Raw genomic sequence first — 72089 nt, forward strand, 5'->3', positions numbered from 1 at the left:
TCTCTCTCCTGCCTTTTCCTACCTGCCTGGTGCTCCCTTTGGTATTTCTTGTTGAGCAGGTATCCTTCTCACAAACTATTTCAGTTTCTGTTTGTCTGAAAATATATTAAACTCTCCCTCATTTTTAAAGGAAAGTTTTGCTGGATATAGAATTCTTGGTTGGCAGGTTTTCTCTTTCCATATCTTAAATATATCATACAACTGCCTTCTCACCTCCATGGTTTCTACTGAGAAATTCATACATAGTCTTATCAAGTTTCCCTTGTTTGTGATGGATTGCTTTTTTCTTGCTGCTTTCAGAATTCTTTCTTTGTCTTTGAGATTTGATAATCATCTTGGAGTAGATCTATTTCGATCTATTCTGTTTGTGGTACACTGTGCTTCTTGGATCTGAAATTTAATATCTTTCATAAGAGATGGGAAATTTTCAGTGATTCTTTCCTCCATTATTTTTTCTGCCCCTTTTCCCTCCTCTTTTCCTTCTGGGATGCCCATGACATGTATATTCATGCACTTCATGTTGTCATTCCTTTCCCTGAGATACTGCTCATATTTTTCCATTCTTTCCCTATCTGTTCTTTTGTGTGTAGGATTTCAGATATCCTGTTCTCCAGTTCATGAATCTTTTCTTCTCCCTCTTCAAATCTGCTGTTGTATGTCTCCATTGAGTTTTTAATCTCTTCTACTTGCCTTTCATTCCCATAAGTTCTAATGTTTGTTTTTTCAAGTTCAGGAATTCTTCTTTATGGTCACCCAATATCTTCTTTATATCCTTCATCTCCTTTCCCACATTTCCCTTCAGCTCATTGATTTGATTTAGAAGATTTGTTTGAACATTTTTAATTAGTTGTTTCAACTCCTGTATCTCATTTGAAGTGTAAGTTTGTTCCTTTGACTGAGCCATATCTTCATTTTTCCTAGTATGACTTATAATTTTTTGTTGTCTAGATATCTGACTTTCTTGATTACCCCAATCAGATTTTCCCAGACAAAATGGGCTTGGGTCTCAGTAGGAGGGTACAATCAGTATCAGTTTCTCTGAGGATGAGATCCTGAAGTTTGTTAGGCTTTCTTGTGAGGCCTCTAGGCTCTGGGCATTTTCTGTCTCATCCAGCAGGTGGCAGTTGTCAACCCACAGCTCCTACTGGTGTAAAAAGGAGCAATTCCATACATTTTCAGTTGACCCTGTCCCAGCCAGGGCAGAGGGTGTCAGTATCCAAGCTTAAGTTGCTTCTGGTTTGTTTTTTTTTTCCCCTTCAGACCCTAGGGTCTGAATTTTCCAAAGGATGGCAGCCAGTTGAGCTGGGGCCCTCCTTTTCTTAGGGAAGATATGCCCTTTAGGGAATTATTTCTGACACTTGATTCTTCCTTTGTCTCTTTGACTCTCTTAACTCCACTCATGCCTGGGTCAGTGCTGACAATTGAAAATGTCTCAGGCTTTCTCTAATGAGCTACTTAGAGTGAGAGAAAAAAAAAAAAAAAAAAAGAAAGAAAGAAATCCCCTTTTCAGAGCCAGTCCCCTGCCCCTATTTCTCCAGCTGACCGGAGTTGGTACCTGGTTCTCTGTGTCCTTTTTCTTGGGACACAGCCATTTTCCAGTATTCTGAGTTCAGCTGTCTCCAAAAGCCTTTGTTTTTATTTTTATTTTTTCCATCAGTCCGACCTTCTCTTTGTGCGGAGAGACCTCAGGGTTCCTTTCCTGCTTGCTCCAGGTATATCTGTGCTTGTAGCTTGTATTCAGTCATCCAACTTTGCTAATTAAAATTGCAGTTGGAGCTTGGCTACTTTTCCCTTGCTCTTTGTACACTGCTTCTTTTTCCCACAGTGAAGTTTTTCAGTGCAGACTTCTGTGCCGGTGAGGTAGGGTTGCCTGCTCCACAATTTGGGGAGCTTTACTTACAGTTCTATGCTGTGATCTCAGCCATTCCACCCATTCCAGACTGGTGTACAATGTGTGTTTGGTCACAGATGTCCCCCAACAGTTGTTCCAGACAATTTACTAGTTACTGACTATTTACTAGTTGCTCTACATAACTAAATTCCCCACCTACCTATGCTGCCATCTTGCCCTGCCTCTCCAATAAATCCTTTTTAGTCTTGATTTTAATTTATCCCTTTAGTGTAATTGGCAACAATCACTCTCTCCTTTGTTAAACTTTCTTCTCTTGACTTTGTGAGAGCACATTTATCTGAATTTCCTCCTGCCTAAATGGAAATTCCTTGGACTTACTTAATAGCTCTTCTCCCTTTCTTTGACTTTAATATATTGGAATGCTGGAAGGATTTTTCTCTCTCCTTACTATGCATGTTCTTTCTTGGGCTGATCTCATCTCATTTAGCCCTTCGTTTTACATACCAAACTTGAACCTGAATTTTTCTCCAACTTTTCCTAATATATTAATAAGTCCCAAAATTCTCCTCTGAAAATATATATTTAATTTCTCTACTTCTTTTTACATCCACTACCACTTACCTGGTCTAACTATAATTGTTTTTCACCTTAGCACATACAAAGGCCTCTTAAGTGATTCTTTTATTTTCACTCTCACCCCATCCATTCTCCAGATCAAAACAAAAATGTTCTGTTTAAAAACAAATCTGATCACATCATTCCTCTGCACAAAACACTTTAGCTACTTATACAAAATTTAAACTTCATATCACAGCCTACACAAAGCTCACTGTACCTCCTTCACCTCATTTTCTATGTTCCTCCTTTCTTTGAATCATTGAGCTATACTTCGTTCCTCTTCTGTGACAAGTCAAATTAATTCTTCTTCAAGTCTTTCCCTTATGTTTTTCTGGGTAGACTGCTCTTCCACAGACTTTTTACATAAGTGCCCATTCTCATGATCCAATCCTCAGGTGCGTAGATAGGCTTTCCCCGATTACACTGTCTAAAATGTCCACCATACTTCTGCTCCACTCACTTTATGTTGCTCATGGGATTATTTCTTGCATGAAGTATTTCAGAATCTAAAATCTTCTTATGTATTTATTTGCATACAATTTATGAATAATCCTTCTGCCCCCCAAGTAGAGTGAGTGCCGAATGAACATGCTTCCAGCCTGTCTCATCTGTGGTTGTATTTCCAGTGCTGAGTTTGTTAACTGTTTTTCAGTTGTCTGTCATTATTTGTTGAATAAATGAATGGATGCATTTGTGAATAAAAGCCAAGGAGAACAGTAGCAATGCTTTATTAGTTAAGACCATTTATAGCTTGCTGTTTGTTTTTTTTTCCAGTATGCATGAGTAAATAAAGGCAGTATTACCACATATGTGATATATTTAGACACATTCAAGGTAAGGTGTCCATATTTTCCAATGGTCATTATACGAGGTCCAATAATATGTAACAAGGGAGTGTGTTTGTTCCATGAAAGCACTAAAGCAAAAATTAAGGGACCATATTCTCTGATATTTATTTAATTATGATGTAAAACTTATATGGGATGTTACCAAGCCTGTATTCATTTATGCCCTAAGACTGAAAGAGGTCCAGGAATTCATTGTCAGTAGAAACAAGCAAGTATTTGAATAAATACTAATAGTGAAGTAATTATGCTGTAAAAATATAAACTGTCCCTATAATTTATACTATCTAGATTAGCAATCACTAAAAATTTCAAATAGTTGGTAAATCATTAGAATAAATATTTCTGATCTCTTTCATATTGCTCAGGCACATCCTTAGTCTAGCAGAAGATCAGGAAATAATTTAAATCTAATGCTACAGTGTCACATAATTTAGGTTTTGTGTGCTTTTTTTTTTTTTTTGACAAGAGTTAAATTGAGCAAATAATGAGATGACACTAGGGTCAGCCATTAACCATCTTTTCAAATAAGACCAAAATTCTTTACAAATACAGAAAATAAGCAAGCTGTCATTCCACAGACCAATTGGGTTTACTCTAAGGATGTTAGGGTCATTATATGGGTGTTATGTTCTAAATGCCAGTCATAGACAAGTAATTGTCAGTGATTAAATATAAGAAGTTACATTATCAAGAGTTCTTCATCCTATCTTCCCTAGCATTTTCCATCTGCCTTTTTACTGCAGGCTGTGTAATTCTACTTATGCTAACCTGATTGTGCAATAGCTAGATATGGATGTAATGGGTCCACTGAACTGTAATTTAATAGCAAAGTAGACCTATATCATGTCTTTGTGTAATTGGAAATCATTTTTCTTTAAGAAAAAAAAATGTAGGCTTAGTAAAAAAAACTTCAGAGGGGGACTTAGTTTAAAGAAGTCCTTTCTTTAAAAATTTGTTTGTTTAATGGGGAACTATTCAAGGTTTTATGTTTTATATAACAAATTCTTATTACATACTGATGAAACTACTTGAACCAAACAAAGAAGAGGAGTAATCTGTATCAAAATGTAAGGCTCTAATTAAAGTGCTTACACATACACTTATTATTAGTATTAGTTTTCTATTGTGGTTTTTACAAATTATCACAAATTTAGTGACTTAAAACAACAACACAAATTTATTATTTTACAGCACTAGAATGGGTCTCACTGGACTAAAATCAAGAGGTCAGCGGGGTTAGGTTCCTTCTGGACTCTCTGTGAAAGAATTTGTTTCCTCACTTTTGCTAGTTATTTAAGGCCTAATGCATTCCTAGTGGTCCCATGTTTCCATCTTCAAAGTCAGCATGGGCTGGACAAGTATTTCCCAATGCTGCACACTGTGGCTCCTTCTCTGATTGTTTTAACAACCTTGTAATTATGTTGGGCCTACCTGAATAATTCAGGATCATCTTATAAACTCAAGGTTCTTAAACAAATCTGTAAGGTCCCTTTGGTCATGTCAGGTAATATTCCCAGGTTCCAGAGATGAAGACATAGATGTTTTGGGAAGTCATTATTTTGCCCATCACAAATAGCATTCAAGCATGTTAGTTTCTTATATTTATTGGAATCAGTAGAAGGAAATATAGGTGTTTAGGTAAGGAACAAATAAAACTAATTTTATATTTTACAAGGAGCATTTTGGTTGCAATGTTGGAGAATAAAATGAAGAGTAGGCAATAGTCAGGAATTCATCACAGTCATAGAGGTAAAAAATGAGTGTGGCTTGGACTAGAGTGATGACATTGCAGGTGGATTAAAGGAGAGAAGTTAAAGATTTAAGGAGATATTTGGGAATTAAAAGGTCAGGAAGTTTTTTTTGTAGGATTGGATGAGGGCATGAATAAGGTGGAAATGCCTGGGATGAAGCCAAAGTTTCCAGTTTTAGCAAGCAAATAGATGGTGATATAATTCATCAGGACAGGACCATGAGAGCTTGAAGATCCGAATTGAGATTTGTTATAAGGACACAAATTTGGAAGTCTTCAACAACATGCTTAAGGATGAAAATTGCTATGCAAGAGAAAATGTACTAAGAAGATATGAAGGCCTCTGACTAAACCTTTAGGAAATTGATCATTAAAAAATTGGGTAACAAGAGATCAGAGCAACAAAGAAGTCTGGGTATGAGAGTTCAGACTGGTACAAAGAAACCTAGAAATACATTGTTATGAAAACAAGAAAAGAGGCTGCTAAAGGGGGGGAAGTCAACAATCTTGAAAATTGCTGAAAAACTAGATAAGATGATTGAAAAATGCTCATTGTATCTTGAACTATCGAGATTGTTAGTAACTCTCAAAAGAACTACTTTCATGGAATCAAAGGATCTGAAGTCACCAGATTTGGTTAAGGGGTGGCAATGTTTAAGGAAATTAAAAAGTGTCAGCAACTATTTTTTGAGAAGTTTAGGATTTAGGAAGTGATAAAATGTATGGTGACTTCTTGAAGAGTAATGTTGAAGACTTTTTTTTTTTTTCCTAAATATTGGATGTATTTGAGTACATTTAAATGTGAACAGGATGAACGTGACCTGTGTAGAGTTACATGAGCTTCCATGTTCTGAAGTGTCTGGCCTTGGTTTAATGTTCAATCACCACCTTGAAATTACTAATAATTTTATCACTGAACTTGTGATTTGTAGGTCAAGTCTGGTGGAACAATGGAGCCTGTGCCAAAGACTTAGAGTCTGATCATACATGCGTCTGCCTCCTGCTGCTTCCTTGCCACCTTGGAATGGTTTGGACACAAATTCCCCCACCCTGTGGCATTCCTCCCCTCCCTGCTCCTGCCCAGTGATTGCTGCTGCCCTCCACATGGGCGGGTGACCAGGTGATGTTTGGCAGGAAAGGAAAACCACATTCTACTGTCAACCTCCAATTCAGGTGGGGTCCTGGGTGTAAGCACAAAGAGTGTGCTTTCAGGGTTGTGGGGGATGGCAGTGGTGGCATAATTGGCAAGTGGCTGGCCACAGACCAGTCTTGGACGGGAAAATCCTTTTGCCCACTCCCGAACCAGGTAACTAGTGTACATGTGTACAAGTTTGTGCAAACATTAAAAGATATATTATAGGAATTAACTCACATGACCCTGAGAATTTTGACAAGTCTGAATTCTGCAAGGCAGGCCTCAAGTTGGAAACTGGATGAAGGTGACATTTAATTCTCCATGAGAAACTGACTAGCTGAATTAGAGTTAGAAATTCTTCTTTCGGATGGCTAAAATCCTTGGTTCTCCTTTTAAGTCCTCCAACTGACTGGAAAAGGAGATGCCCCTATGTGTTTGTTGATTGTAGATGTAGTCAGCCATAGAAGTCATCTATGAAATATCCTCACAGTAACAGTCGGACCAGTGCTTGCTTGACTTGACCAAAAAAGTAGATACCATGACTGAACCAAGCTGACACACAAAATCAACCATCACAGATGCCATATGAACAGATAAGGGGAATTTAGCCATTACGGATTGAATTGTGTCCCCCCAAGTCCTAACTCCAGGTCTCATAAATGTGATCCTATTTGGAAATAGGAACATTGAAGATGTTTTTAGTGACAATGAGGTCAAGTTGTATAAGAGTGGATCCTAATCCAATATGATGGGTATCTTTATAAAGAGGGGAAATTTGGGTACAGTCAGAGGGAAAAGACGGCCATGTGAGAGAGGCAGAGATTGAGTTACACCACAAGCCAAACAATACCATGTAGTTCTGGCAAGCTACTGCCAGAACCATAACCCTGCCAACATCCTGATTTAGACTTCTAGTCTCCAGAACCATGAGAAATAAATTCCTGTGTTTTTTTTTGTTTTTTTTTTTTTGTTTGTTTTTTTAAGCCAACTAGTTTGTGATATTTTGTTATTGTGGCCTAACAAATGAAGACATCAGTTAATGTTTTTAAAGAACTGTTGGAGACAAACTGTGAGTAGTGAGAGAATACAGAACCCATGAGAACTGAATCCTTAAGGGAAATTCCCGGCAATTTTCAGGCTATTACCGAGGGAACTGTCCAGAACACAGAGCGAGGCCTGAGAGAACTGAGAAAGTTCCTCTAATGTTGTTCAGGTGTCAGTAAGTGAACAACAGCCATGTGAGAAAGAAAGACACCATGCCTAGATCCTTCTCTACTAAAAGTCTTAAAACTGATTGGAAAATATCAGTAAAACCAGACAAAATTAGGGCACAGCTTAAGACATATTGAATCTTGAAGAAAGGGAAAGAGAGAGAAATGCTCTGGCCCAGACTATTAGAGTATTCATATTTTGGGGTGAGGGACAGGATAAAGGAGAATCTCCACCTGCTAGACACAGTGACAGAGTATAGGCCTAATGCAGATGACAGACCAGAACAACAGAGTAAGCCCCTTTCTCCTCTCACATTCTACCATCACCATCAAGCCAGCAACTGTTCATTAACAAGTAGCAGAATCTACTATTGAAATGGGGTGGGAGCATGGAGGGAGAAGCTCGCTGAGGAGCAGGCACAGAGGGAATACCTTCAATTGAGGGTAAAACAGACATTGTAAAAAACACTGGCAAACCAGACCTCACCATAAGCACAAGTTGGTCCTACAGAATAAACATAGAAACCGTGGAAACAACAAATCTGAGCAACAAATCTGAAACTCAGTGCAACCTGGCTAGATTAACTCAGCCATAACACTAAGGGCCATAATAATACCTCATTACTATTTATCTCAGTCTCTACTGCTCTACATAAGATATCTATCTTTTACCAAGACACATTAGGAGAGGCAAAAATAAGCAAGAACACTCAACACACTCTTAAAAGGACAAAGCAATCAATGGCATCATTCTCAGATATGACCCAGAAGTTGAAACTATCAGACAGGGAATTTAAAATAGCTGTGAGTAATATGTTAAAAATGCTAGCAGGAAAGGTGGGCAATGTGCATGGGGAATTTCAGCAGATATGGAAACTCTAACAAAGAATCAAATGGAAATGATAGAAATAAAAATGCTAACAAAGAAGGAAAGGCCTTCACTAGTCTCATTGGCATACTTGGATATGGTAACCAAAGCATGATTCATAAAAGAAACAAAACAATGATAAATTTGACTTCATCAAATCTGAAATCTTGCAAAGTCTTGCAAAGACATTTTTAAGGGAATTAAAAGACAAACCACAGACTGAAAGAAAATACTCCTACACAATCTATCAGGTAAAAGACTTGTTTCTAGAATATATAAAGAGCTATCAAAACTCAATAATAAGAAGCAAACAACCCAATTAAAAATGGGTAAAGGACTTGAAAAGATACTTCATGAAAGAAGATAAAAATATGTCACATGAAAAGATGTTCAAGATCATTAGTTATTAAATAAATGCAAGTTAAAACATGACATAACATTAAACACTTATTAGAATGGCTAAAAAATCAAAATAACCAAATGCTGACAAGTATGCAGAGCAATTAGAACTCTCATATATTGATGGGAATCAAAATGGTACATTAACACTGCACAATATGGAGGTTTCTTGCACTTACCAAATAACCCAGCATTCTCACTCACAGGGGATTGCCCAATTCAAATGAAAACTTATGTTCACCCCAAAACCAGTATGTGAGTGGATATAACAGCTTTATTCATGATCAGTCAAATAAGAAATATCCCAAATAGCCCACATCCAGGGAATGGAAAAACGAACTATGATACATCCATACAATGGAATACTACTCAAAAATCATAAAAATACAATGAATTATTTATACACTTAATAACATAGATGAATTTCAAATGCATGCTGCTAGTGAAATAAGGCAGACTCAAAATGCTACACATTGTTTGATTCTAGTTAGCATTCTGCTTTGCTTCCTCTTTTCATTCAGGTCTTTGCTAAAATGTCACTTCATCTGTGAGACTTTACCTTATCAACCTGTCTAAAAGAGCTCCTCCCCACAATCCCATCACTCTCTACTGCTTATCGTACTTTACTTTCTACAAGTATTTACTTGCTTACTGTATATATCTTCTGCTAGAATGTAAGTTCCCTGAGGGCAGAGACATTTTTATCCCCATTGCCCAGAACATAGCAGGTGCTCCATAAATATTACTGAATGAATGAAGCTGTGGTTGATCCTAAAACAGCAGTGGGTGATCGAGTGATCGAGAAGTAGTTATATCAGTAGAAACTTCTATCGGTAAGAGAATTGGAGTGTACATATTATTCTTAGTCTAATTTCTGTTTTATCAATTAGGAAACTAAGAGTCATCTTACAAGTTAAGTGAGATGACCATATTTACAATCAGCAAGTCAGAAAAGTGAGGCAAGTATCTTCATCTTCTGACTTCTAGTGTTTCAGAAAGAATACCATACCATAAACCTGAGATATCCATTTGAAATAGAGTGAAAGAAATGGTAGCATGGAATAGGATGTGATACCAAGTATGTTTTCTCCTTCATAATGTCACCATTCTGCAATGTCTGCTTATTCCTCTCTGAAATACGGAATTAAAAATAATTTAATATAGGGTTGTGTCTTATGATGACTATGATGATAATAAAGCCAAACTTATGTTCAGTGGTCACTATATGGCTTAAAAATGCATCTTCATCAAACATTATGGAACCTTTCTCCATCTCTCTCTCTCCTTTCTTTGTTTCTCTGTCAGTAGGGCTCCTTTAGTATCTGAAGTAAGGCAGGTCTTTTATAAGCAAAATCTCTCAACATTTGTCTTTCTGTGAAAATTTTAAGCTCTCCCTCAAATTTGAAGGAGAGCTTAGCTGGATAAAGAATTCTTGATTGACAATTTTTCTCTCTCAGAATTTTAAATATGTCATGCCACTGCCTTCTCACCTCTATGGTGGCTGCTGAGTAGTCACTACTTAGTCTTATGTTTTTTCCTTTATATGTGGTGAATTGATTTTCTATTGCTGCTTTCAGAACTTGCTCCTTCTCTTCAGTATTTGACAGTCTGATCAGAATATGTCTCAGAGTGGGTTTATTTGGATTTATTCTATTTGAAGTTCACTGGGCATTTATGCTTTGTGTATTTATGTTGTGTAGAAGGTTTTGGATATTTTCCCCAAAATTTTCTTTGAAAACTCTTTCTAGACCTTTACCCTTCTCTTTCTCTTCTGGGGCACCAATGAGTCTCAAATTCAGATGTTTTATTTTATCTATCATATCCCTGAGATCCATTTCGATTTTTTTGATTTTTCCCCCAATCTTTCTTTTGTTCTTTCATTTTCCATTTTGTCATACTCCAGGTTGCTGATTTGTTGTTCAGCTTCCTGTAGTCTTGTACTATGAGTATCCAGAATCTTTTTAATTTGGTTGGCAGTTTCTTTTATTTCCATAAGATCATCTATTTTTTTACTTACTCTTACAATTTCTTCTTTATGCCCTTCTAGGCTCTTCTTCATGTCTTTTATATCCGGTGCCATGCTCTTCTTCATGTCCTTTATATCCTGTGCCATGGTCTCATTGTTTATCTTTAGTTCTTTGATTAATTACTTCAAGTACTGCGTCTCTTCTGATCTTTTGATTTGGGTGTTTGAGTCTGGGTTCTCCATATCATCTGTTTTTTTCATATGCTTTAAAATTTTATGTTGTTTTTGGCCTCTTGGCATTTTCTTAACCTGATAGGATTCTGTTAGGATATGTATGCTAATTCAGAGACTTCTCTCTAATTTGTCAGATCTATAGCTTTGTGGCATACACTTTCTCTGACTAACCAGCAGGTGGCATCTGCAAGCCACCTATTCCCCTCAAGCCAGTTCTCCCCAACTTTGTCTTTGTGTGGCGGTCTGATTCTTGTGGGGTCCAATTGGTGCACCAGTTTTGCGTGTGTAGTTGGTGCTGTCTGCCCTGAATGTGGGGTGTGTGTCTGAGCAGTTAGGGAATGAGGGCAGCTTTAACAATCAAACCTCCCAAGTGTTCCTAGAGATTTAAGGCTGTTCAAAGAGTCTAAACCTTCAGTTTGGTCTCACCACAGATTGTCTCTGCCGCTGACCCACAAGTCCTTGGTATTGGCGTATGGTCCCTGGGATTTCAGAGTGGGTCCTTCTTCCTAGCCGTGCCCTTCTAGGGCCTCTGCTGAGAGAAGGCTGTGCTACATCACTGCTCCAACCCCCCAGCTCCAGGACAACCAAATGCAGGTGCGTGAAAGGCCACTGTCCATGCCAGACACTGTAGCATGTGTGTGCATTGCTGGAAACACTTCCCATCACACTGGGTTTCCTGGTGTAGCTCTGGGCTGTGGTGTCAGCACCGACAGGAGCGTTCCTAGCCCGCTGGGAAGATGGCTGCAAGGGGTGTGGTTTCTCTCCCCTTTGGCTAACCCCTGCCTGCTTCTCTCTGAGACAATTAGCAGCTGGTGCGTTAAAGGTTATCTTCCACACCAGACATTGAGGCATACCCACAGGTTGTAGAGACACTGTTCCTGCCACACTTCCCTGTGCAGTCCCCACCACTGTATCCGCAGCCACTTTTGGGCTTTTAAAAAGAACTAGTCCAACTCCAAACACCAACCCATGGCTTCCCCGCACTGAAGCATGTCTGCTGAACATTCAGCAGACCACTTACTCACCCTGGAACACAGACTCCTGGCCTCACCAAGTGCACAGGCCCTGTGGATCCAGCAGACGCTGTCCAGCTGGTGCATCACAGGAACTGGTATTCTGGGTGACCCTCTGGCCTTTATCTAGTATTTTTCACAGGGGTGTTTTTTTCCCTGTCTCTCCTAACTGCCATCTTGCAGAGGTCTGGATCCACAGTTTTTACTTGCAGATTTTATGCTGAGATCTCAGGCATTCCTCCTAATTCAGGTTGGTGTATTATGAGTAGACAGACACGTTTGTCCGCCTGCAGTTATTCCAGCTTATTTACTTGTTGTTTCTGGTTTTTATTCTTGCTCCAGGGGGACTACTTGGCTTCCACTCCTCTCTATGCCATCATCTTAGAACTCTCCTATTTCTTAGACTTTTATACTTTCTGAATGACTTCCATGAAAACTATCTAAATCTTGTTCTTAGCTCTGCTCTTCAGAGGCAGAGCATAAAGGGCATATGTGAAACCTCCTTTGTATGGATGCTTTACCTTCCCTGCCTACTTTCCACATTTTTCAGGAAGGAGTCTTACATAGCCAGTTAATGTTTTGCACTCCTTTCTCTTCAACCTCTTATTCACTATTTGATTCTTCCCATGTAGGGCCTAGTTCAAAATGAAAATGTGGAATTTCTTGTTCAAAAAGATGGAAATAAAATCTATGATTCAAGTACTAAAAATGTAAAGCTTTTTCTTTTCTTCTGCAGTCTCTTTAGACTTTTCATATGTTATTTGCTGTTTAACGTTGTCCCAGTTTGAATGTATTATGTTCCCCCAAAACACCAGTCCCTTTGATGCAATCTTGTGTGGGTAGAGATATCAGTGCTGATTAGATTTAATTCTTTGATTGAGTGTTTCCATGGACATGTGACCCACCCAACTGTAGGTGATAACTTTGATTGGATAATTTCCATGGAGGTGTGGCCCTGCTCATTCAGCATGGGCCTTGATTAGTTTACTAGGGCACTATATAAGCTCAGACAGAAGGAGTGCGCTTGCTACAGCCAAGAGGGACACTTTGAAGAATGCACAGGAGCTGAAAGAGGAGCTGCAACTTAGAGACATTTTGGAGATGGTGTTTGAAAGCAGACTTTTGCTCCAGAGAAGCTAAGAGAGGACAAATGCCCCAAGAGCAACTGAGAGTGACATTTTGAAAAGAAGCTGCAGCCTAGAAAGGAATGTCCTGGGAGAAAGCCATTTTGAACCCAGAACTTTGGAGCAGATGCCAACCACGTGCCTTCCCAGTTAACAGAGGTTTTTCAGAGACCATTGGCCATCCTCCAGTGAAGGTACCTGATTGTTGATGCATTACCTTGGACACTTTATGGACTTAAGACTACAACTGTGTAACAAAATAAACCCCCTTTTACAAAAGCCAATCCATTTCTGGTATTTTATGTAACGGCAGCATTAGTAAACTGAAACAGGCATTGTTTTAAGCAAAGAGAAATGGAAATTTAAAATCATTAGCATGAATTTTTCCATTCTTCTTTATATGCAATGCTAGCTTTAAATGCAAATAAAAGAGCACTTAAGTCTAGGAGGAATCACCCAAATTATAAAACTGCATATTTTATACCTTGTCTTCTGAGAATGCTATGGCAGGCCAGAGCTAACAAATATAAATTGGACTCAGGAAGATTGGAAGGAGGAAAAGAATCCCCCAGGCATGAAGCCTGTCCAAGGCTTATTCTCTCCAGCATGATTATATTCATGGGGCGAGGGCAGACGGTCACAGGCATGCAAGCCTCACCCCCCGACTTGGGACTCACACTGGGTCAGTTGGAAGAGATGCCAGTTTTCCCCTTCCCGCCAGCCTCTGAACCCTGGTGCTTCAGAGCCAGGCTTCTCCCATTCCTACTGCTGGAGAAGGTAGATGTGTGAGCAACTCCAAAAGTCTTGGAACCTCCACACCTAGATGCATTAGATTCCTGGGTCGGGAGTGGGCAAGAGGATTTTCCCCCCGAAGACTGGCCTCTGGCTAGCCACTTGCCAGTACGTGTGTATGTGTGTGTGTGTGGGGGTGTGTGTGTGTGTGTGTGTCCTGTCATTTCTGTTTCTCTGGAGAACTCTAATAGACTGCCTGCTATCTACTCTCAATAATCAAATATTTGTCTCCCATCTCTCCTTGGCATCCCCTCTTCTTGTTTTGGGTTGCCCTACCCTGCAACAATAGCTCTTTTATAGATTTAATAAATTCTGTAATTTTATGGACTACCTGGATTTTGTTATTGTAAGGGTAAAAATAATGCACATTGCAGTTTTCTACATAGGTATTAATTTCCTAGGACTGCTGCAACAAGTCATCACAAACTTGGTGGCTTAGAACAACAGAAATGTGAGTTCTACAGGCAAAAGTCCAAAAGCAAGGTGTCAGCTGCACTCCCTCTAATGGCTCCAAGGGAGAAAGCTTACTTGTCTCTTCCAGTTTCTGGTGGCTCTTGTTCCTTGGCTTGTGGCAGCAAGACTCCAGTGACTGTCTCCCTTCTATCAACAAGAATTTCCCCTATGTCTCTCCATGACCTCTTCTCTTTAAGGTCATTGGATTAAGGGCCCATCCTAACTTCAGGATGATCTCATCATGAGATCCTTAATTTAATACAGCAGCAAAGACAGTATTCCATAAAGCCACATCCTAGGTTCTAGGGGGACAAGAAATTTGGGGAGGATGCACTATCAAACCCACTGCAACTGTGTAAGCAGAACCTTGACCCAGGTTTTGAATATTAATAAACTAATATAACCTTTTCATGAGAAGAGAATTTCTGTGTTTAAGATTAATTAGTCCCATGATATACTTCTTTATGCCAGAAATATTTGTGCTCCCTAAAGATTATTTTATTTATTTAACAAATATATATTGTTAACAAATATAGTGTACTATATGGCAGACACTACTTTGGATGTTATGGATACAGCAGTAAACATACCAAATCCCTGTTCTCACAGAGCTTGCTTTTGTTCCTTTTTAAAAATTAATCTATTTTAAGTATCTCTTATTAAATTACATTTTTTTTTGCTGTAACTTTTTGAAAAATATAGATGATTCAATGATAATTCCTATCCAAGGAAAAAATTATCTTTTTACACTAACCATAGAAAGCATTTGTCTTTCCAAGTTTTATTAATCTGATTGCAGAGATGGATAAAGATACTGACTTCAATTACTTAATAGGGTAATGGAATACATCCTAAATTAAATGACCTCAAAAAGACAACTGCCTGTTATTATAATAAGTAATGTGTTTCCTTAAAAACATAGCATTTTAATTATCTTCACATTGAATTGGTTCCCGATTAGTTGAGGTTTTTTGTTTTTTTTTAATCTTTTTATTGGCATGAAATATCTTCACGAAGGCACTGCATTATGCTGAAACCATTAAAAAGAAAAAATTGTTTTCAACCTATGGCGGTAAATATGAAAATAGAGGTAAAAGGTAACTGTTTGACACAGAATATTAATGAAATATTGATCTTGGCTTTTTGACTGTGAGTAAATGCATTAAGTAAACTGAATGTGCAACATATAAAGCTAGTATACAAAAATATTCAATTCCATTTGTGGAAGTTAGTGAGGTTTATAAAAACTCAATCTATTTATATTTTCTTAGTATAAATCCATAAAGAAATAATATATTAAATGTTTTAGAAGTAAGCCCATGTGTCAAAGTGAGGTATGAATTAGATGACTGACCAGTAAGAGAACTTTCATTTCTAATTTATGATTTTAGATTTTAAAATACCTTATTCTATGTGAGAGCCAACATGTTCTTTCGTTTCTACTTTTTGCGACTTCCTTGCTTAAAATCAACATTTAAAGCAGAAAATAACTTGCTACATTATTTGAGGGACTATCTTCCCCTCCCTTAGAATGGTTTAAGAATTCCATAAATAACTCACACTATATGACACCAGATTTTTCTCTTGTATCCTTAGAGATAGTGATCTAAGCCTTCTTAATGCTGCCAATGCTAGTTAATCATAAATGTGGAAACATACTATTCAAAGGACAAAGGACAACAGTGTTTCTCTTTTCTAATCCTAAAGATACCATCCATTGTATTTCATTAAGTTTAAATTGTCTAGCACAGATTTGATAGCATGAGCCAGGAAATGCGAAGATCTAGTCTTTGATGCTTTTTATTTCACTCTCATGTTATCTATCACAATACTACTAAAGCTTTCTTAAAGCTGGCTATTAAAGAGTAATTCTGTCACATAGCAGGTCAATTCTCAGATGCTTGGCAAAATAATTTTGCCATATAAAAGGCCATAGTGTCTTTTATGCCTTAAATGTTAGCCTTAAAGATACCTGGTTTTATATCAGAATGTGGATCCAAAATCCTGACTAAACCAAATAATTTGTTTTTACTAAAAAACTATAAACCAATCTCTTTACTAGTACTTCAGATGGCTAAAATCCCTTTGAAACTTTTCTGAATTTTCTATTTTTCAGGTAGTCATTGTCTAGTATATTAACATTTAAAACTTTGTCAAAGTTTCTACAAAAACTTGTTCTCAAGAAAAGATAGAGAGGGATAAATGCATCTCCATGAAAAATTTATATGGGAATTTGTAGGCGTTATTTGATTAAATAAAATGACTGTTCAAGCTCATCTATTATCAGATAACTAAAATACTAATTATCAGATTTCTAAAAATAATTCAATAAATCTCTAAATGAGTGATGATCATCAGTCAGTTTTTGCTCATCTTCACTTAGATGTAGATAGCCCAGATGGCAGTGAATCAAGAGAACATTGACCTTACCGATTATCAACACACTGAAAATAAGAGGGTAAGAAAGATAAAAATCAATCTCTAATACCTTGGTCAGTTCTACAGGCCCAATGACTAGATTGCATCCACTTGACTAATGAAAGCAAATTATCCAAATTTAATGAAATAAACTTGAGTAGTAAGCTAGTTCAAATAGATACTGAGATTGGACTGTGAAGGTAAATAACAGAGTGAAAAGTAAAATGTCATTTTATCCCTAATCCCCCAGTTTTCCGGTTCCCTTCACCATTCTTGCCCTTAAGGCAACCATTATTTCACACACGTAAGCACCAATATTTACATATTAATATGCCATTTTAACTGAAAATAATGGAATATTAAATATTCAATTATAAAATTATTTTTCTTAATGTAATGTGAAGATTATATTTCAAAGACTGTTTTTAATAGCTGCATGATACCATAAGTTTATGAATTTCATTAGCTCAATCCACTATTAATTGATACCCAGGAAGCTGGTAGGAATTTGCTGCTGCATCCAGTGATGAAATTCATTTTCAGGTTTAAATTTTAGCACTTTTCTATGAGTAAATCATTAAGACACAATTTTATAAGAGAAAATACTGGGTCAAAATGAGCATTTTGAAATTTCATAGATATTGCTAAATTTCTTATAAAGATAATATACAATTTATAGTCTTAAAATATTATAACAGTGCATGTCTATAATTTTTATCCAGCCTAGTATTTTATCAACATTCTTATTTTCTATTTTTTTTTTATTTACAAGTGAAATGGACATCTTTTAGTATTTAAAAGCCATTTATAAGTATTTTAACTTCTGGCTCTGGAAGACTAACTTATATGAAACTAATGTTAGAAAAACTAGACAAAATATTAAAAATATGTGAGTTTGAAGACATCAGAGATCTACGAAGACAGTGAGGACAGGAAGAGCAAAGAGAATGGAAAGAAGGGTCATTGAGAGATGTGAGCCCAACTTTTTTCCACATGAGGCATGTGCCAAAGCAGAGAGGAGTCTAAAAAGGTAAGCAGAACTTTCACCACTCTCAAGAGCCAGGGAGGAAAAAATAATTTCAGGGTCTGCCCATGGGAGGAGATGTGGCAAATGCTCCACTTGCAGATGTGACCAATTACACATGGGGAATAATGGTGCATTGAAATAGACAAGCCCTCACAAGAACTGAAAGAAAGCTCTGTATAAGCTCAATTCCTGATTGAAATAAACTATACTCTTCTCTGAAGAAGGAAATTATTATTCAGAGCCACAAATTATTTCTACATTATTTATACAAAGACTGGCATTAAATAAAAAGCTAACAGTCATACCAGGATACAAGTTTAAATTACTATAACAAAATTAAAAAAAAAAAAAGATATACTAGAAAGAGTCCTACAAGAGTAGACTGCATTTATTAGACAATAAACATTTGAAACAATTGTTAATGTGTTCAAGAAAACAGATAAGATGGAGACTTTCATTAGAGGAAATGCAATCTAAAACAAACTAAAACCGTAACAGAAATTTCAGAAATTCCTATGTAACCATTAAAAAGAAAGTGATGGATCCAAGCATACTATTTGGAAAGTTCTCATACACATTTCTGAGTAATAAAAGCAAATTGAACTACATTTATTTACAATAAAAAAACCAACACAATAGTACTATATTTTCTTCTAGTATATACATTGTACATGTAAATGCATAGAAATAGGTCTGTAATGCACACCACAAACCATAACAATGGAAAATAAAGGGGGGAGCTTTCAACTGGGATTGGTTGCTTTATCTGTGTGACTGATTAAAAGGTGAATCTATTCATTTATAACTCATTCAATTAAAAAGTAATTGTTATAATAAAGAAATACATAAATACATGTTCCCTGTACTCCAATTCAATTCCTGCTTTTCCTTAATTATGGTAAAGATAATTAACTCTAAGTGATGCCAAGTGTTGTCCATGTTCTCAACACTTACATCCACAAAGAAAAAGCCATGCTTAAGAAATATTTATTTTTGCCTCTATGGTTCTATGTTAAGTCCTTTCTCTAAGATGACTTGCTATATTAAATGTAATTAGACTATACATATTTGCAGAAAATGGTAGCTATAAAAGGCATAGAAAAAGAGTGGGTACATTTCAAATTTTCAGTTTTTGTCTGGAATAGGGATCTTTGAAATTTGAATAACAGGTTTCCTTATAATCATATTTTAATCTTCAAAAAGAACCTCGATGTAGATTTCACTGATACAGAAACTGGGACATTATGAGTTCAAGTAACTTCTCCCAGATCACACAAGTGGTAAAGAGTCACACAACTAGTAATTAGCAGAACTTTTCTCATAGATTTCCGATGAGGATTAAATAACACAGTGCAAGGTATATAGTAACTGTTCAATAAAATTAATTTAGCATTGCATATTATTATTATATGATGATAATTCCAAGAGGTATTGAGTAAATTGCTAGTGGTGCATCATAGTAAATTGCTAGTGGTGCATCATGGGAACATAGACTCAGGCACAAAAATACTTTTAGCAAATAACTGCTGTATTATTTAGCACAAAGGATTCAAAAAAAAGTAGGGGAAGAAATCCCATTGTGGCCACTTACCCCAGGAGGCCAGCTGCTCCAGTTAGGGTCATGGGATGGTAGCTCTCAGCATGCATCACTTTTCACTGGAGGTGAGAGACAAATCTGTGCTGCCAAACACGGAGGGGACCCTGCCAGTGAGTGTTTCTGACCTGATAAACATCTGGGGCTGCTTGTTCTCGGTTTCCAGGTTTCCAGGCTTAAGGTCTGGGTGGTTCTTTTCATTAGACCAAATATCAGACCGGGCTGCAGAACAGATATGGACTGAAACATCTGCATACAATAGAAAAGGAAAGAGGGTTGGGAGATGGCTGCTGAGACTGTGTCTGCGACTTCTCCAGCAGGTGTATTAATACAGATAAACTGATTGAGAGATAGAGTGAAGGTAATAAAGATGAAAGGATTTTTGCTGTTCATATCTGTGAAGGGGGTTCTCTATTTCCAGAAGGTGGAGAATTTAGTGATATCCAGTATTCTAAATAGTTATTCATGATAATAAATGACATCAGTATATTCTGATGTTAAAAGTATGGTCTCTTTGCCTTTACTGGCTCTGGGTAAATATTCTGAACTACATGAGACTCATTATTTTTTTTATTTGCAAAATGGTGATAACAATAGCACCCAAATGCATTAGCTTGTCAAGAAAATTAAATGAGAAAGCATCTGCAAAGCACTTAGCACAGCTCCAAGCCAGTGTCAGTACTCACTAAATGGCTAGTTGTGATGACAAATATTATTTCCAGAAAAATAATAATTGTAAATATATTCCACCCATCTCTAAATTATATGTTTCAAATATTCTTTTTAGTTTTAGAGAATTATTCTCACAAAGCAAGTATCTTCCTTTATGTAGAACAAAACAAAGATTTTGCTTGTGCTCTCTAAGGTAAAGCTGAAATGTCTCTAAGTAATTCTACAGGGTTAATATTGGTCAAGTGTCTCTTATGCATCAAATTTCTTGAGTTCCTGATGCAAATGCATAGAATTTGCATAAAATGAAGGAAATTTGACACTTTTAATTTCTAAAGTAATCAAAATATTCAGCATCACTATTATTCTCCGATATAAAAGACTAATTCTATGTATGGAATATATGGCTGCTAGGAGGCTTGAAAATCATCAGTAGTGAAATAATGAGAAATTTATAAATTGGTTTATGAACTTTATTTTCAATGTAATACTGAACATATTACATGTATCATATATAATAAAAATGTAGAAACAATTTAAATAACTAAAGAGAAGATAGTTATATGTTAGAAAGTATAGAACAAATTCTAGATAGCCATAAAATCAATGTTAATTGATAATGTAACAGCTTTTTGAAACAATCAATAGTGAAATTTATGTGGATGATAAAGGATAGGGAGTTACCATGGATAATTTCTCTTTAAGTGACTTACAAATTGAATGGTTTAGGGATTGAAAATCAAGAGTTTACTTTGGAAATATAAGCATAGAGGAATAAATTACTTAGGAACCAAAGAACAGGTTCAGGCTGGAGAGAAAATTCATAAGCATGGAAGAAAAAATCTAGAAGCCTAGGTTTCAGGTCAGTATGAGAAGAGGTCCTGGAAGGCTTGAAAAACCCCAGTGTTGAGCAGAAAACTTGAGTGGGAAAATAAGTTTATTTTCATTAACTTGGAATGTTGTCACTCACGAAATAAGGTGTAAAATATTGTACTGGCTATTTATCTACAATTATTGGAAGTCCCTTCCCCTTCCTGGCATGAGTTTAATAGTTTGCCTCCAATGGGATTGATAAGTGATTGATATATATTGATAAATGTTTGATAACTTCTTCCCCACCTGTTCTAGTTTGCTAATGCTGCCAGAATGCAAAACACCAGAGATGGATTGGCTTTTATAAAAGGGGGTTTATTTGGTTACACAGTTACAGTCTTAAGGTGATAAAGTGTCCAAGGTAACACATCAGCAATTGGGTACCTTCACTAGAGGATGGCCAATGGTGTCTGGAAAACCTGTGTTAGCTGGGAAGGCATGTGGCTGGCATCTGCTCCAAAGTTCTGGTTTCAAAATGGCTTTCTCCCAGGACATTCCTCTCTAGGCTGCAGTTCCTCGAAAATGTCCCTCTTAGTTGCTCTTGAGGCCTTTTCCTCTCTTAGATTCTCTGGAGCAAGAGTCTACTTTCAACGGCCATCTTCAAACTGTCTTTCATCTGCAGCTCCTGTGCTTTCTTCAAAGTGTCCCTCTTGGCTGTAGCTCCTCTTCAAAAGTTCACTCTCAGATGCACTGAGTTCCCTCTGCCCATCAGTTCATTTATATGGCTCCACTGATCAAGGCCCACCCTGAATGGGTGGGGCCACACCTCCATGGAAATATCTCATCACAGTTATCATCTATAGTTGGGTGGGGCACATTTCCATGCAAACAACCTAATTCAAACATTCCAACTTAACCCCAACTAATATGTCTGCCCCACAAGATTGCATCAAAGAATATGGCTTTTTCTGGGGGACATAATATATTCAAACCAGCACACCACCCATGGCAATATTCTAGGCAGTACATAAAAGAGATAAATGAATACATGCCATTTCCGTGCTCTGCAATTCTTTCTGCACCTTATACTATCTGAAATTTCAGGCCCAGGATCTTTGCTTAAGTTTCCAATCTTTGTTTTATTCTTGGAATGTTGGTCTTTTCTGAGCCTATGGATTAAAACTTCATTCAAATTTTCTGCCTGATTTTTTTTTTTCCTCCTCTCTTTCTCTCTCTCATCCCAGAGACACTTTTTTTTTTCTTCTTTTCATTTATCTCTAGCTTTTTACAAGCAATGCACAGGTCATCCCCACCAAACTGACTCAGACCCTAAGGACTTCAGCCCTGATCTAATTAGGCCCATTGTTTTATTGTTTGCTCTTCCACCAATTTAGAGTCTATAGATCACTGCCTTACTAATTCTCTGCTACTTCGTTTTATTTTTTTCTTTAGGATTGAAGGTGAGTTTCCCAAAGCAAAGCGGATAGCATTAAAATCATTCAATATCCAGAAACACTCATGATACAATGGTGCCTAATTGCAGATAAATAATGTTCCTTATGGAATCGATACCCTATCTCAAATGACCAACAGTGAGAAATGTTAAGATCGGTTATGAACACAAAAACTAAGAAATTCAGTCTCTCATTTCCCAAATAAAATATCTCACATCTCCAAAGTGAGCATCTATTATCAAAAATTTCACTTTGAATCTTCTTTTTAAACTTTCTGAAACTTTTTTTAAAGCAAAGTTTCACAGAATATCCTGGGATTTTAAAAACAAGATTAAAGGCACAGAAGAGAAGCAAGAGGGGGAGAGTCCTCTGTTAATACAGGCTGCCCTCAATTCATTTCAAACTCATTCTCCCCCTCACTCAAGAGGGAATCATGGTTTCTCCTGTGAGACCCAATTAAACTATTTGCTCTCTCTGGATACTGCCTCCCACTTTCCCACCATGCAGCATTTCTCTGAGGAACACAGAGGAACTTACACAGCTTCTTCTCACCACTTTCTTTCCAATCCATTCTCCAAGAATCACATTCTTGATGATGTCCAAGGGTCTTTTGTACCGTTACTTTCAAGAGAAAAGAAATGGTAAAAAAGAAACATACATTGGCAATGTTACCTTAAAAAAACTTAAATCATAACTGAGATTTTTATCAGTCTGCTTTGTTTCCTTCATCATTTTTTCTTCTTCAGTAATCAGTCTGTTATTATTTTGTAAAGGAGAAGTATCCATTCACTGCATCCCAATTACTCACTGGGCTGGTGACCTTTGTTTTTTCTGTTCAATGAATTCTAAGCTCCTCCTCATGTCTCTTGAACTTCTAGACCCCTTAAAGGGGGAAGAGACATTAATAGCTACATTTTTGAGTGCTTACTATGTGCTATACCAGTAAGAACTATATATATATGTATCTCAACTAATTTAATGCTCATAGCAAACACATTTTGCCAAAGAGGAAATTTAAACCCAAAATAAATTTCCCCATTCAAGAGCTAGTGGTGACAGAATCCAGGATTTAACCTCTAAAGATAACTATTTAGTAAGAGCTCCTGCACCTACTTTGAAAATCCCTAATGTGTTGTTTCTATCTCTCTCTCTCTCCAGCACAAGAAAGCAGTACTCCTTCCCACTCCAATATCTTTTTAAGTGATTTTCTCACATCAAGAAGTTTGGTCTAAGATTTGAGACTTTGTTAGCTTGAATAAAAATAGATACATCTATTATTAATGCTTCCTAACTTATCTCTGATACCCACAACCCAGATCTTAGCCACTATCCACTGTTGCAAAAGCAAATATAGGCAGTAAAATTCAGTAATTGGCTTGCCTGCTGGTCTAATGTGAGGTTAAACTTCATCTCAGACTAAATGTCAACCAACATTTCTGCAGCAGTGTTTCTCAGAAAGCATTCCTATGAGATATTAATAGATATTAAAGGAGGGCAAAGGTTGCCTTGTCAAATAATTTTGGGGAATGTAGGATTAATAAAAACTAAACTGGTTGTTTTCAGGGCTTTTCAACATTTAATGAGATAATGTGTATTGTAATTCTAGGTGAATGATACATCATGCATTATTTTCCAATCATATTTGCAATGTAACACAATTTCAGAAAAATGTCTGTTTAGTAAGAATTCAACACCCACTTCCAAAATCCCTGGTAGATTGTTTCTCCCTGTCTCACTAGTGCAAGAAAAAACTACTCCTTCACATTCTAATACCATTTTCAGTCATTTCCTCATATCAAGATGTCTAAGATTTAAGGTTTTGTTAGCTTGTATAAGAATATTCAATGATAGAATATTATGTTATTATTAATGCTTCCAAACTTATCTTCACAATATATAGCAAAAGTAGAGTTAAGGTAACACTAGTAGCTGTGACCTCAAACAAATAAAAATTTATTTCTTGCTTACCTAAGAGTCCAAAGTAGTTGGTCTAAGTGGTGATTTAGACACCAGGCTTCTATCCAGGGCCACATCCTCATTTCATTCCAGCTGGTGGAACAGAAAATTGAAAATGAATACTGGCTTTGTAAAAACCTTGGCCTGAAAAAGACACATATTTCATCCTCTCATATTTCATTGGGAAAAAAAAAAATTAGTCACATGCCCACTCCTAGATGTGTGAGCGCTGGGAAATGTACTGGCTGGGAAGCTACTTCTCAGTGATGCTTCTCTAATATATAAGTGGAAACGTGAAACTGAGGAGACTGACAGTCATCTCAATTGAAATTATCAGCCAGTGATGTTTCAATTTTTACACCCCTGTTGAACATTCAATGTTCCTAAAACAATGCATCAATTCACAAAATTGATTCAAGGAATTTTCAAATTCTTTCAACAAATGAAATGATCAGTCTTTATCACTTTATTATATCTATAACACTTCCATCAATAATGGATTGCTAAAAGAACTTTTCCACTGAATGGGATTTTCTGACACAATTCAATCAAGGTAGTTTTAAAATTTAAAGTTATATATATTATGAAATTTTAAGAAAAATGTTTGAAATGAGAAAATGGAAAAAAAATTCATTACCTTTGGCTTTGTTTAAGTTTCCCAAAACTTTCTTTAATTTTTGAAACATATACTTTTCAGTGTTTACAGTTTAGGGATGCTCTTTTTCTAGACACTACTAGGAAAAACCAAGGTAGTGTGTGCTACAATAGGATTCCTGAGAATGTAGCTGGTTACATTTTGGGGTAGAGTGGAAGCTAGAAAGAATAGGGAGGGAGAATTTGAACCAATTTCATGAAGTCAGGGACAAAAATGGAGACTGGGCAATAGTAGGGGCTGGATCAGCCATTGTTTCCCAAAGAAAATTCGTTTAGAAAGTCAAGATTCAACCTCTAGACAAGTAGTTGAAATACAGGATCATCACAATCTAAATAATTTCCTTGTCAACCTTGAACATACCAATCTGTTCTTTCTCTTCAGATAAGTTATGGCACTTTATGTTTTAGCTAAAGTCAGGGATCTTTCTTAGTTTGTCATCACTGTACCTAACACATTGGCATAGCAGCTAACATAAAATAGATGCTTAATAAATATCCATTGAAATATATAAATGATGAGTGAGTAACTGAATGAACGAATACCTTGAATGTGGTTGTCCAGTTGGCAAATGTAGCATACACCCAAGAATCTGGAGAACACTATACTCATTGCCTCAAGGAAGGAGATGGCTCAGAGTGGGCTTACTGTATCTAAAACCCAATTTTGTTAACTGGTCTTCAACTCACATTATCTTGAATGTAAATAATGGCAGATTCATATCTGTCTTATTTACAGTTCTATCTAGAGCATCTAACATAGTTCCTGGCAAACACACACAAGAAATCTTTTTCTTAAATGAATAAATCCTATTTTGATGTGGAAGGACCCCATCCCAGTACTGGGAGAATGTTGTACTCTGTTCCCTGAGATAGGATTTGCATGAGCCAAGTTCTCTGACTTACAATCTTGGAGCAAAAGTTTGGCATTAAACTCAAACGAGAAAGAAGGATTAAGGTAGATACTAACAGTAACTATTGTGCATCAGAGGAATGGAACATAGATCCAAGACTGAAGAGCAATGTTCACAACCTGGGCACAGTTTTAGAGTTTGACTTGCCTCAGGCATGGCTTGTTTCTCAGGCCCAAACTTTATAACAGATTACTGAAATTCTTAGTGTTTCAGGTCAAAAAGATCAAAGGAGCTGGAAGTGGAGCTGAGCCTGAATCAAAAAATCAAAATCGTGCCTTAAATATTTTTTTTTTCCCTTCTAACTCTTTCTTTTTTTTTTTTAAGTTTTTTTTTTTATTAAATTCAGTTTTATTGAAATACATTCACACACCATACAATCATCCATGATATACAATCCACTGTCCACAGTATGATAACATAATTATGCGTTCATCACCACAATCTATCTGTGAACATCTTCCTTACATCAGAAAGAACCAGAACAAGAATAAAAAATAAAAGTGAAAAAAGAACACCCAAATCATCCCCCCATCCCACCCCGTTTGTCCTTTAGTTTTTATCCCCATTCCTCCACTCATCCATACACTAGATAAAGGGGGTGTGATCCACAAGGTCTTCACAATCACACTGTCACCCCTTGTAATCTACATTATTATATAATTGTCTTCAGGAGTCCAGACTGCTGGGTTGGAGTTTGGTAGTTTCAGGTATTTACTTCTAGCTATTCCAATACATTAAAGCCTAAGAGGTGTTATCTATATAGTGCATAAGAATGTCCACCAGAGTGACCTCTCGACTCCGTTTGTTCTTTATTTTAAATTGATATTGTAGGACAGTAAATTATCTTTCACAGCAGTGCCTTCTGGTCTGATAATACGGTACTACCTTTCTCAATGTAGAGATTTAAAATAAATCAAAACGAACATTAAGACATACAAACAGCTACAGTAAGTCTGCTTTTATTTGATAAGGATCAGTTTTTACTCATATTCAGCTACATAGAATATTGGCACAAAACTGAAGCTGCTGCAGAAAGACCAATCACATATTTTGTGGATTATTGAAACTTGCATTTCTCGAAAAACACCCTTATATGGTCTTAATTTTACAAATTTAAGTTTTGAAAAAATGTCTAAATAATTAGTAACAATTAAAATACAATGTTTTATTTGTAAATTATGTACAGAATGCATTTTATGTTATGAGAAGGAATTGGGGAGGAATGAGAAGAGGCATCACCTTCCAACCAATGCCATTTGCTTTCTTTGTTGGAGATGAATATCTCTCTACTGAATCAGACATACAAACCAGTTTGGAGTTCCCAAGTTGGAAAGGAGAATTTGTAGCTAAACTAAAAGTGTTGCTGCATTATTACTAGTTGACATGTTTTCACAAAACATTTTTGAACTCCATTAACTGAGAATCTTAAAAAAGAAATGTCCTGGTATAATTTTACAAAATTAAAAAGAAAAGTTTAACTATCAAAAGAACAACAAGTTTAAGCATTTCATCTCAAAGAAACTATGGAGTGGCTACATAACTATGCATAATTGGAAATGTTGGTCTTTATCTTTTAATCCCTTTTATTCTGATTAGTCTAACAGTGAAAAGCCATACAACTGTCAAAAATGCCATTAATCTAAATATTACTGTGGAAAGTGCATCTTTGATAACTATCAAAAGGAATAAAATCTATTTACTGTAAAATTTTTATCAATAGATAAAATCTAAGTGTTAATGGCTTTAGACCATACCAATAATATTAGCCTATAAAATGAAGGGCTGATTATGACTAATTTGATGTCAAATACATTTCAGCAAATGGATTTAAAGAATGCTACAAATGCCATGTGTACATTTTGATGATTGGCCAACATAGAAAATCCAACCTCTTGCACTTATTCAGTCCCAGAATTACAGTCAGTTTATGATTTTTCATGTGAAGGTTTAGTCTGTTCTCCATCATTTTCTTCCTCTTCCTCTTCTTTCTCACAATCCCCATCTGTTTGCTGCTCCAGTTCCTCTTTTGTGATCATTTCAAAATCATTCCCGTTTCCACTCCTGTGTTGGGATCGGTCACCTTCCCTGCTGTCACTGTCTGTGTCTGAATATGTCATTCTCCACCGGAACCTTCTGTTCCATTATTTCCTGGTCCTACTTTTCCCTCTTCATCTTCTTTTTTCTCACTGTCTGATTTTTCCTCACTGTGACTTCTGCTGCTTTTTGTCTTCAGCTTTCTCATCTCTCTTTAAATCTGCTTTTGGTCCTTTGTATTCATGTGTGCACAGAGGCCTGAAGGAGTCAGTGAAGCCCACATCAGCAGTCAGATTTGACAGGAACCAAAAGTGATACCTTCCTTCAGCTATGAGCTGAATGATGAGAAACAGAATGCAGCGAGTGACAGCAAGGAGAATACTGCGCCAACACTGAGGTAATACACACCTACTCTCATTTCACTGGCCAAAGTGGGAAAGGGTTGCTGCTATCACTGCAATCACAAGAATCAATCCCATGACAAATGTTTGAAAGTAAACTGGTTCAAGCTTAAATTTTTTCTTAGTTTCCTTCTTTTTGGGAGTTCCTGGAGTTTCATCCTTTTTGGAGTCTTCCCTTTCACCTTTTTTTCCCCCTTTTCCTTCTTTATCTTTTCATCCTTTGTATTTTCTTTCTTGCTCTTTTTATCTTCTTTTCCAATTTCACCATTTCCTTTCTCTTTTTCTTTCTTTATGTCTTTATCATATTTCATTTTCATCACTTTTAGTGCTCAGTGAAAGAACTGCTTCTTTAAAAGCCTGTTGCAATAGTCAACCACAGACTCCCTGGTTGTAAATAAAGCTGCTTCTCCTTTCTTGACCCTTGCCCACTTGGAATCCAAAAGGCAATCCACTGCTTTTGAAGCAACAAAATAATCAACACCATGGCCCATCATATGGGTGGACTTTGTTGGACAGTTGAATCGAAGATATTTGGCTACAGCCTTTTCTTCTTTAGATAGTTCACCAACTTCCCAGGGCTCAGCTTTGCTACCTGGACCTGCTTCTTGTGCTCCTGAAAATTTTAAATGATGTGGATATATCAAATAGTGCAAGAAGTATTAGTAATGTTAAATTATTTTATCAAGCTGTATTCCTAACTAATTAATATGTTTTAGTTTGGAATGCTGTTTTAGTTCAGACACACTGATTCTACAGATGCTAATACTGTCAGACATGGTAAAAGTAAATACTAGAATTGCTTGATTGGGACTTCTTTAAGCAAGCTACAAATTGGAATACAAGGCTTGAAATGCAAAGAAATAAAATGTGAAAATTAAAAATATTGTATGAGAAGCAGAAAAGAGGGTGAGTGCAGCTCAAAGATTTCCTTTATGCAAAATGCTTGCTCAACACTAGTGCCAAGAGGGTTGATAATGTTGCCATTTCTGTGGGTTTGGAGGTAATAGCTAAACCAGCATCCAGGTCAGGGTAAATGGTTCAGAATTTACATACCCTGACTTTGTTTTCAAGATAAAATTGCCTCTGCAAAGACTCTTATATCAGAAGACATAAGAGTAAAAGTAGTAAGAAAAGGTGCATAGAAAAGTTTCTATGACATTGGGAAATTTATGTAACTTTTCAGAGCTTCAAAGTTGCCACTTACATAGATAAGCACTCTTAGGATTTGGGGAGGGCTATGTAAATAGCCCTTCTTTTCCTCCTCTCAGTCCTGAATACATTGATAGATAAAGCCAATCATTTTATTACTAATAGATAACAAATTAGACACTATAGAACTAAGTCTCTTTCCCAAGTGAACTTGCTAAAACAGATTCCCGGAATTAGGCAGAGTTAAATGTTCAGTCAGTAATCATAGACAGTGTTGGCCAAGGAACAATACTTGCCTCCAGTAGACATGTGGCTTCCCTTCACCTTTAGTTAACATTCTAGGACTTCCTGTTGAATAAAAGTTTTCAAACCTCCATTTATTATCTAAAGTGACTATTTTTATTTTGTCAAATATCAACTTTTTTGTGTAGGGATTTTTAATTAACAAAGTTCTTTCACACCTGTTATTGTTTTTGATACTAGCATAGATGATTATTACCACTCCCCGCCCAAGATGGAAAGCCATACATATCATCACATCTAAAACTGTAATATTTTCATGTAAGGTTAACTTCATAATAGTACTTTTGTTAATGAGGTATTTATCATCTTCTTTTTGTCCTTGGCTAATGAAATTTAGAAGTTACTTATGCATCATTGTACCATTAGCCTCAAGGTGCTTGCTAGTTCACTGAGTTATTGATGAAATCACCTTAGGACACCTACAGGATGTCTGCCTCTTTTCTAAATTCCAATATAGAGCAGATTGTTTTATAACACATTTGCTCTGTGTATCTCATTAAGGTAAAGTGTTCTTTTATAACAAGCCAATTTTACAACCTATTTTGGCTTATTTTGTATAGCAGGAATAACTTTGCTGCCTGGCAAAGAGTGTGTTCCCATTGTTGCAGTACATTTTGTCTTTTCTTAAAATCTCATATGTTGAAAAGTGAAACGCTACAAATTTGTCATCGCCAAAGCAATCACATATTGATCTATTTGTTCTCCCTATGTTCATTTGCTGTGAATCTAAATTACTTAAGTACTGAAAGCTCTCAAGGTAGTGACCTGAAATATTAACAGGTTGCATCACCTCATTAAGCAAAAGAAACTGCTTTTATTCAAAGTCTGTAGATGCTGACATTGCATTTATCCAAAAATATTATTAATGTTTGCATGGAAGTGTAGTAGGAAAGATACTTTATACCTCCAGACTGAGGATTTTCTACCTTTTCATGGGTTATAACAATTCGCCCATCAGTTATTGCCTTTTCCTTGAAAGGTAAAGATTAATGATGCTAAAATGATACATTTTAATGCAATCAACTTATACTTCTTTCTGACTCTACCTCAGATGTTGATGATCCAGCACTTTTTTCAGAAATAGCACAAGTTCATTTGAAGGATAGAGGCACCCCTTAAATAACAGGGCAATTATTATTTTAATCAATAGCAGTATTATGTTTTAAATTAATCTTCAAAAGTCCCTGAGGCTAAAATTTCAAAAGTCATTAATCAATTAAGCAAAATAATACTGTCTTTCAAAGCAGTATATCTTCTGAAGGTTGTTCAAGCTGTCTTTTGAGAATGAAAACTTAGCACTTTTGTTTTCACTTCCATGGAGTAGTTTTAAATTTCTGGTACTAAGAATACTTTCCCAATATGTAAAAGTAATATCGTGGTGTAAATATACACTGTGTAGTATATATAAATGGTTCTACTTCACTCAGAACAAAATTAGGAACCTGTAAAAACTGCTATTGCTAATTACCATCAAGGACAAAGTGCTATGGCATCTTGGTTTCTAAAATTGTAGACTATCATCAACTTTATTATGTGAAATCACGTAGAGAGAGTGGATCATGTCATTCTTGTCAGAAGATGTTGTGTTGTGTGGGTCACTTTGACGTAGAGAAAGCCTTGGTTTCCAACCCAGGGTCATTAAGAGATTTTGAAATGCAAAATTGCAGATTAGTTTCTAAAATATAGGAATGTGAGTCTGCTTCTCAGCCCTGCTGATAATCTGATTGTGAAATTCCAATCAGAAATGAAAACATTACTAATGGGACACAACCAAGGTTATACAATCCCTTACATTTTGAGTATTATTCTTTTCTTACCAATAACTTATCAGTACTTTTGTCTCATCTGAGAATCAATCCATAGTTAATCCTCATTTTCCTGTAATCCCACTGTAGAGCCATTCAAGTTAAGCTCAACCCTTTAAAATTCCCCCTCCCTTTTTAGTAAGATATCTAGTTCACAGTTGCTCGTGGTGTGTGCCCTCCCAAACTGAACTCTAACTACAGCTGTGTTCCTGGTGTTCCAATGGGCTTCCTCAGAATTTGTAAGTGACCCTTGCAGCTTGCTAAACACTCCTGAAACTTCAAATGCCAAATATTTAGAAATAAAGGAGTAATTTAACTGAAATGAAGTGGGAGGAATTTTTATGTATTAAAAATATCAAATTCAATCACTTATCTTTTAAAAATAATCAAGGATCATTAAGTGCTACACAATCAGTTGCTGAGTACTGAGTTTTCTGCCCCTCACAAACTATTTAATACATATTTCTTCATTTTGCTCTTTCTTATATGTGATTAAGGCTCTCAGCCTTTCTTTGACTTATTTTTTGTAGCATGACACATGAGCCTATTCTCTTTGGATAGCACATTTTTCTGCAAACTTTTTTCCAACTATTTTCGTATTTAAATATGCCGATATTACCTCCTTCTTGAAGAATAGTATTCTGAACAGAAATTAATTGAGTTGATGTTTTCAATTTTGAGCACTTTAAGTGACCCAGAACAGGAAGACTAGATCATTAATGATAAATAGGATCTTATTAAGCAAGAAATAATGTCACTTTAGAGCTAGTCAATGGATACTATGAAGTTGGCATTTCAAACATAGTTTAGATAATATAGGCTGCAGATATTTTTCTATATTCCCTGGAAAGAATAAGTGCAAGCATGTGGGCAAGAAACAGCTTGTCACTTTCTGCAACCGAAATGTGGTGTGCAAGGAAGAAGTAGCCAGTGATTAGATTAGAGAAAAAAAGAGTGTGCCCAAGAATTTGAACTTGACTCTCAGGAACAGAAAGATTCTATTTATATCTATAATGCGGAGGAAGACATAAACCTGATTTTTGCTGCTGTAGTGAGCTGAAGTGTGACTAATGCATAGCAGTTATAGTTGGATTTCTGGTCAACATGAGAAAGATTTTTCTGACAACTAGAACTGTCAAGACTATAGGATGAGCAAATTAAATTAGGCATCTGTAACTTCCCAGAAGTATCCAAGTACATACTGAATTCCCATGTCTCAAGGATGCCTTAAAATAATTTCTGCTTTTAACAAAAGATGAAAATTACTTTAAATTCCATAACTCTCTGATATCTTTGTTGGAATTTTAATAAACTAATCTGCATAGTTTTTTCCCCTTTTTATGAGCTTCTTTATTCTTTTTCTACATAGGTGTTTATTATTTGTACAGGTACATAAAAATGATTCCTTTTTGTAACATATCAAAAATACACATTAACCACAAGGTACTTATTATTATGGGAAAGAAAATAAGGTTATTTTCAAAATAGCAGTAAACACAAGAAGCCAACATACATAAATCATAACAAGTGTACATCTCATTTTTGACAAAAATAAGTTATATTTTTAGATTAATGTTTTTTATCAGCTTCTATATTAGATCCTCTGAACTTCTTTATATTTATTATGAAATTTTTATTAGCATGTGAACTCAAAGTACTCAATTCAGATTATAAAGTCCTGAGCGTAAGTAGGAAATAAGATTCCCAACTAAAATTTGAACATAAATAATTATAAAGTTTAGAGAATATGAAAATGTCAAATGTGTAATATCTGGTATATAAATAGTTCATGACCTAATAATAAAGTTGGACAGAATATCAAACAAAAGAACATAGGGCAAAAGAAGAGCTCCATAAAATCAAACTGATTTCTCCCCCCACTCAAGTTCATTTGAAGGTTGGAAGCCATTTTTTTTTTTTGTTGTTAAAATCCCAGGAAAGTGGAAGAGGGGGTAAGATGGTGGCATACAGAGGAGTGGAATTTAGTTAGTCCACTGGAACAACTAATGAACAACCAGGAACAACTAGTAAATAATTTGGAATAACTGCTGGGGGACAACTGTGACTGTCCACACATAGTACAACAACCTGGAATGGGAGGAATGCCTGAGATCGCAGCATAAAATCCATAAGTAAAAACTTCAAAACTGTGCTGGGATCCCCCTCCCATGATGGCAGGCTTAGATGCAAAACCTCACTGTGGTAGAAAGCAGCACTCTCCTAGCAAGTGAATATAGCTCAGCCCAACTCCAAATGGGGTTTTAATTAACAAATGTGGACTGCTGAATACAAGCTACAAACCCCCAACAAGAAGACAGATGCTTTGGTGACATCTGACCTTAAAGAACCAGAAGACTCATCTGTCTCAGGAGGGGGAGCCCAGAAGACCAGGTGTTACCTCTGGTTGAAGAATGAAACTAGGGGGCCATGTACTGGCTCTAAAAAGGGGCTTTCTGTCCCTTTTTCTCTCTCTCAACCTGAGTGGTTCAGAGGAGAGAGCACAGCCATTTTCAGTTTGCAGCACTCTGACCCAGACAGGGGTGGAGATAACAGAAACAGAGAGACAATTCAAATGCAAATCTTAACTCCCTAGGGGCTGTATCTTCCCTAAGAGTAAGGAGGTGGGGCCCAGCTCTCCCTTCATAACCAGACCCCAGAGCCTGGGGGAAAACAGCCAAAACAGAAACATCTGGGCCTACATATTTACACCAGTCAGGAATGACAGGCTAATAGGCATCACCCACTAGGCAGGTTAGGAAAAGCACAGCGACTAGAGACCTCACAGGAAACTCTGTCATTCCTCTAAGATACACCCTGAATATAACCCCATTCTGAGACCTGAACCGGTTCTGGTCTGGGAAAATCTGACTAGGGTAACCAAGGAAACCAGATCCCTAGATAACAGAAAAATACAATCCATACTAGGGAAAATGAAGATATGGCCCAGTCAAAGGAACAAACTTACATCTGAATCAAGATACAGTTGAGATATTTTTTCATTTTCATGAAACAATCTATTAAAAAATTTCAAAGAAGTATTCTAAATCAAATCAAAAACCAAATCAGCATGTTAAGGGAAGATAAAACAAAAGGGATGAAGGCTATAAAGAAAACACTGGGCAAACAAAAGGCTGAAATCAAAAGTTTGAAAAAAACAACTGGCAGAATCTAAGGAAATGAAAGGCAGAACACAAGAGATGAAAGACACAATGGAGACATACAGAAGAAACTCAGGAACTGGAGAACAAGACACCTGAAATCCTACACACAAAAGAACAGATAGGGAAAAGAATGGAAAAATATGAGCAACGTCTCAGGGAATTGAATGACAACATGAAGCACTTCAATGTGTGTGTCATGAGTGTCCCAGAAGAAGAAGAGAAGGGAAAATGAACAGAAGCAATAAAAGAGGAAATAATCACTGAAAATTTCCCATCTCTTATGAAAGACATAAAATTACAGATCCAAGAAGTGCAGCATACCCCAAACAGAATAGATCTGAATAGACCTCTGCCAAGGCAATTAAAATCAGATTATCAAATGTCAAAGACAAAGAGACTCCTGAAAGCAGCAAGAGAAAAGTGATCCATTACATACAAAGGAAGCTTGATAAGACTATGTGTGGATTTCTCAGTAGAAACCATGGAGGCAAGAAGGAAGTGGGGTGATATATTTACGATACTGAAAGAAAAAAATCACCAACCAAGAATCCTATATCTGGCAAAATTGTCCTTCAGTTATGAGGGAAAGCTTAAAATGTTCTCTGACAAACAGACAATGACAGTTTGTGAACAAGATACCTGTGCTATAGCAAATACTAAAGGGAGCACCATAGACTGATAGGAAAAGACAGGAGTGAGAGGTTTGGATCACAATTTTGAGTGATGGTAACACAGCAATGTACCTACACTGAACAAAGATGACTGTGAGTATGGTTGAAAGAGGAAGGTTAGGAGCATGTGGGAACACCAGAAGGAAAGAAGAAAGATAAAGACTGGGACTGTATAATTCAGTGAAACCTAGAGTGCTCAACAATTATGATAAAATGTATAAATCTGTTTTGACATAATGGGGAAAGAAATTAATGTCAACCTTGCAAGGTGTTAAAAATAGGGTGGTTGTGCCTGTTTGAATGTATTATGTCCCCCCAAATGCCATTATCTTTGATGTAATCTTGTGTGGGCAGACATTACTAGTTTTGATTAGATATCTTTGAGTGTTTCTTTGGAATGTGCCCCACCCAGCTGTGGGTGATGACCTGATTGGATAATTTCCATGGAAGTGTTGCTCCACCCTTTCAGGGTGGGTCTAAGTTGATCAGTGGAGCCATATAAATGAGCTGACATAACAGAAGGAACTCAGTGCAGCTGTGAGTGATGTTTTGAAGAGGAGCTATAGCCAAGAGGGACACTTTGAAGAAAGCACAGGAGCTGCAGATAAGAGACAGCTTGAAAATGGCCATTGAAAGCAGACCCTTGTTCCGGAGAAGCTGAGCGAGGACAAATATCCCAAGTGTAACTAAGAGTGACATTTTTGAGGAACTGCTGCCTAGAGAGGAACATCCCAGGAGAAAGCCATTTGAAACCAGAACTTTGGAGCAGACGCCAGCCACATGCCTTCCCAGCTAACAGAGGTTTTCCAGACACCATTGGCCATCCTCCAGTGAAAGTACTTGATTGCTGATGTGTTACCTTGAACACTTTATGGCCTTAAGACTGTAACTGTGTAATCAAATAAACCCTTTATAAAAGCCATTCTATTTCTGGTGTTTTGCATCCCAGTAGCATTAGCAACCTGGAACAGTGGTATTGGGGGAAAATACAATCAATGCAAACTAGAGACTACAGTTAACAGAAACATTGTATTATGCTTCCTTTAATGTAACAAAGGCAAAGGAAATATAACAAAGCTAAATGCCTTTAAGAGGGGGACATAAGGGAGGGGTATGGGACTCGGCATTGGTGATGTTGTCTGGCTCTTTTATTCTACATTAGGTTAACTCTATCTTTCCTTTTGTTGCTTTTAAGCTGTCATTTTTTTTCTTTCTTTTTCTTTTTCTTTTTTCTCTCTACCTTCTTTGACTCTTCTTCCTTCTTTGTGGAAGAAATGGATATGCCCTTATACAGGTAGTAGTGATGATGGTGAATATGTAATTATATGACTATACAGGGAACCATCAATTGTTTTCTTAGGATGGAAAGTATGGTGGATGAACAAAGCTGCCTTTTAAAAAAAAAAAGATTGAAGGAGAAACCTTGAGGGCACTACATTGAGTGAAATAAGTCAGACACATAAGGACAAATATTGCCAGTTCTCACTGATATGAACTAATTATAATATGTAAACTCATAGACATGAAATATAAGTTACCAGGATATAGAACGAGGTAAAAGAATGGGGAGCGGTTGCTTATGATGAGCAGAATGTTCGACTAGGTTGAACTTAAGTGTTTGGAAATGGACAGAGGTGATGGTAGCATGTTGTGAGAATACCTAACAGTGCTGAAAGTTGTGTGAAGGTGGTGGAAAGAGTCATGTATGCCAGGAGAAGGAAATTTGGAGGTTAAAAAATGGGAACGTATAAAACAGTGAATCTTGTGGTAGACAATGTCTGTGATTAACTGTACAAATATTAGAAATCTCTTTCATGAACTAGAACAAATGTATGACACTGTAACTAGAAGTTAATAATAGAGAGATATATGGGGAAATATATACTTATTGTAAACTATGTACTACATTTAATAGTATTTTAGCATTTTTTCATCAATAGTAACAAATTACTATCCCAATACTATGAATCAATAATGGAGGGGGGATGGTTAGGGGTATGGGAGGATTTGAGTTTCCTTTTTTTTGTCTTTTTTTCTGGAGTAATGAAAATATTCTAAAAGTTAAAAAAAAATAATTGTTGGGATGGATGCACAGCTGTATGGTGGTGCCATGGGCAATTGATTGTGCACTTTGGATCTTTGGATAATTGTATGACATGTGAACAATCTCAATAAAATCAAATTTAAAAAAATGTTAAGAAAAGAAAAGAATCCCATGAAAGCTAAAAAAAAAGAAAAAAAGAAAAGAAAATATCATGGAAATATTTGTCAAACAAAAGATCCTCAGTTTAGTTTCTGAATCCATAAGAAAGTATTTAACCATTGAAAACAAATAGAGATTGGCAAGATATTGGAATAGGAGGAATCATAATGAGCAGTTGAAAAAAGAATTAAAGGTTACCTTTTAAACACACCACTGAAAAAGCGTTTAGAGTTGGACATTCAAATTAATCTGTTAGCATATTTTTAGTCAAATAAAAATAAATGTACTGGTGGATAAATGAAGTTGACTAACATTGGATATGTCCAAGTTTAAGCAAAAAATTAAATGTGCATTTGCTTGCAGAGAGAAATGAGAGAAATGTGGAATTTATCTATAGTGATTTTCTATTGATTCTAAATCAAAAGCATGAGTTGACATCTTTATAACATAAATAGTTTGACAGATATGTTCTTGGCTTTAAAATTGTTTTCCATGTACGCATAGAATTATAATGAGGATAAGAACAGTGTTGTGTGTTATCTGCTATAGTTCATAAGGCTTTTGTCATTTTTAGTTACCTTTTATGTGAATAGCTGTAGGGCATTAAATTAAACCTGGCCTTAAAAGTTTTCAAAGTGCTACTGATTCCAACTGATAAGATTCTTCATTTTTGGGATTTTCTTGGTGAAGATTACTTTCAGTTCTTTTCTGACAATATTTACAGGAAGTTACCACAGATATATAAAGGGAAGATCAGAAGCTTGCTGTTCAAGTTCATCACCGTTTGTTCCTGATCCTTCTCAAATGTAAGTATTTGATATCCAGTTGCTCTACTACATATTAGTTTTCACTACTATCATAAGAAGCCAAATGTAACCTAAAAGCTATGCTCCTTCGAGGTTGGAAACTGACAGATTGGCTAAAGTGCTGATTCAGTGCACAACACAAAGAGTGAACCTTAAGTGAAACCATGAACTATAGTTAATAGGACAATGATAAAAATATGCCTTCCTCAATTGTAGCAATTGAAAAATGTACCCCACAATGCAAGGTGTTAATTATAGCGTGGTACCGCACACCCTTCTGCGTGCACCCTTCCTAGGAGAGGGCGGTTCCTGGGAGCAGAAGGAAGAACTACAAGGGCTCTCCAGGCTGATGCTGCAAAACCGGAGCCGCCGCGCAGGAGTGCACATTCAGGTCTTTTTCTCCTTCCTTCTGGAATCCCCCCAAGATGTCAGCCTCAGTTCCTAAAGGCCATACCTGGGCTCGAAAGGTGAAGAAGGAGGTTGATGAGGACCTGCTGGATCAGCTTATCTCCCATTCTGGCTGTGCTGCCTCCCGCTATGCAGTGCAGGAGGTGTGGGCATTCGGGAACTGCATAAGTGAACAGCAGGCAAGGCAGCTGGAGGAGTTGCAGAGGAAGGAAGATTAAACCAGTGCCCGCCACTGAGATCCCAAGCCACCTATCCCCAGAGAATGGCCCTGCAGAAACCAGCAGCCAGGGAGACCATAAGAAGAAGAAAGCCTAAATGGTGGAATATGAGCCAAGAGGTGTAAAACTTGGATATACCTTTTAGGATGGGTTGAGAGCCAGATAGCCATGAGTTTGAACATAACTGTCATAAAGAACTGTCATGTTTTAATGGTCAGATCCCTCACATCCTTACCCACCTTGTTCCACCGTATTGCCATGTAAAACAAGTGACTTAAGGAATGCCCTCTACCCCAGATCATGAGTCAATGTGGCAAGTACTAAGCTGATTATGTAGACTTTTTAATTTTAAAAGTAAATTCGGAGATCTAAGATGGCGGCATAGAGAGGAGTGGAAGCTAAGTAGTCCCCCTGGAACAACTCAAAAAAAAACAGAAACAACTAGTAAATAATCCAGAATAACTGCAGGAGGACAGATGTGAACATCCAGTCATCATACACCAACCTGAATTGGGAGGAATGCCTGAGATCACAGCACAAAATCTGTAAGTAAGAACTCCAGATCCAAATCGGGAGACCCCTCCCGCATAGCCCAAGTTACAAAGCCTCGTGGTGCCAGAGAGAAGCTTTCTCCCAGCGAGCGAATATAGCTCAGCTGAGCTCCAACTGGGGTTTTAATTAGTGAGTGTGAACTGCTCACTACGAGGTGCAAATCCCCAACAAATAGACAGAGGCTTTGGGTGACAACTAACCTTGGAAAGCCGGAGGGTCTCCTCAGACTAGCTCTGTTCCTTTTTCAACTCAGTGGAGAAAGCCTCAGCCATTTTGAATTCCCAGTTCTGTGTCCCAGACAAGGGTGTGGCACAGGCAGAGAGAGACCATTGAAATGCTAATGACCTCCCCCTAAGGTATCCATCTTCTTTAAAGAGGAAAGGGGTGGGGCCGAGCTTTACTGCTTGCCTTTCATTCAGAACTTACACCAGTCAAGAATTATAGGCTAATCTTTGCATCAGGCAGACAGCATCCTTGCATGGCCTGGCGGCCCAGGGCTTACCTTGAGGGATGACTTGCACAGCCTTCCCTCAGCAGAGGTCCTTGAAGATCACAGCTGAGAAGGGAGGCCCACTTAGAAAACCCAGGAACGCTATGTCAATGCCAGTGGTATGCAGGTCAGTGACAGAAAATCTGGGGCAAAATTGAAATGAAGGCTTAGACTCTTGAGGTGGCCTTGAATCTCTGGGAACCTGGGGGATTTGAGTATTAAAACTGCCCTTCTTCCCTGGCCATTCAGGGCGGATGGCTCCAGCAACACGCCCAAACTGAGTTTTCCAACTGAACCCCACAAGAATCATTTCCCCACACACCACAGAGACAGAGTTGGGGAGAACTGACTGGAGGCATATAGGTGACTCACAGATGCCATCTGCTGGTTAGTTAGAGAAAGTGTATGTCAACAAACTGTGTTTCTGAAAAATTAGATCGGTATCTTTTTTTTTACAACTTGAAAGAACCCTATCAAGCAAAGCAAATGCCAAGAGGCCAAAAACAACAGAAAATCTTAATGCATATGATAAAACCAGATGATATGGAGAATCCAACTCCAAACTCCCAAATCAAAGTATCGAAAGAAACACAGTACTTAGCAAAGTTAATCAAAGAACCACAATCGAGGAATGAAAACATGGCAAAGGATTTAAAGGACATCAAGAAGACCATGGCCCAGGATATAAGCGACATAAAGAAGACCCTAGAAGAGCATAAAGAAGACATTGCAAGAGTAAATAAAAAAATAGAAGATCTCATGGAAATAAAAGAATCTGTTGGCCAATTTAAAAAGACTCTGGATATTCACAATACAAGATTAGAGGAAGTTGAACAACATCTCAGTGTCCTAGAAGTCCACAGAAAGGAAAATGAAAAAACAAAATAAAGAATGGAGAAAAAAAATTGAAAAAATCAAAATGGATCTCAGGGATACGATAGATAAAATAAAACGTCCAAACTTCAGACTCATTGGTGTCCCACAAGGGGAAGAGAAGGGTAAAGCTCTAGAAAGAGTATTCAAAGAAATTGTTGGGGAAGACTTCCCCAACCTTCTACACAATATAAATACACAAAGCATAAATGCCCAGCGAACTCCAAATAGAATAAATCCAAATAAACCCACTCCGAGACATATTCTGATCAGACTCTCAAATACTGAAGAGAAGGAGCAAGTTCTGAAAGCAGCAAGAGAAAAGCAATTCACCACATACAAAGGAAACAACATAAGACTAAGTTGTGACTACTAAGCGGCCACCATGGAGGCGAGAAGTCAGTGACATGACATATTAAAAATTCTGAGAGAGAAAAATTTCCAACCAAGAATACTTTATCCAGCAAAACTCTCCTTCAAATTCAAGGGAGAGCTTAAATTTTTCACAGACAAACAAATTCTGAGAGACTTTGCCAATAAAAGACCTACCTACTTCAGATTCTAAAGAAAGCCCTACCAACAGAGAAACAAAGAAAGGAGAAAGAGATATAGAGAATTTTAACAGATGTATATAGTACCTTACATCCCAAAGCACCAGGGCACTCATTTTTCTCTAGTGATCATGGATCTTTTTCCAGAAGGGACCATAAGCTGGGACATAAAACAAGCCTCAAGAAATTAAAAAAAAAAAAAAAATTGAATATACTCAAAGCACATTCTCCAACCACAGTGGAATACAAATAGAAGTCAATAATTTTTGAACTGTAGCTCCACTATTTACTTCCTACATGATGTAAATTACATGAACTCTAATGACAAATCAGTGGTTTTGAACTCAAGTGTAAAATATGTAATTTTAGACAACTATATAAAGGTGGGGGAATGGAGAGTATAGGAACATAGTTTATGTGTCCTATTGAAGTGAAGGTGGTATCAAAAAAAAAAAAAAAACAAGATTGATATGGATTTAAGAGGTTAATTTTAACCCCCACAGCAAACACAAAGAAATTATCAGAGAATATAACCATAGAGATGAAATGTAGAGTTTGGGTTAAGAGAAATGGGGGAAGGGGCAATGGGGAGTTAAGAAATGAGTGTGGAGTTGCTGTTTGAGATGAAGGGAAAATTCTAGTAATGGATGGTGCGAAAGAGCATTACAACATTCTAAATGTGATTAATCCCACTAATGGAAGGCTAGGGAGGGGGTGGAATGGGAAGATTTAGGCTGTATATATGTTTCCACAATTGGAAAAAAAAAAAAAAAGACAGTTTAAATAGATGACGATTTAGTGCCAAGCATGAACTTGGATGGGATTGGAGGATAGAGGACAGGTGGCTAAAAGAGACACAGTTGAGACATAAGGAAAAGGAAATATAGAATGTAAGCTTTGTATCATTGTTGAATCTTTTGTACTTCTTAGCTGCGCTTAATGGGATTGCATAAAAGAATGTTCTTGTTCATGGGAAGTGTATATGTGAATTATAGTGTATATTCAAGGATGTTTGCAGCTAGCTCTCATATGTTCAGAAGACAGAGCAATAGATGATGGATGATAGATAGGCAGGGAGGGAGGGAGGGAAAGAAACAGTAATATGACAGCAGGTTAAAGTTGGTGGATTCAGCTATCAGGGGAGGGGGGTCAGGGTATGATGGAATTCTTTGTATGGGGTTAGTATTGTTTTTGCAACGGTTCCTATAACTTTGAATTTAATTCAAAAAAAAAAAAACATAGATTTTGATAGGAATTGCATTGAATCCATAGTTCAAGTTGGGAATAATTGATATTGAGTGTTCCAATCCATGAACATAGAATATCTCTCCATTTATTTAGAACTTCTTTGAGTTCTTTCATCAGTGCTTTGTAGTTTTCAATATGCAAATCCTAAACATATCTTGTTAGATTTATACCGAAGTACTTCACTTTATTTTCAGTGCTATTGTAAATGATGTTGTTGTTGTTATTTAATTTCAAATTCTAGTTGTTCATTGCTGGCATATAAGAAAACAGTTGACTTTTGTATATTGACCTGGTATCCAATGACTTTGCTCTACTCACTTATTAATTCTAGGAGTTTTTTTTAAGATTCTTTGGGGTTTTCTAAATGGACAATCATGCCATCTAAAAATAAAGACAGTTTCATTTTTCCTTTCAAAAAAAAAAAAAAAAGTAAATTCACATCTATAGGTAAATTGGTTGCCTGATCAGATCTTTGTTTATTCAGTTATTGATCTGACAAAAGGAAATATTTCTGAGACCTTTCCATATGCCAGGTGTGCTGGAAGCTGATGTGATGAATAACATTATCTCTGCCTTCGTGCTGCTTAGAATCTAGTTTGAGAGAGAGAAATAAAACGACACTGGGACCAGTAACACACTCATGACAATGACAAACAGGCCTTTATCTTATATTGGTTGTTCTGGATGTTTCATTCAGTCTGATGGGAGAAAGAAAGCAGTGGGAAAACTTTCTTTAGCGAGCACTGAACACCTGTTATATGCGAGACTTTGGATAAATCAGATGCAGAGTCTGACCTCAACATGCTCCCAACCCAAAAAAAAAAAACAATGTTGGCTCAACACTTACAAATATAATTAACATTAAAATACAGACTTCCAGCTTTTGAAAAATGGAAAATCTGTCAGCATGGAACTTGTTTTCCCTCTTGCCAACAATTTGCTGGACCTGAATTACAATGTCTCCTTTCAGGAGGGCTGTGTTCTAAGTTCATGAGAGTCACCACAACTTCCCAGTTCCTTCCATGCAACTACTTTATCCATTCCATTGCTTCTTGCTTAGCCCTGTAAGGCATGGAGTGGAATGCCATAGAAGCTGTAATGAAAAGAGGGTCATATGCTCATAGCATCAGTAGCAAACATTTCCTGAACACCTATATATTAGAAACCCCAATCCAAAGTATAGTAGGTTGAGAATCTACTTTGAGCCTTGTATTGGTATTTGGGGAAGAGGGAAAGAGAGAAGATAAGAGCAGTTTAAAGAACAATAAAATCCTCTTTCAGCCTTGAAGCTTATAGTGGAATATTGGGTACATATATAAAGATGAATCTCTACGGGCCGTGTATGCTGAATGCTGTGGTCATTAGAAGGAGCAAGCAGTGTTTGCCTGGAGCTGTTAGTAAAAGTCTCAAAGAGGGAGTTGAGTTGAACCTTTATAGATGAAGTGGACTTACCTATTTGTAACATTTAACACAAAGGATTACCATCTAGAATAAAAAGTACCTAGATATAGTAAGAAAAAGCAAAAAGACCAATAGCAAAGTGAACAAAGTTAAGTATGCCTCCAAACACAGGCAAATGTAAATATGTTCCACTTCACTGGTAAGAGAAGTACAGATTTTAAAAACAAAATAGGTATCAGCTGATTCTATTGACAAATGACCAGTATTTATAATGACCATTATTGATGGGGACGGGGAGAAATACTCGTATTAATACTGTTGAAGGGATCTTAAATTAGTATAGCTTTTGAAAGGTAGTTGGGTGGGATCCTTAAATATTTTAAATATTTACACAGCAATTTCTCTTTCAGGAATCCTGTTAAATATATTTTTATAAGATGTAAGTACTACACTGCTCATTGCAGCATTGTTTGTAACAGTGAATAAATGGTCACAATAATTTTCATCAGTAAAGACTGTACCTCCTTATATATTCTAAAATAATAATAATAATAGTAGAGTGGTATATGGAAATCCTGTATTTTTATGCATGATTGTCTGTAAAACCTACAACTTCTTTAATCAAAAAAAATATGGGTACAATTAAGTTACCTTCACCAGGCAATACATAAGCACATGAGACAAGCATTTTATAGTTACACAAAATACTCTATCTGTAGCTGTGAGAACATCTGCCACAGTGGCAGGACAATAAAACATAACTAACTTCAGGGATACTTTTCAGATCTGGTATTATATCCCAGAGGAGATTTCTTATATTACATGATCATGGAAAATGCACAAATTATGTAAATTATATCATAGTAATAGATTATAGGATAATTTCTCATCATAATTTAATCACAGATTAATCTGTTGTTTAATATTATCATCCACAAAAACATTTTGAATGCCTACTAAGGACTAGGCACCTCAATATATTTTGCATATAGTATTTGTAAACCACACAATCAACCTGAAAGGTAAATATCTTCATTTTGCTGATGATAAAACCAAGGCTGGAAAAGATTAAGATCATCAGAGAGCTAATAAATGGCAGATTGAGAGTGTTGTCTGGTTGTCTGTCTCCAAGCTATGGCTTAAGCATGTTACAAAACAAACTGCTTAATTGCTTAAAAAGAAAGTGGCACCTAATTTTTCAAGTTTTTAATGTATTTACAAAGCAAAATATGCCTCTTCTTCCTATCATCAAGGAAGAGGTTTTTTGGGATTTTGTTGTTGTTGCTGTTTTTTTAGTTCTCTTCTTTCCAGTTACAAATTGGAATAGCCTGGACTCTAAACTCAACCAATCAAATGCGCGATGAAAAAACTATGCTTGGAAATAAATATCAACAAGAGCACTCAAAAAAGAGTTATAAGATAATACAAATTGAAATGCATTTTGAAAACAATATTATATTTAACACAGTAGATTGAAATGACTTTCAACTCTGAGGAAATTGGAGTAAAGTTTTTAAATTTTTAAAGAATGATTCTTTGAGACCTGCTTAATAGAATTGCAATTGCTGTCACTTCCAACTTTCTAGGCTTTGTCTCTCTTATTTTTCCATTGTAATCACAATTTAAACTATCATCCTGTCCTCAGTTCCCCATTAACATCCTTTTGGCTACTCCTATAAAGAGCTTGAAACAATCCTATTTTTCAGATTTCAAATGCCATATCCTCAATCCCATTGTGTTTTAGCCAGCTATTCCATTTTTCAGTGTGATTAAACAAATATTTTCACAAGAAAAAGTTTAACAGTAAAATGTGTTTTTCTAATTTTTTTAATTTTTTAAGTTTTGTTTTTTATTTAATAAAGTAATTTAAAAATAAAAAAATGTAAGTAAAGAAATGGAGTTTATTTACTATGGCTTTACTGTATACCGTAGCTGCTACAGAAACAGGAAGTGCAATTTAAATGTTAATGATATACACAGCACTATTATTTTCTGTTAATGAAAACATTCTGCTTCCATTCCTGGAATGAAAGGTAGTTACAAAACATACAGTGTGCACTCATAAACAGGAGTTAAACAAATAAAAATAAGAATTCAGCAATAGTATGAGATGACTTACTTTTAAAAAAGGAAATTTTATTTAAAAAATAATATTGAAAATGGGTTTTATTTGGGAATTAGGAAAGAAACAACTAAAAGAAATAAATCATTTTACCATACTTTTACTCTTATGAATGTTTAATATAAGAGAAAAGTGACTGGGCAATCAGGAATGGATGTAATGAGGTGGGAAATGGTTTCTAAAGGTAGCGTATTAAGTATTTATAAATGGTCTATCATGGTAAAACCCAGGTGCTAGCCAAAGAGATGGATAACACTGCTTGAAAAAAATAAAAAAAAGGAGGTATTGGATTTAGACTAGGGTGAGCTAAAATAATGCATCATTTGTAAAAAAATACATAAAATTTATTTTATAATAGATGCAGTTGATTGTTCCCATCTCCCACTTAGAAAAAGGAGAAATCAGGAGTTGATCAAGGTGAAAATGTAATCTTTTAAGTGATGGCTCAGGAAAAAGGAGATGTAGAAGTAAAGAAAAGAAAAAGCAATGAAATAGGCATATTTTTAACTGCTCAAATCAATTCCAAGTAATGTTAGAAGGGGAGTGTTTCTTGAGACGGGTTATGAAAAGTAATGCAAACTGCATGGATTTGATTAGACCAATACCAAAGGAATTAACATATACATTCATGAGAATAGTGTGGGGAAGTGAGTGAAAATTAGTCGAGATTCGAACGATTATCTTATTAATTTGTTAATATTGAATATTAATTTTATATAGGGCCATGTTTAGCAAACTTGCCATATATTCACGATAAAAAGCAAGATTCCTCACTGTTTACCATCTGGGGTAGCTTTGAATTGTGTCATCTTGGCTAGGCTAACCTTCCCCCAGAATCCTCTTCCCTGTGCTTTTGGTTAGGGTGATCCACTAAAGGAATCCCTGGAGGTTCTGGAAAGTTAAAGAGAAGTAGCAGCCATTCTGTAGCTCAGGCTTGCTCATCTCCTGGGATTGAGGCAGTGACTGGGCCTGCAAATGTTCCACCTTCCCTCAGAGCCTCCTTCAGTTTCTCTGATCCTGGGCTTGGTGTGTTTAACTCCATGGTGAAAGCCGCCTCCTGTGTAACTCCATCATAAAAGTTCAGAAGCAGTGAGAGCTAACCTGGGCTTCAGTCTGTCTGCGTGGGTTCCAGCCTGTACTTGTAGGTTCCTGCTTGTTCTTGCTTTCCCTCACTTTACATCTGTTTCACCTTTCCAGGTGCTCGTTTTGTGGGTTTTCAATCTCAATTTCCAGAATGAGATATGAACACAGTAGCCCAACAGTCTAACAACCATAATGAGACTATTTAACCACCTCTCATAATTGTATAAAGTCAAATCCCTGTAACAAATCCCTTTGTGTTTGTGCATGTGTATATTCACACATCACACACATGCGTATACAAAAAAAAATATATATATATACACATAAACATTCACTCTCACACACATACACATACATTCACACGTATCTCCTAGTACGTTTGCTTCTCTAATTGAATACTTGCTGACATACCATCTATGCCATAAATATTTACATATCCGTGTCTTGGTCCAAGCAGTTCTCTCTACCAGAAATATCTTCTTGCCATTGTTTTCCTAGAGAACACTTACTCCTCTTCTAAGACCCATCTCAAATCTTACCTTCCCATTACTCTACTGAGTAGATACTACAGGCAGAATTAGTGATAATGTATATACCTTAATTATAGAGTTATTCAGACATCAAAAGGGGTAATCACATCTTCATAAAATAAGGCAATAATCCAACACCATCCCCAACTTCATTTAGAGGATAAAGACCATGATTTACTCCTATTGTGTAGAGAGCCCTTTCCATCGTGTCCATACATCATGAGTCCAAAAAAAGATAATGGAAAAGAAAACTTTTGAATTAAACACACTTGAGTCTGCAGATTATTTTTTAATTTCTGATTGATTAATTGCAACCATATTAGTTTATATCTAGGTAGTGATTAATATTTTTAAAGGTGATTTTTAATAGGTGATTAATTTTCACCTGTTGAGGATATCAGAAGTCTAGTCTTTGTTCTGATGCCATATAATAGAGGGTGTAAAACTAAAATCTGTGTTTCTCAGACTCCCTTGCAGATAGAATTCAATATGTGACTTAGATTTTACCAAGTAGATGAAGTCATGCAGTGGTGTGCGATGTGAGGTGACAGCTGTAAGCAGTAATTGAGATCTTCTGTGATACAGAAACTCAGGTCCTCAGTATGTTGATGGAGCTTATAGCAAGTCCCTGTTGCCATGGAAATTGAGCAGAAGTTTTGAAGCGTGGTTGAGTATTTCCTCTGTTCCTGGCTGGTAACATTAAATTCCCATTCTTTGCAAAGATTTTTTAGAACTACTTAATATCTTTCAGTAAATCCTACTCTGCTCTAACTATAATGGATTCTTATTTGGAATCCTGAAAGATGATCTATGACAAGAAAATTTTCTTTCTCACTTATTTGAACCACAAAATAAAGATATCCTTTCAGATGATGGCAGGTAATATTCAATCAGGAGTTGTACATAACTGATGTGGTTGTATATAGTCAGGAGTTAGGTGGCCATTACTGACTCATGTTCAAGATGAGTTTCCAGAGGAAGTTGTTAATGATAAAGAAAGGAACAGATTCACAGAGAAATGTAGAGAGTGGCAAAGATAGGAGAGAACCTTGTGCAGTCTCCAAAAGACAGAGTGTAACCATTTGCTTTACTTTCCTATTATAAATTCCACAAAACAAGTTTTATTTAGTTCTTTGTATTTATTCATAAGATAATAGTATAACCTGTGCTTATTATACCATTAACACTTGAATTCCATTTTCTCAAATTAGCTTCAGTGACCCATGAGCTTACAAAAAGAACATAGACCAGGCAATATCATCTATTATAGAATGCCAACTCACTCTACTAGCAGGAATTAATATGATAACTTCATAATGCTTTTGTACTTTTATGATTTAACTCTAATATACACACTGTGTATATAAAAAACAATTTTACTCTTTCTGATAATGAGGACAAAATCTCTTTCTCAGTGTTTCTACAGATTTTAATTCCAGCTGCTGAAGGAGAATTTCTCTAAACGGAGAAATATTTATTTAAACAAGTGTTTTGGATTCTGTTTTAGCTCAATACAACTATGTGGTAACTTTAGGAAACATTAGGGAATATATTTCACAGATTTTATATGCCTTTGCCTGTTAAAAGCAAAAGCAGAAGTAGAAATAGACCCATAGCCCAGACATGAAGAGGAGAATGATTAAATGAATTATGATATATATTCATAACAAGCAAATCAATACAGTCAGAAAAGTGAATAAATTACCACTACATGCAATAGCATGGATGAATTTTAACAATTCTACATTGAGGACATGACTTCATACTAGATGGCATTTGCATAATGTTCAAAAATAGGCAAAATTAAACTTACTTATTTAAAAGAACATAGGTGGCTATGAAAAAGAAAGGAAATTATTTTCATAAATTTTAGCATAACAATATCTGGCAGGCAGGAAGAGTGGATGTTCAAAAGGGGAAAGAGGGACACTTGGGGGACTTCTGGGTGCTGCTGATTTCCTATTTCTGACCTGGGTAGTTACTGTATACTTAAATGGACATTTGTCAGACTGCATATGTATTTTTACGCAGTCTTCTGAATAGGTTTTAAATGTTAATTAAAAGAGTGAAAGAAAAAAATAAAAGTCAAAGACTCATGTCTTTAATTCCAAAGATGTCACAGAGATGTTATATCCTATAGTGATGATTGTGGAAAAGAGTTGTTCAGGGCACAATTTCAAACCACAGTTCTTTTGGCATTTTCTTTTTTAAAACTTTAGATCTTGTCTCATTCCATCTGTCCTCTCTCTGCCCTGAGACATAGATCTTCTCAGTTTTCACCATTCCCGGCTTCCGGTAGAGTCCCTTTGGACACGTGCTTTCTTAATCACCTGTTACAACATCTGTCTCTGCTCAGCCATTCTCCATCAGCAGCTGCTGGGGCTCCATGCAGCTTCTCTCTCCTACTTCACCCTGGCTCAGGCCAACACTGATTCTCTCAGGGGACCATGCTGCAGAGAGTAAAGGAAGGAGTTCTGTGACATTCTTCCTTAAGCTCTACCTCCCCTGCCTCTTTGGGAGTTTAACTGGGTCTCTACTGTAAGGTTGCCCTCTTATTCTGTGGCTAAGATGAACAGACGTAACCCTGAGGACAGAACATCTCAGTGTTAGAGAAACATATCACACACGATCTTCCCAAAGTCATAAGGCATACTTGTCAATTCTGGCATTATCTCTCTTTAGTACAAAATTCATTGTGTCTGTCAACTTGTTTTCAAAATACATAATGAGGCTTTGAGGTAATTTCCCTGTTTCACTGGAAATTGCATTTCTCTCTCTCTCTTTCTTTCTCTCCCTCGCTCTCTCTCTCTCCATCTCTATTTTTCTCTCTGTCTCTCTTAATTCTTCTGTTTTTGTTACATTCCAAGGGAGGGGTGAGAATAAAAATGCCTTCATGGCAACAATTCTAACTGGACATCTAACTGAAAACCTGAAATAGGGCTATCATTCCCCTTTCATTCATGAAGAAAGTAGATGCTTAAAGTTTATATAACAATTAGCAACAGAGCCAATAAATGATAGAATTAAGAAATCAGAACCCAAGTGTCTGTCTCACAGCTTGTGCTTTTTACTGCTGTATGGTATGTCCACTAGTGATAGAATTAGTACTTTAGAAGTTAAGAATCTGCATGTACCTTCATTTGCATTCATGGGACAAAAGGCTTTTGTGGTCTCTGTTGCATTTCCAGTGCACATAGCAGTAAAATCTTAGTAATTTTTTGCGGAATAAAAAAAGAATAGTTCAACCTCAATTTATGTGAATTAAGCAGTTTTAAACAACCAAGTAAACTGAAAAGTAGGGATTGGTGTATGCCACTTACACTAAAATTGTTAAATAGTCTAGTCTGTTAGAAATCTGGGTATCATCCTGGTCTTTGTTCCTTCCACCTCCACAACAAATCTGCTAATTTCTGTTGGTTCAGTCAGCTAATATCTTTCCCCTAACCCCTCCAATTCTCCAGATGAGAGACCTCTCTCATCTGGAGGACAGTGGCCACTTCCAGCCAGAATCCCTGCAACTGCCTGTGCACTCGCTTTGTTTTCCCTCCGTGTTCTTGACCAACCCACTCTCCACATCACAGCCAGATTGATCTTCTAAAAGCTGGAAATCTTCAAGCCTTCCCCTGCTTAACGCATGTGAATAGATTCTCATTTGCTTCAAAGAAGACAGTTCAGATGGTCCTAAGGCATGTGAGATTTGTCATCCCCTGGCTATGATGTAACCTTTCCACTGCCTGCGTTTCTACATTTCTACCATAAGCAACTAACTCCCGCCCACACTCCCAGAGGCACTGTGCTCCACTGGTTTTCTGAAATCAGCCATGCATGGTCTGGACTCCAGGCCTTGAGCATTCTGTTTCTCTGACAGGAATAGTGCACGTCCTCTCTCAGAGCCTTTACAGCTCTGTAGTGCAATGGCTTGTTTAATTCTCTGTCTATGCCAGCGGCCTAGTCTGTTTTATTTCCCATTTTATCCTCCTTACTAACAACGCATCTGGAACAAAGTAGGGACTCAGTGAATGTTTGAATTAAAACAGAGAATGGTATGTATATGTTTAAAAAATAGGATTTCCATCTTTCCCTCAAGCCAGTAAAGGGAACAACAATGCCATAATGCAGACAACATTCTATCTATAAATATTACTTCACACTTCCATTTTTATAGGTGAACATAGCAAGAACTGCTTTTAATTTTTACTCTGAATGCTTCTATGTCGAATGAAGCTCAAAGCCTCTTATTTAAATAAACCAGGTAGCAATGTTTTTGAAGTGTGATCTGAAAAAAGAAAAAAAAAAGATAATCAAAATGGTAACTTTAGATATAAACTATTCACCACTAAATGAAAAAAAAATCAATAAAACTAAGGCCTTTATGAGTTTTCAGTTTTATAAAACTACAAAAAGCATATTCAACCTATAGAGGTATGCTGCAATTTCCAAAAGAGAGAAAAATATTTGAAAGAGAATAAATAAAGGGAATAACTAGGAGGCTTCTTAACCTTATTGTGTTTTGATAAAAAAATAACCAGTTATTTCCTTGATTAGTGGAACCTAATGATCTTTCCCTCCCTTTTTGAGCCAAGTGGGGAAATCCCTGTTTTTATATCTGGCACTAGATTACAAGTTTCTCTATGAACTGAGACCATATTTTGGTCATCTTTGCAGCCTTTCTAGTGCTGATCCTCAGTCAGGAGGCCTCAAACCTAAAGGGCCCAGTGCTCAACCCAGAATTCGAGAGTCATCCTTGCCCTCTTGTTTCCTCACCTCCAGTTCTTAGCAGTCACTGAGTCCTGATGATTTCACCTCTGGTATTCTTAATTCCGGGCACTCTCTTTCTCCCCTGCTGTGATCACCCCTAGCTTGTTGTCTCCAATGGCCTCTGAAGCTCTTCTTCAAATACTCAACACCCTCTTGTCCATAATCTGCAGTGAAAGGGCAACATTATTTTGGAGATATGAACATTATCTACTTGGTTGTTTGTCTTCAGTCTTAGACGTGTTCATTTTCTTTGGTGCTGTGTGAAGTACACCATGATTTTTAGCTTTGGTTGACATAAGCTGAATGTTCAATTCTCCCAAGACTGATACTTGCTGTAACTATGACATAGATTTCATGTTATTCAGACATTCGTTAAATAATATTTAGAAAGGGTCATATTTGGCCTTCCCATTACATTAGGGATGAGATAATTTATCATGCACAGATAATGTGTATTGCACATGTAATGTGATACAGGTTAATCAGTGGTAAGAGTGTTACTGTCTAATGTTTGAGGGACATATCAAGTGATTATAAGATAAGCATGTTACACATTTTGGCATTTAATTTTTAGTCTAGTTGTATATCTATTTTAATAAATATGACTTGTTTCAGTCACTTATCTTTCACTGATGTAATTAGATAAGGAAATATGTTTACAACTACTTGAGCTAATTCCTCTACTCCTTATGGTCAAATCCCCACAGTTTGTTCCCCCATCTTCTCCTGTTTCAAAACCTTTTTTGCCCCACTAATTTTAGTATCAGTCACATTTCAATAGTATTGGAAGGGCATTCTCCTGACCAGGGCTGACGTTTATTAAGCTATATGTGGCCTTGCCCTTTCAGTTTTTTTGTAGCATACCTAATATCTTTCACTTCAATGTATTTTACTATTTTTACTTGAGGGAGTAATTTACTAACACAATGTATACTCAAAATGCCTCATTATATGGATACTCATCCAATGTCTTATAACACTTGTAGTCTCTTGTATTCCAGAGCTCCCTGTCAATAAACTCTTTCTTAGGAGACTTTGGGGGATATATTTTGCAAATTTTAACTCTAAAGTCTCTTCATGATTTCTATTGGATACCCTTAGAATTTTAAGAGGCAGTAAAGATTTTAGCAATTTTGGATTTTGGAGAGAGGATGCCTAAATTCAAGTCCTAACGCTGTAATTTTGTAGAAGCTGCAGCCTCTCCTTCTCATCAATCTTTTATACTGTTGTAGTCATGCAGTTCCTAGGTCTGGACACCGACTCACATCCAGCACAGGTGCACTTTCATTCAATAAATGGGATGGATGTAACTTCCATATTTTAACTCTATTGTTCTCAAGGAAACAGTGCTATGGGAGTCTGAGATCATTCTAGAAAGGCCTTCATCAGCCCCAACAGCACAGAAGTTAATTGTTTATTCACAATCTGCTATACTTTTTCAAAAAGAAATGCTTGTTTAATATAAAATATGCTCTTGCAGGAAGTAGAGTAAGAGATATTCTTAAATTTTGCTAAAATTCAATTTTAGACCTGTACAAGTTAGACAATTCCTAAATTGGATTATTTAAGTATTTAATAGAAAGAATTTTATGTGCCAGAATTTTCTCCATCTGGTTCTAATGGCTATAAAATGTTTATTAGAAGTATATAATTAGGCTATAGGTATTGATAGTATTAATATACAGAGTCTGGAGGATGGAAAGCATTAAAATTCCATCACCAATCATTAACATCTGATTGTGTGTTTTATGATATGGATACGCAAATAGCAACTTCCAATTGAAGAGCCAAGAGCTAACTAAACGGTTCATGAGCCAAAGAAGATTTGATGGGAGGATATTCTAGTTATCTATTGCTGCATAGCAAACTGCCCCAAAACTTAGTGGCTTAAAATAACAACTACCTTATTATTGCTCATGATTTTGTAGGTCAGGAATGCAGACAGGGCTGGGCTGAATAATTCTTCTGTTCCATGTAGTATAATTGATGGAGGTCAGAGGTATCCATTTGGCAGAGTATCCAAGGCAGCTTCACTAACAAGCCTATTGCCTTGGTGATGATGACTGATAGGCTGTTTATATTAGGGTATCATTAGAATTTTAAAAATACAATTTAAATAAGTAAATTACATTTTTATTTATTTTTAGTCATACTTCTCATTTGGCTTCTCAGGACTTCAACAACCACCATTCCCACAAACAAACTTAGAAACTGCATGTCCCTTTATGAGATAAATCAGTGACTCATACAACTTTTCTACCATACTCTATTGTTTGATGCAGTCACAGGTCCACCTATATTCAAGGGAGAGGAGTCAGGTGTCCTCTCTATGAGAAAAATGTCAAGTTTCGCTGTGTTTTAAAATAGGAATGGGGTAACTGTGAAGAAATAGCTAACATAGAAAACTATATGCTTGAGTGAGGTCTCACTAGCCAGGAAGGAGAAAGATAAGGGCACAATGAGTTTGGTATGTAGACTTGCATGGTAGGCAGTAGAAATGTCTGCTAGAAAACTTTATCCATCCAAACTTCAGCTAAGAGTAAAACTAACATTCAACAGAAATGTCTATGAACATTAGCAAAATAATAGACTAATTCTCGAATTGGAGAAGTTGATATGAAATTTTAAAATGTAGTCGGCAAATGATTCAGATAATTCAATATTTCAATAACTAAAGCATCTAAATGCAGATTAAAATGTGTTTAACTGTTTCTTTTGAGATTTTATAATTACATCTCCTCAAATGTGTGTGTTTTATCAACTGTAACTTAAAATTGAGCACCAAAGGTATCATAATTAATCTAAATGTTTATGGATGAATGCAAGGGTTTTTGTAATTTTTATTTGTTATTTTTCATAACAAACAGCTTTTTATTTATGACATTAGCAATTCTTTAGCAAGAAATCCTATGAAGTGTGGTTTTATAAAAAGGCAAAGACTATATTTTAAAAACTGAGAGTGAATTTCAAGAACAATGAAGGACAAGGACTGATCCCAAAGTAGTTAGAGGGGAGAATACTCTGTGGATCTATCAGTTTATCTACAAGTTAATTAAATAGTTTTCTTTCAGTATTACCCATTGCTAATACTATCCACAGCAGTTATATAATTTGCAAACTCTCAACATTTCTTGTCTTAAAATGAAAAGCCAGTGTAAGCATAAAATGATTAGAAAAATCATGTTGGAATTTTGAATACCCAGATAATCCCAGTTATTTTACGGAAGTTAAAATATAGTATAACATGCATAAACTTACAACTATATCTTTATATAACTGTTTATGTAATCTCACAGTAATGTAAGGTTCATGAAAGCTGGGATTTCATCTGTCTGGTGCTTTATTGTCTCCCAGTGACGGAAAGCATGTCTAGCACATGGAAGGGCTCAATGTGTGTTGGTTGAATTAAATCTGTAACAACAATTACACCCTGAGGCCATGAGCACTGTCTGGTTTTCTTGCTCTGCACAAAACTTATTATTTTAACCAATGTTTGTGTGTGTGTGTGTTTACATGAATACATGGCTTTTCTTTTTCCTAATCATTTACTACCTTTTTCACATTCTGTTCTCTTTTCTTTCATTGAAATCCAGTAATATTAATTGTCCTTTTGCTATTATTTTTGTAATAGATTAACTAGATTGTCAAATATTTGGGAAAATTTAGCATATTTATTTTTTCCAGTTTCATTTTGTTTTATATTTACAAATATGAAGTAGATACAATTATATAGATCAATAAAGGAGAAATAAACTTGGCTTTGCAAAAGATTTTTTAGGATGAGAATAGATATCTTCAGAAAAAGAAACATGTTAAAAGGTGCTTACATAACTTTCAAACACTCACTCATTAGCTTGATATTCAGAAGTCATTTAGACACTTGAGGCAATCATGCTAGTCTTTCCTGAAAAGCTATGATGTATCAAATACTGCTTTAATCATTATGACAAATAAAAAATATATTGCAACTCTGAAGAGGGCATTTACCTGCATGTAATGACTGAAGAACTGAATAAGACAAAACATACCGATCAGACTACAAGAGGTCTGAGAATGGGTGGAGTGATGCAGTCTAGGGGAATCAGGAAATATTTCAAAGAGGAAAATCCAGAACATCGAGATGGGTAGAAATGGGGCAGAAAAGATAATAAACTGATATTTCAGTTCACAATCTTTTCACAATTATCATTCTCTCTCTTTTACTTGTTAGAGAAGTTGTAGGTTTACAGAAAAATCATGCAAAATTTACAGAGTTCCCATATGCCACCCTATTGTTAACCCCTTTCATTCGTGTGGTACTTTTTGTCACAATTCATGAAAGAACATTTTTATAATAGCTCTATTAACTACAGTCCATTGTTTACAATAGGGTTCATTGTGTTGTACAGTCTTATATTTAATTTTTTTTAATTTTTATTCTAGTAACGTATATATAACCTAAAATTTCCCCCTTTAACTAAATTCAAATATGGAATTCAATGCTGTAATTACATTCACAATGTTGTGCTACCATCACCAGCATCCATTACCAAAACTTTGTATTCAGACCACACAGAAACTCTATATAATTTAAGCATTAATTCTCCATTCCCTATCTCACCCTAAGCCCTGGTAATCTATTTTCTAAATTCTGACTCTATGACTTTGCTTATTTTAATTATTTCATATCAGTGAGATCATACAGTATTTGTCCTTTTGTATCTGGCTTCTTTCACTCAACACGATGTCTTCAAGGTTTATCTGTGTTGTCACATGCATCGGAACTGCTACTGTAAGTTCTACTTCTACTATACACACCAAATATGTATTTAAGTTTTATTTCAAAAACTGTGGTAACCAAATCCAGCCATGTCTTCATGCCCACCCTCCTGTGTCGACAGCAAATGGCAGAACTTTCTGTTAGCCTATCTTTACTCAGATTCTAATTGTAGTTTGCACCCTATGATGCTTCGCTATTCTGCCACTAGTATACCCCAACCTCTACTTCTGGACCAACTGTTTCCCATCCATATTCCTTTCTAAAATCTCCCTAATGCCCTAGGCCTCCTTATAGAATCTCTACTTACTTCCCCTGTACACCTTGTACATGGAATTTCTAAATACCAGGAAGTCAGAGAAGACAGAACAGAATTCCCTTTGCTCCTACCACCACTTATAAACCATGGACACTTTGGAAAAGGCACTGCTCTACTTGCTGATATTGTCTGGTCATTCCACCTAGTCTCACAATCTCCTACATTCCAAGAGAGCACTGGCCCCTGATTTACAGTCTTTCTCTCCATCTGTATTCCCAACAGCATCCCATCATCCATAAGCCACTGGGATAAAAGAGAAGCATACTTACCTTCTATTTTTCACCTTCTATTCCTAGTCAACCATCATTTACATATCCATACAAGTTAGAACTGTTTAAAATTCTGTATTCTACTTTCTTACCACAATTACATACCCTTTCTGCTTTTTCATTCCTTTAAACTTAAACTTAATAAACAGAAGCTGCCATACTTGCTTTAAATTTTCCATCCTGCCCAACTATGACTCAAACTCTTATTCAAACTTCAAAAGTGAATTCTTTGATACTCTTAATTTGTCTAGAGAGAGTGACTTCCTTCCCTGTAATCATATAGACATTGGTTACAATTCATAATTATTTATTTATGTGTGTCTCTCTTCTGCTGGCAGTTGAACACCTTTAGGTGTTATGTGGACCTAATTTATCCTCCACTGTCTCTGGTAAATAGTAGTAATTCAAAAATATTTTCTGAAATCTTGGTTATGCATTCAATATACAGATATTCTTCTTATATCTATGATCTTAGCATTGTAACTGGTGAAAATAAGTCATATCAGTTGATGTTATTTTCTGAATTTTGAGTCAGTGTGTTCTGATAATAATTTTATACTATTACAATATTCACTTTCCTACCATATTTCAGTAGAGGTTTCCTTCAAAGATAAACAATACGTGGGAATACAAATCTGCATTCCCTTGTTTAATACCTTCATTAGGGGATATCACAATCATTTATTTAACTTACAATTAGCCCTTCCCCAGTCATCAGAGATACATAAAACAAAACTTCCATCAGTTTTATAATTACTCTATTCTGGTCTGTTTTTACTTTTCCCTTTCCATGGAGAGGAATCCTCCTCTATATCATGAACAGATGTTTTACACAGGCTTGTGAAGCCATATTCCCTAAATCTCTCTTGGATTTTTCCCTAATGTCTGAGGCAAATAATTTTCCAAGGAGAGCTTAGTAAGAATATTTTAAAGGATCAAAGATTAATAATTTTCATTTTGCTTGTTTCCCTCAAATTTATAATGGATGGCTGTACACACTACAAATAAATTAATGCTATATCTTGTAACATAATATGCTAAAAAATTCAAAGTTCTTATTATTAGCTTTTAAGATTGCATAAGAAATTGGAATACTTTTGTATTGGAGTGTAATGATGTGCTAATGCATATTACTGCATTTTCTTTCTAAAGAATTATGCAAAGATTGCCTAATATTGGGACTTAAAAATGGAGTCAATTGTTTCATATTAAATCTATGGCTGTATTTAAGCCCTGCATTTATTCCATCTTACTTCTAGTTTCTTAAATGTAAAGTACCACTCTGTGGGTGAGACACAACCTTTTATCTAAACATATACTGAATACTGTATATTAATTTATATGACAAGCAGAAACTACTTCTCTGCCTACACATAAAAACTGCATTGACTCCCCTTTTTCTTGCACAATGGCAAGTGAGAGCCCAAAGAAATTGTAGCATTTTGGTTTTTGTTACTTTTCTGTGGCATTAAAATTTTCTCTAAGGATACATTCTGCAGGTTTCTACTCAGGTTGGAGTCAAGGCCTCTCTATTTGGTATTCTGTTTTATTTTTGCAGAGATCATCTACTTATGGAGACTAATTAAAGCATGATGAGTCAGATATGTTCTAGGGTATATTTTAAGTTAATTATGTTCTGAACTCTTAACCTTTGCTGCTTCGGGCATAAATTAAGAGAGTCTAAAGTAGGTTCTTTTTTTTATTTTAAAAAATATTTTTAAACTCATTTAAAAAGATATTTCCAAAGAAACTGAAACTGATCTGAGAACTGAATGAAAAGAGTAATAGTATATCTTGCAAATTATCTCCCAGAGAAAAGAAATATACTTGATTTTTTTATGGCAAAAGGGTACCTCTGAAGGTCACTGCCTTGCAGTCTTCTGAAGTTTGCTTAGCAGCAAGCAGAATGCACAAAGATTCAAATGTTGGCTCCTTTTAAGCAGCATTGGGTATAAAAATGTATTTGATCCAAGAGAGAAGTACAGACTCTATAAGGAAGCCATGAAGCCTGAATTTGTAATGCCTGACAACACAACATTTTACTGTAGTATAAATAATATGTGGACAGACTTTTCATTTTAGTGTCAGAGATCATATTTTCTATTTAAGAAAGAATAACCAGTGAAATGCCAAGTCCACATTGAAATTCAAAATCCTTTTTCCATTTATGAAACCAGAACATAACCCCAAACCCAAACCCCAGATAGTGAGGTTCAGGAAATCAAAGGTTTAATCTTTAATCACATGGTTAGAGAGCCTTTTACCTCAGAACTATTTTTAGTTTAATTGCTTTCAGATACCATCAGATTAAATAAATTGATGAACACTTCCAAAAATATAGCATTTCAGCAAATCAAGAACATATATGAGGACAGCGTTCAAAGCACTTGGTAAATTCTCAGAGGAGGAGAAACTAATTAAGCTGACATCACACTCTTCTCCTGATAGTTGATGACAGCAGGGTACAAAGAGGTTTCAATGTGGTATGATTTTAAAGACTGTTTTAGTCAACAACATCTTTCTCTTTTCCAACACCCCCTGCCATACCCTTGTGATATGTGAATCTTCATATTACCCACTCCTTGGTTTTAAGGAACTTATAGGTCCCCCAATGAGCCCTGATAAACTGACTGGACAGAGAACTGGAAATTAAGACCCAGTGTCCTGTCCTGTTACCAAGTAATCTCCATGTGAAGTAGTGGTTATGTTAGATGATACCTAAGCACGTGCTTAGATTTAAAATTCAGTGATCCAAGACAAACCTAACAGTAACTAGGAGTATGAGTTAATACATCAAGATTGCATTTGTCATTAGCATCATGGATTAAGTTATTTGATTATATTAACTAAGGCTATTTGAATAGCAATTCAGTAGGAAAACGCTTTAGTGACAGATGATATTTCAGAAAGATTAGCTGAACAGGTTGGATAATAATTAGCATCACAAAAGAAACACATGTCTTTTGATTGGGGTCAGAAAATGGTGTAGAAGATACAGAATTTTATCACTGTTTTGAGGTTTATATCTTAAAAATCTCTCTCTCTCTATCTAACTAGCTGTATCTATTTATCTATCTATCTATCTATCTATCTATCTATCTATCTATCTACCATGTCTTCTATGCAATGACAAGGACAGTATTTAAATTATCCTTCCCTAAGATGCAGAATAGATCCCAGTATGTGTCCCTTAAAGGAATGATTCAAAGACTCAGTCAGTTAATATGAAAACTTGGATGCACAGAATATGCCTGAATAAGAGGAAGCCTAACAGATGAAGTTCCCAACCATTTAACTGTTCAGTTCTTGAAATAATAAGGCTTTCAAGTAAGGAGCTGTTGGAAATTCTGGACAATGTGAAGAGACAAGAAGAGTAATTCAGAAAAAATCTGGTATTGATTGTGAATTAGAGGAACAAGTGAATTACATAATTTTCTAAAACTGAATGATGCTTTTCTCCAATGAGAATAAAAAGTCAGAGACAAAGTAAGACTGGCAACTAAACTGGCATTAAGTAGAAGTGTGGTGAACACAAAATTTGCCTCTGGGACTTCCCCTTCTATCCTTCTGTGCTGTAGCTCTTCCTCATTTGTCCTGGAGTCTTTTCCCATTGTCCTGGTGTCTTCTATATGAAATGGACCAGCTGTATATCTTGTGTTATATGTACTAAAGTCATGTCCATTAAAGAATTAAATGATATGCTTCTAGGGACATGGGGGCCTTTCAAAGACTTAAAATATTTTCAGCCTTAGAAATAATGACTCTCTAATAGGGGATGTTTCAGAGTCTGTGGAGTGTCATTATGGAAATAGTTTGGTGCAGGGAAGCCTTCAGTGACCCTCCAAGACCATTATATACTACAATTGCACACTAACTTGGGCTGAACTCTGTTAGGGTAGTGAATGAACATATTGAAAATTCCTCATTACAGGACAGACCATGTCATCTATTTCTTTGTTAACACCAAATGTACATAGAACATAATAGCAGCTCCGTTTTTATTGATTCCTTTCAGCTTGCCCTCAGACAACACCATTAGTGCTTACATTGTCCTGTGGTAGACAGATCATAGGCTGAGGGGCAGTCAGGAACCTGAGCTCTATTTCTTGAAGCCCTAGAACATCACTTATTTTTTTTTTTTTTACAGAAGGTGTTTATTTCTCAGGTTATTACATGGAAAAAATAAAATGATTCATATCAACCTTCTTTCACAAATATAAAGATATGATATTAGCATTAGAGCTACCTTTGTTTAAAGTTTCCTCAAATATAAGTACACTGTGAAAACAAAATTAAATGCTGTGGTACTCTCATCACAGTATATTCTGTAATACTGCAATATGTAGTTTTCTAAAACACGAGTGTTAGTCATAGGTCTTCATTACCTATATATACTGCTTAAAAGAGAATTAGATTTTTTCTCTTCTTTCTTTCAAAAAGGGCATCAAAATATAGAAATGCACATATTTTATTTGATTTCACAGCAACAGTATACAGAAAATGCCTTGACAATGTGCATATATCTGATTCTATTGGGAAATAATGTAAGACAAAGTTGACGAGTTTCAGCCATTTGCTTTGTGGTCTATATGGTGTTTAATATTTGATTAAAATGAAAATAGGAAGTCCATGTCAAAGGTGTTTTTCATCAATATTTGTTTCCTTACAAAATACCACTGTTTTAATTTACTGAAAGGTGATATTGTACCACGGATCTCAACAGAATAGCATGGGGGTTGGAACACTATTACTGGAGCCTGAGGTTTTGGCCAGAGCATTTGCTTACCAGGTGGTTACTTAACTACCTATTGACTTAGATCCCTCATCTTTAACATTAAAACTATGATAGCAGTGTTGTGAGTCAATTTGTACAAAATAATAAGAACACATAAGTGGTTGATAAATTTTGGCTATTGTTTTAAATTTACTTTTAGGCTAAAACATAAAGAGTAAGTTAGTGTTGATTACATTTCTTTTTGATACTCATATGATTTTAATTACTGCCTCCCGAATGAAATTTTATAATCTAGGATATCAGAAACCACACAGTTTAATTTTCAGTTATATGATAGTTTTAATAAAGGAAAACATTAAACAGAATGATAATACTCGTTTTGTTTCTTAAAGAATGTTTTTATTCATGTGAATTCAAAGAGTAAGCCTAGCTTTTGAGCTGAATCCTTATCAGCTGCATGTTTATCTTCTTCTCCATTTAGTAACTTGAATTAATACATAGAACTATCAAACTACATGACTCCCTTAACTTGAATACATTTCCCATTTTATGCTTGAATGTAATTGTCCAATTTTCTTTAAAATTTTTCAATTCTAATCAGTGTTACATCAAAGCTTCTGTCATTCCATCAGATTTCATTTTACATGGAATTTTAATATATAAATATTTTAATATTATAAAAAAGATACCCTAAAAGTACTAATTTTACCAGTACTTAATCAGTGTCTCCAGAGAAATTCTTTTATAGGATATTTAAAAATAATAGAAAGTACCAAAATTGAAAAGAGCTTGAAAAACAAATTTTAAACAAATATAAAAATGCAAGACTTCTCTCTTAGTAAGTTATCAAAGACACAAATAAGCAAAGGAAGCTTCTTTGCCGATTGTGCCTTCAGACTGATGAAATCACCAGGCAGCATTATTCTTACAGGTTCATTACAGGTTCAGGTTAAAGAAACACTGATTACAGATATGTACACAAATGTAATAGATTTCTAAAATGGGATCTCTTAACTGATGAAATAAAGGCTGCTGATTTCCTTTTCTTTAAGTAACCATTCTTTTGATCTTCTATTTCTGCCTCTTCAATTATTCTATAGCACTACTAGCCTATAATCAGAATAAAGCAAAATAGAAGTGCTTTTCAATAAAGCTTTAAGAAAACATAGCTGAAGGATGTTGAAGAGGAGATAAAAAAGGAAATATTGTTTAAAGAAGGTGATTTTATTCTATTTTTTTACCACTTCTCACCCCCTCAATATCCAAAAACAAACAAAAAAACACACCTGCCCAAATATCAAATTCAGATGCCATGGAATACAACAGCATGAGAAAGGAAGGAAATCGGGATTAGAGTCAGTTTTGCCAGAATATGCTTTCCCAGCAACTAACGTCACTGGTTTTAAAGTGACAGTGGAAATTCTTTGAATCTTATCTGACCCTGGCTACTGTGTCATATCCTCAAATCATTAGAATGTGCATTCTGCTGCTCAAACTCTGGTCATGCATTCTAAATGGACAGTTTTTATAAGCATGCTTTACTCTGCTTTGGCAGCACCCTAGAATAAAGTATCACTTACTTCTCCTTAAATATCAGAAAGTTACTTGCCTCAGCAATGCTGGAGACACTTTTCTCCACAGAGCCACCTTGAAACAAAAGCCAAAAGATTCTAAGAAGCTAAATTATCTGGAAAATTTAAAAATGAGTTTCCTATTGCCATACTAAAGCATTTGTCCACTCAAACATACAAAAATAAAGTTGTAAAGAAAATGTAAAAGTAAATTGATTTAGTCATATCTTTATTTTCAACAATATTTTCCAACCTCTAGTGTCTGAGTCAGGTTGTGCAGGCTTTACCCTACATAAAGGGGCCTGGCTGGAGGGGCAGGAGTGAGGACTATAGTATAGTCTTTGCACTCTTTATCAAACATATGTGCTGCTAGTCTGCATCTGCTCAAAATAAAGGGTGCCATTTTCTCATTGATCTCCCAGAAGGGGTGTATTTTTACAGTTCTTCAGGAAAAGAAATATGTTTTTTTCTTAATTTGCATATAGGCACCAGTTGTTCTAGCTGATGACCAGGTAAAATAAACAAGAGGGAGAATTTCCCTTTTATGAACAGCACCTAGCTTGTGACTGTAATGAATATCTGTTAAAGAATTGATAGATGATGGAATGAATGAATTAATAAATGAAATCTTACTCTTAAATTTCATAAGAGAGAATGAATGAAAGAGTAAAGGGAAATATTGCGCTCCAAACTGGATTTCGTATCCTTACTCTTGAGCATCTTTGGCAAAATGATTTCTAACAGCCCATAGTACTCTAATTTTTGTCTTGCTCTTATAATTTTTGAACTGATTATATATAATCATCACATATAATATTTGTATAGAATTCCATAGAATAATTAGATTGCTTCAATTTTTGGCTAAAAAAGTAATGCCAAAATAAAAAATATTTGATATGCTTCTGTGAGTATATGACTAGGGTACATTCCTGATATAAAGCTGATAGACAAGCTTTATATTTTTGAAATTTTAACCTTGATAAATTCTGAAACATTTTCTTTTACAAAGATTGAACTGGAAATTATTCACATTTTAAAATGTTTGCCAATTATATAATAATTTTGTCTTGCATTTATCAAATTATATATGAGTTAATGGATCGTTAGGTTTATTTGCATGTAGAAATTGCATCTTCATTTCTATGCATATTGAATTGCTCATATTTTTAAATACATTTGTAAAAGGTCCATCTCCCCATCCTGAAAATTATTTAGGAAAAATAGGAAAGTTGATGACATTTTGGAGTTTTGTTTAGTAACTAACAAAACTATACAATCTCTTGGAGAGAAAGGATGATGGGTGTCACTCTTAGGGGGTAGAAGTTGGCTAATTCTGTGATATGAAATGAGAGGTTATTCAAATTTGGCTGATTCTTGGGATAGCTTGTAAATACAGCAGAGCAAAATTAAATTAAATTGAATAATATGAAATAACACAAGAAAATATTATAACGGGCTAAAATAAACTACCAAGAACTTTGTTTTTATGTGAGGCAGAATGAAATGAGAATAGAATAGAAGATTTCTCCCTTTTTAAAAAATGTATTCCTCTGAGTATCCCCCAAACCTTGAGACAAAACCAGATGATAAACAGAAAAAGAATTGTTTCAACATTTCATGTAAACATTTTGTAATGCCCTATTTTCATACAACAATATTGGAAAAAAGCACAAAAGCACACCAGTGATTCTCATAAAGCATGCAATAAATTTAATTACATTAGAAACCAACCTTTGTCACCAGTAAGCACCCACTTTTCATTTGCCTAGGCTAGTGATATATTTTGTCAGATAATGAATGAAGTGACAAATGGAAATACTCTACATTTATAGAAATAATTTTTTAGTTCTTACTATTTTATTTTGTTCTCTCTCATTAACAGAAAGAGAAATATCTTAGTAATACTTCACATGTGATATTGCATTGACTAATACAAAGATGAACCTCTTTTAAAGTATAAATATGTAAGTAATTGGGGATATAACTCTTACTAATGTATAAACTATGAAACTTTCTATTTCTTATGTTTCTTTCCATACAATTCCTTATGAAAATAGTAGTGAAATAAACTCTTTACTTTGACTTTTTATTGGTTTAAATGATGTACTACCTTAATTATTTGCTTTTTAATCTCCCCCATTCACACATGGATGTGCTACCTTTTTTAAACTCTTTAATTTAGTAACATAGTAATATATATATATACAACTCAAAATTTTCTACTTTAACCACTTTCAAGTGTACAATTCAGTGGTTTTAATTACATTTACAATATTCTGCTACCAACACCAACATCCGTTATTCAAACTGTTTCATCACCTTGAACAAAACTCTGTAACCATTAAGCAATAACCTCTTCTCCCCACCCCTGGCCACTGGTAATCTGCAATCTGCTATCTGTCCCTATGTATTTGCTCATTCTAGGTATTTCATGTAAGGGGGTCCATATAATATTTATATTTTTGTGTCTGGCTTATTTTGCTAATTACCTATTGAAACATTTAGCCAAGGCCATATATGTTTTTGGATCTTACATACTGAGCCAAGATCTTCCAGTAAATTTCACCTTTTGTTCCTTCTTGTGGCTTTTGTGCATTGTTATTCCATTAGTACATGGCTAGCTATTGCTACAAATGTCCAACAGAGAGGATATTTCAATGACTTCTGTAATGCTAAAAATTCCTTGTTTAGCATTCATTCTGCCTTCTAATTCTGTGTACTTAATGTCACTCTCTGTGTTCTAGTCTAATTCAGGTTAGGTTTTTCCTATTCTTTCAGTTTCCAATCACTTGCTCTTGTATCTTTTAATTATATAAATGTGAGCACAGCTTTGGTCTGGATTATTATAAGTATGGTCTGTAACTCGAGTTCACCTCCAAAATAGTTTTTCATTTTTGCTACAACCATCACCTCATTGTCAGACCCCAATAAAGTTGTCAAAAACTCATTGCATAATTTTGTAGGGTTTAATTAGGAATAAAAGTGATTTTATTGAGATAGATCTGTGTAAAAACAGGATATTTTAAAAAGTAATTTGACATAAAAAAAATAAAAATAAATCTATGTATTAATAAAAGTATTTAAATTCAATAAATATTTATCGCTAGACCAATTTGAAATTCATGAAAATGTGCAATTCAAGGCTTTATGGATTTTTCCTTGTACATGATATGAAATCAAACCATTTCCTTAAATATGCAATAATCCAAGAATATTTACTAAAACTTTCTCAAAACTAATTCAGTGCAAATAACAATAATTTATAAATAAAACTTTTCTTATTGTTAAATCAACTTTGATATTGCTATTATACTTTATATTATGTATTTTTTTAATTAGCAAATCTGTGTTTCTTTTAAAATACTCCACAATTAACCCTTCTCACTAACGCAGACTGGAATTTATCTTATAATTCCCAATTTGTAAAATTTTATATTTTATATGCATGCAGTTTATTCATTTAGTTGTAATAATTTTTAAAAACCTAACCTAATAAGAATTAAAAAGTTTTCCAAACCAAAAAACTGTAACTACTTTGATCTATAAATAATAATATAATAACACATATACTAAGAAAAAATGCATTCTAAAGAAACTTATTAACTTTCATTGATTCAAGAAACTTTACAGTTTTTTTTCTTAAAATGTGTCCTAACCTCTCAGTTTAACATTTGGCTCTGTAATGCTAAGACTAGTCATCTCTCAAGTATGAAAAAAAATGTGTCACTTAAGATTAAATAAAAATGGCTCCTCATCTCTATTATTAATTGTAATTTTTGACTTTCATTGGAATAAAGTAGCATCCTTCACCATTAAGGTAATGATAATGTCTGGGATATTTTAATGGAGTGAAGTGGGAAGGGTCTCATTTAAAGTGAGGACATAGAAGATTAGGGTGATTCTAAGAATAATGAAGAGAAAGTGTTCAATGAATGATAGAGAAAGCCTAGGAAGATGTTGATGACCATGAGGAATCTTAGAAGATGTCAGAATAAGATGGTACATACTTCAGTAGAACTCTAGTCTTTAAAGGAGGAATAAGGAGTCATAGTCTTAAAGAGACAAGAAGGAATAAAGAAAATATGTGCCCCAAGTGGTGTGCTGGAGCTGGCCTACACAGGCTTGCCAGAGGCAATTGTTTGTTTGTTTTTCCAACTACACATTCAGTGGTACCATATTGGTATCTTGAAATGCTGCCATGGTGGAAGATGTTACCCCATGGAAATCAGCAGAAGCTCCAAAGTAGGATCCCCCACCTCCTCCCCCAGCCCAAGACCCTATTGTAAAACATTTAATAGCAAACCACTGCCTGCACCACTCCAACCTGTGTAATGTATGGACTGGGAGGAAAAACTAAACTAAACTAAGCTAAAATAAACTAAAGTAAAACTGCATTCATCTTGAAAGGGCAAGAAGGGAATGTAGGCTTCTAAGAGATAGCCAGGTTTCAATTATAACAAAGAGAAGGAAAAAGATTAAAATGAGTCTAAGAAACATTAAAATCAAGTTAGCCCTTATCAAGATGGTGGAGTGAGAAGATCCAGGGCTACACACACACACACACACACACACACACACACACCACAGAAGACTTCAAAAAGCATGAGCTGGCAGAAACATCTTTCTCAATAGTCCAGAAAACAATAGATTGCAGGAGCAGGACAAGATGGCAAATCAAGAAAAAGGCAACTTAAAAGTGGTGGGAGTTCCTGGTGCCCTGCTAAACCGTCTTCTCACCTGTTTGGTGAGGAACTGGCCTGTACTCCCAGTGCAGGTCCTTGGTCATGTTTCATAGGGTGCAGATTGCCCTCATGTGCAGCCTGGGATAATGTACATCTGGGCCAGTTTGCCTGGTGGCAACTATGGGACTGAAACAGGACTCAGGTTCACCAACCCAGAACTTGTCCTGCATGTAGAAGACAGCTCATAGATCTCTCCTTCAAAACATTGAAGGAGAGCAGTCAAGTCATGGTTGTCAGAGGCAAGGGATTCCTGGCTGTGAGACAGGTCTATGTGGAAACTGTTTCCTAAGGATGAGGGGACATTCATATCTCTGTAAACAGGAGCATTCCTAAGGCCACATTTGCATGCCTCAGACAAGACTCATACACACAAAGGACGTGGGATGACCCTATGCTTTGACCTTGAACTAGTTTCTAAACTCATTTTATGGATAAGCTCTGAAAAAGAACACTCACACAAGTCAGTCTCTAAAAGTGTCTTCATTTTTCCTTATTTTTACTTATTTGTTTGTAGTTGCCATCATTCGAGAAAATCTCTGTCATAACACCAACTGGATACCGCCTTAAGAAACAGATTCCTTAGAGTCTAAATTCCACTGATAACACATTAAAAAACCAAAATGTACAGGTTTCAACAAAAGATTATAAACATTCAAAGAAACAGGAAGCGATGGCCCAAGCAAAAGGGGAGATTAAAGCATTAGACTTTAGAACTGTAGAAGTATCATCACAGAGATGGAAATTATGAAAAGGAACCAAATAGGGCACAAGCCCACAATAATAGAAATTAAAAATTCTCCAGTAGGGTTCAAAAGTAGATTGGTACAGGCAGAAAAAAATAGTGAATTTGAAGGTAAGACAATTGAAATCATTCAATCTGAAGAGCAGAAAGAAAAAGGAATGCAGAAAAGTTAACAGAGCCTAAGGAACTTATGGAAAACCATTAAGCAAAGCAATATATGCATTGTGGAAAACAGAGAAGGAGAAGAAAGAGAGAAAGAGAGAAAAGGACAAAGAAAAAGAGAATTCTGAAAGCTGTAAAAGAAATGTGTCATGTATGAGGGAGCCTCGATAAGGTTAAGTGCCAATTTCTCATTGGAAACTGTGGAAGCAAGAAGGAAATACAATGGCATATTTAAACTACAGAATGCAAAAACTGACCACACAAGAATTCTATATCCATAAAATCTGTCTTTCAAAAATGACGGTGAAATTAAGGCATTCCCAGATAAACAAAAGCTGAGAGAGTTTGTCCTCTCTAGATAGGCTTTATGAGAGATGCCAGAAGGAATTCAAAGGTTGAAAGGAAAGCACAGTAGACAATAGAGTAAAACCACATAAAGAAATAAGATCTTCAGTGATGATATTGATAAGAGTAAACATAAATGCCAGAGCTGTTGTATTTTTGGTTTGGAACTCCATATTTTTTTACTTCCTACATCCATTTTTTAGAGCCTACAGGCTTTAAAAGGCAAATGCATAAAATGCATTGATAAATAAGTGGTTTAGGACTCATAATGCATAAATATATAATTTGTGACCAGAACTTCATAAAAGCAGGGGGATGGAGGGATATCAGAACGTAGTTTGTGTACACTATGGTAGTTAAGTTGGTATCAAAGCAAACAAGACAGTTAGAGATTTCGTATGTGAAATTAAACCCCAGTGTAAGTACAAGAAAATATCAGAGAATATGCAAGCTCATAAAAACAGAAAGTAGATTACAGGTTTCCAGGAACAAGGGACAGGAGGAATGGGGTATTAATGTATAATGGATGTAGTGTTTCTGTTTGGGGAGGTAGGAAGGTTATAGTCATGGAAGGTGGTAAGGGTAGTGCAACATTTTTAATGTGATTAACCCACTGAATGGCATACTTGGGAGTGGGTTAGATGGGAAAGTTTATGTTGTATATGTATGTTCCCATAACTGAAAAAAAAACAGATTAACTAAGGAGATAATAAAAATTAAATACAATGCATGAACCTGGACTTGACCAAATAAGGAAGTAAAAAAGGCTCAGAACAATTTTATTGGGACAGATGAAGAAATAGGAAAACAGATACAAGCTTTATATCAACGTAAAATTTGTTGAATTTGATAACTGTATTTAAGGTGGTTGTCTAAGTGAATATCCTTGTACTTAAGAAATGTTTATTGCAGTATTTAGGAGTATAATGCATCCAACTGTGGTGTGTTGAAGCTGAATGTACCCAGAAAATCATGTTTTAAATCTAATCCATTCCTGTGTTTGTGAACCCATTATAAGTAGGACCTTGTGATGAGGTTACTTCAGTTAAGGTGTTTCCCACCTCAATCAGGATAGGTCTTAATCCTATTACTGGAGTCCTTTATAAGAGAATGAAATTTGGACACAGAGAGAGAAAGCCAAAGAAGCAAGATGAAATCAGTGAAACCCAGAAGAGAAGAGAGACCAGCAGATGCCACCATGTGCCTTGCCATGTAGAAGAGGAGCCAAGGATCACTGGCATCTGGTCTTCAGGAAGAAACCACCACCTTGATAATGCCTTGGTTTGGACATTTTCCTGGCCTCAAAGCCACATGTGAATAAATTCCCATTATATAAGCCAAACCAATTCATGACATTTGCCTTGAGCAGCCTAAGAACTAAAACAACAGCCTATGCGTAAATGTTCAGAAACTAGATCTGTGATAGATAGATAGACAGATAGATAGATAGATAGATAGATAGATAGATAGATAGAAAGAATGAAAAGGCAAATGTGACAGAATGCGAGCTTGTGGGATGTTGAAGTTCTCTGTATGGGATTTATATTATCTTTGCAATTGTCCTGTGTCTTGGAATTATTTCAAAATTGAAATTTTTAATGTCTAAGGATATAGGAAACTTGCTAATGACATTCCAAGAATTTGACAGGGTACATGGAAGAGTTTGGAAAACTGGAGACAGTTGGTCTGCTGAGACAGCTTAGGGGACATATAGAGTCTTAAGCAGGTAAGATGTGATTGAGGTGAACAGTGAGATGAGAGGTGATGGGATCAAATATAATGGTTTCCTTGGAGAAGACAGATAATAATTCATTCTCTGTAATTGTCCCCAAGGTAGTTGGTAGTATTAAGGCAAATATTGAGGGGATGGAAGAAAAGTAATAGAATCCTATTTTACCAGATTCAAGCAGCTCTTCAGTGTT

The 72089-nt window shown here is 35.8% G+C and overlaps 1 protein-coding gene and 1 pseudogene across 1 annotated transcript; one reads left to right on the forward strand and one right to left on the reverse strand.

Annotated features, from left to right (window-relative positions):
* Positions 1-27684: 27684 nt before the first annotated feature.
* LOC119516328 lies at positions 27685-28760 on the reverse strand (annotated as a pseudogene).
* Positions 28761-38717: 9957 nt separating this feature from the next.
* On the forward strand, positions 38718-38918 carry LOC119516333 (cytochrome c oxidase assembly factor 4 homolog, mitochondrial-like). The gene has a single exon (XM_037812639.1). The coding sequence runs from the start codon at positions 38718-38720 to the stop codon at positions 38916-38918; it is 201 nt and encodes a 66-aa protein (XP_037668567.1).
* The last annotated feature ends 33171 nt before the right edge of the window (positions 38919-72089 follow it).

This window comes from Choloepus didactylus, chromosome 2 (genome assembly GCF_015220235.1).
Source record: "Choloepus didactylus isolate mChoDid1 chromosome 2, mChoDid1.pri, whole genome shotgun sequence".
Classification (NCBI taxonomy): domain Eukaryota; kingdom Metazoa; phylum Chordata; class Mammalia; order Pilosa; family Megalonychidae; genus Choloepus; species Choloepus didactylus.

Excerpts from the sequence above, each read along its gene's own strand:
- LOC119516333 (XM_037812639.1), top strand. The coding sequence starts at position 38,718 with ATGTCAGCCTCAGTTCCTAAAGGCCATACCTGGGCTCGAAAGGTGAAG.